This window comes from Pongo abelii, chromosome 17, assembly GCF_028885655.2.
Source record: "Pongo abelii isolate AG06213 chromosome 17, NHGRI_mPonAbe1-v2.0_pri, whole genome shotgun sequence".
Lineage (NCBI taxonomy): Eukaryota > Metazoa > Chordata > Mammalia > Primates > Hominidae > Pongo > Pongo abelii.
Genome location: NC_072002.2, coordinates 15,416,433 through 15,488,521, shown reverse-complemented (window position 1 = coordinate 15,488,521; position 72,089 = coordinate 15,416,433).

The following is a 72,089-nucleotide window of genomic DNA, read 5'->3' as shown; positions in this document are numbered from 1 at the left end:
TTCTGAGAATGCTTCTGTCTAGTCCTTATGTGAAGATATTTCCTTTTCCAGCATAGACCTGAGAGCGCTCCAAATATCCACTTGCAGATTCTACAAAAAGAGTGTTTCAAAACTGCTCTTTCAAGAGGAACGTTCAAGTCTGTGAGTGGAACTCACTCCTCAGAAAGAGGTTTCTGAGAATGGTTCTATCTAGTTTTCATCTGCATGTATTTCTTTTTCCACTAGACGCCGTAGTCGCTCCAACTATCCTCTTGCAGAAATTATAAAAAGTGTGTTTCCAAATTACAGTGTCAAAAGTCAGTTTCAACTCTGTGAGTTGAATGCACGCATCGCAAAGAAGTTTCTGAGAATGCTTCTGTCTAGCTTTTAGATGAAGATATTACATTTCCCAGCATAGGCTTCAAGGCGCTCCAAATATCCACTTGCAGATTCCACAAAAAGAGTGTTTCAAAACTGCTCTTTCAAAAGAAAGGTTCGAGTCTGGAAGTTGAATGCCCTCATCACACAGAAGTGTCTGAGAATGCTTCTGACTAGTTTTTATGTAAAGATATTTCCTTTCCCAGAATTGGCCTCAAAAAGCTCCAAATATACACTTGAAGATTCTACAAAAAGAAAGTTTCAAAACTTTTATATAGAAAAGAAGGTTCAACTCTGTGGTTAGAATGCAGTCTTCACAAACAAGATTCTGGGAATTATTCTGTCTAGTTTTTATGTGAAGGTATTTCCTTTTCCAGCATAGGCCTCAAAGCGCTCCAAATAAACACTTGCAGATTCTACAAAAGGTGTGTTTCCAAACTGTTCTATGAAAAGGAATGCTCAAGTCTGTGAGTTGAATGCACTCATCACACAGAAGTTTCTGAGAATGCTTCTGTCTAGTTTTTAGGTGAAGATATTCCTTTTCCCAGCATAGGCCTCAAAGCCCTCCAAATATCCACTTGCAGATTCTACAAAAAGAGTGTTTCAAAACTACTCTTTCAAATGGAACGCTCAAGTCTGTGAGTTGAACGCACTCATCACACAGAAGTTTCTGAGAATACTTCTGTCTAGTTTTTAGGTGAAGATGTTTCATTTCCCAGCATAGGCCTCAGTGCGCTCCAAATATACACTAGCAGATTCCACAAAAAGAGAGTTTCAAAACTGCTCTTTCAAAAGAAGGGTTCAAGTCTGTGAGTTGAATGCACTTATCACAAAGAAGTTTCTGAGAATGCTTCTGTCTAGTTTTTATGTGAAGATATTTCCTTTTCCAGCATTGGCCTCAAACAGCTCCAAATATCCACTTGCAGATACTACAAAAAGAGAGTTTCAAAACTCTTCTATCAAAAAGAAGGTTCAACTCTATGAGTAGAAGGCAGTCATCACAAGCAAGATTCTGAGAATGCTTCAGTCTAGTTTTTATGTGAAGATATTTCCTTTTCCAGCATAGGCCTCAATGCGCTCCAAATAAACACTTGCAGATTCTACAAAAGGAGAGTTTCCAAACTGGTCTATGAAAAGAAACGCTCAAGTCTGTGAATTGAATGCACTCATCACACAGAAGTTTCTGAGAATGCTTCTGTCTAGTTTTTAGGTGAAGATATTCCTTTTCCCAGCATAGGCCTCAAAGCTCTCCAAATATCCACTTGCAGATCCTACAAAAAAAAGAGTGTTTCAAAACTGCTCTTTCCAAAGGAACGTTCAAGTCTGTGAGTTGAATGCACTCATCACACAGAAGTTTCTGAGAATGTTTGTGTCTAGTTGTTCTGTGAAGATATTTCCATTTCCAGCGTAGGCCTCAAAGCGCTCCAAGTAAACACTTCCAGATTCTACAAAAGGAGTGTTTCCAAACTGTTCGATGAAAAAGAACGCTCAAGTCCGTGAGTTGAATGCAGTCATCACACAGAAGTTTCTGAGAATGCTTCCGTCTTGTTTTTAGTTTAACATATTCCTTTTCCCAGCATAGGCCTCAAATCTCTCCAAATATCCACTTGCAGATTCTACAAAAAGAGTGTTTCAAAACTGCTCATTCAAAAGGAAAGTTCAAGTCTGTGAGTTGAATGCATTCAACACAAGGAATTTTCTGAGAATACTTCTGTCTAGTTGTTATGTGAAGATATTTCCTTTTCCATCATACGACTCAATGCGCTTGAAATCAACACTTGCAGATTCTACAAAGGAGTGTTTCAAAAATGTTCTATCAAAACAAACGTTCAAGTCTGTGAGTTGAATGCACTCATCACACAGTAGCTTCTGAGAATCCTTCTGTCTAGTTTTTAGGTGAAGATATTTCATTTCCCTGCATAGGCCTCAGTGCGCTCAAAGTATACACTGGGAGAACCTACAAAAAGAGTGTTTCAATTCTGCTCTTTCAAAACAAAGGTTCAAGTCTGTGAGTTGAATGCACTCATCACAAAGAAGTTTCTGAGAATGCTTCTGTCTAATTTTTATGTGAAGATATATCCTTTTCCAGCTTTGGCCTCAAACAGCTCCAAATATCCACTTGCAGATTCTACAAAAAGAGAGTTTCCAAACTCTTCTATCAAAAAGAATGTTCAACACCGTGAGTTGAATGCAGTCATCACAAACAAGCTTCTGAGAATGCTTCTGTCTAGTTTTTATGTGAAGATATTTCCTTTTCCAGCATTGGCCTCAAAGGCTCTAAATAAACACTTGCAGATTCTACAAAAAGACTGTTTCAAAACTGCTCTTTAAAAAGGAACGTTGAAGTCTGTGAGTTGAATGCACTCGTCACAAAGAAGTTTCAGAGAATGCTTCTGTCCAGTTGTTATGTGAAGATATTTCCTTTTCCAGCATAGGCCACAAAGCGCTAGAAATAAACACTTGCAGATTCTAGCAAAGGAGTGTGTCAAAACTGTTCTATCAAGAGTAACGTTCAAGTCTGTGAGTTGAATGCACTCATCACACAGTAATCTCTGAGAATCCTTCTGTCTAGTTTTTAGGTGAAGTTATTTCATTTCCCAGCATAGGCCTCAGTGCGCTTCAAATATACACTAGGAGAATCTACAAAAAGTGTGTTTCCAAACTGCTCTTTGAAAAGAAAGGTTCAAGTCTGTGAGTTGAATGCACTCATCGCAAAGAAGTTTCTGAGACTGCTTCTGTCTAGTTGTTATGTGAAGATATTTCCTTTTCCAGCATATGCCTCAAAGCGCTCCGAATAAACAGTTGCAGATTCTATAAAAGGAGTGTTTTCAAACTGTTGTATCAAAAGGAACGTTCAAGTCCGTTAGTTGAAAGTTCTCATCATGCAGAAGTTTCTGAGAAAGCTTCTGTCTAGTTCTTATGTGAAGATATTTCCTTTTCCAGCATAGGCCTCAAAGCACTCCAAATAAATACTTGCAAATATTACAAAAGGAGTGTTACAAAACTGTTATATCAAAAGGAACTTTCGTGTCTCTGAGTTGAATTCACTAATCACACAGAAGTTTCTCAGAATGCTTCTGTCTAGTCCTTATGTGAAGATATTTCCTTTTCCAGCATAGACCTGAGAGCGCTCCAAATATCCACTTGCAGATTCTGCAAAAAGAGTGTTTCAAAACTGCTCTTTCAAGAGGAACGTTCAAGTCTGTGAGTGGAACTCTCTCCTCAGAAAGAGGTTTCTGAGAATGGTTCTATCTAGTTTTCATCTGCATGTATTTCTTTTTCCACTAGATGCCGTAGTCGCTCCAAATATCCTCTTGCAGAAATTATAAAAAGTGTGTTTCCAAATTACAGTATCGAAAGTCAGTTTCACCTCTGTGAGTTGAATGCACGCATCGCAAAGAAGTTTCTGAGAATGCTTCTGTCTAGCTTTTAGATAAAGATATTACATTTCCCAGCCTAGGCTTCAAGGCGCTCCAAATATCCACTTGCAGATTCCACAAAAAGAGTGTTTCAAAACTGCTCTTGCAAAAGAAAGGTTCAAGTCTGTGAGTTGAATGCCCTCATCACACAGAAGTTTCTGAGAATGCTTCTGACTAGTTTTTATGTAAAGATATTTCCTTTCCCAGAATTGGCCTCAAACAGCTCCAAATATACACTTGCAGATTCTACAAAAAGAAAGTTTCAAAACTCTTATATAGAAAAGAAGGTTCAACTCTGTGATTAGAATGCAGTCTTCACAAACAAGATTCTGGGAATTATTCCGTCTAGTTTTTATGTGAAGGTATTTCCTTTTCCAGCATAGGCCTCAAAGCGCTCCAAATAAACACTTGCAGATTCTACAAAAGGTGTGTTTCCAAACTGTTCTATGAAAAGGAATGCTCAAGTCTGTGAGTTGAATGCACTCATCACACAGAAGTTTCTGAGAATGCTTCTGTCTAGTTTTTAGGTGAAGATATTCCTTTTCCCAGCATAGGCCTCAAAGCGCTCCAAATATCCACTTGCAGATTCTACAAAAAGAGTGTTTCAAAACTACTCTTTCAAATGGAACGCTCAAGTCTGTGAGTTGAATGCACTCATCACACAGAAGTTTCTGAGAATACTTCTGTCTAGTTTTTAGGTGAAGATATTTCATTTCCCAGCATAGGCCTCAGTGCGCTCCAAATATACACTAGCAGATTCCACAAAAAGAGAGTTTCAAAACTGCTCTTTCAAAAGAAGGGTTCAAGTCTGTGAGTTGAATGCACTTATCACAAAGAAGTTTCTGAGAATGCTTCTGTCTGGTTTTTATGTGAAGATATTCCCTTTTCCAGCATTGGCCACAAACAGCTCCAAATATCCACTTGCAGATACTACAAAAAGAGAGTTTCAAAACTCTTCTATCAAAAAGAAGGTTCAACTCTATGAGTAGAATGCAGTCATCACAAGCAAGATTCTGAGAATGCTTCAGTCTAGTTTTTATGTGAAGATATTTCCTTTTCCATCATAGGCCTCAATGCGCTCCAAATAAACACTTGCAGATTCTACAAAAGGAGAGTTTCCAAACTGGTCTATGAAAAGAAACGCTCACGTCTGTGAGTTGAATGCACTCATCACACAGAAGTTTCTGAGAATGCTTCTGTCTAGTTTTTATGTGAAGATATATCCTTTTCCAGCTTTGGCCTCAAACAGCTCCAAATATCCACTTGCAGATTCTACAAAAAGAGAGTTTCCAAACTCTTCTATGAAAAAGAAGGTTCAACACCGTGAGTTGAATGCAGTCATCACAAACAAGCTTCTGAGAATGCTTCTGTCTAGTTTTTATGTGAAGATATTTCCTTTTCCAGCATAGGCCTCAAAGGCTCTAAATAAACACTTGCAGATTCTACAAAAAGACTGTTTCAAAACTGCTCTTTAAAAAGAAACGTCGAAGTCTGTGAGTTGAATGCACTCGTCACAAAGAAGTTTCAGAGAATGCTTCTGTCCAGTTGTTATGTGAAGATATTACCTTTTCCAGCATAGGCCACAAAGCGCTAGAAATAAACACTTGCAGATTCTAGCAAAGGAGTGTTTCAAAACTGTTCTATCAAGAGTAACGTTCAAGTCTGTGAGTTGAATACACTCATCACACAGTAGTCTCTGAGAATCCTTCTGTCCAGTTTTTAGGTGAAGTTATTTCATTTCCCAGCATAGGCCTCAGTGAGCTTCAAATATACACTAGGAGAATCTACAAAAAGTGTGTTTCCAAACTGCTCTTTGAAAAGAAAGGTTCAAGTCTGTGAGTTGAATGCACTCATCGCAAAGAAGTTTCTGAGACTGCTTCTGTCTAGTTGTTATGTGAAGATATTTCCTTTTCCAGCATATGCCTCATAGCGCTCCGAATAAACAGTTGCAGATTCTATAAAAGGAGTGTTTTCAAACTGTTGTATCAAAAGGAACGTTCAAGTCCGTTAGTTGAAAGTTCTCATCATGCAGAAGTTTCTGAGAAAGCTTCTGTCTAGTTCTTATGTGAAGATATTTCCTTTTCCAGCATAGGCCTCAAAGCACTCCAAATAAACACTTGCACATATTACAAAAGGAGTGTTACAAAACTGTTATATCAAAAGGAACTTTCGTGTCTCTGAGTTGAATGCACTAATCACACAGACGTTTCTGAGAATGCTTCTGTCTAGTCCTTATGTGAAGATATTTCCTTTTCCAGCATAGACCTGAGAGCGCTCCAAATATCCACATGCAGATTCTACAAAAAGAGTGTTTCAAAACTGTTCTTTCAAGAGGAACGTTCAAGTCTGTGAGTGGAACTCTCTCCTCAGAAAGAGGTTTCTGAGAATGGTTCTATCTAGTTTTCATCTGCATGTATTTCTTTTTCCACTAGATGCCGTAGTCGCTCCAAATATCCTCTTGCAGAAATTATAAAAAGTGTGTTTCCAAATTACAGTATCGAAAGTCAGTTTCAACTCTGTGAGTTGAATGCACGCATCGCAAAGAAGTTTCTGAGAATGCTTCTGTCTAGCTTTTAGATAAAGATATTACATTTCCCAGCCTAGGCTTCAAGGCGCTCCAAATATCCACTTGCAGATTCCACAAAAAGAGTGTTTCAAAACTGCTCTTGCAAAAGAAAGGTTCAAGTCTGTGAGTTGAATGCCCTCATCACACAGAAGTTTCTGAGAATGCTTCTGACTAGTTTTTATGTAAAGATATTTCCTTTCCCAGAATTGGCCTCAAACAGCTCCAAATATACACTTGCAGATTCTACAAAAAGAAAGTTTCAAAACTCTTATATAGAAAAGAAGGTTAAACTCTGTGATTAGAATGCAGTCTTCACAAACAAGATTCTGGGAATTATTCCGTCTAGTTTTTATGTGAAGGTATTTCCTTTTCCAGCATAGGCCTCAAAGCGCTCCAAATAAACACTTGCAGATTCTACAAAAGGTGTGTTTCCAAACTGTTCTATGAAAAGGAATGCTCAAGTCTGTGAGTTGAATGCACTCATCACACAGAAGTTTCTGAGAATGCTTCTGTCTAGTTTTTAGGTGAAGATATTCCTTTTCCCAGCATAGGCCTCAAAGCGCTCCAAATATCCACTTGCAGATTCTACAAAAAGAGTGTTTCAAAACTACTCTTTCAAATGGAACGCTCAAGTCTGTGAGTTGAATGCACTCATCACACAGAAGTTTCTGAGAATACTTCTGTCTAGTTTTTAGGTGAAGATATTTCATTTCCCAGCATAGGCCTCAGTGCGCTCCAAATATACATTAGCAGATTCCACAAAAAGAGAGTTTCAAAACTGCTCTTTCAAAAGAAGGGTTCAAGTCTGTGAGTTGAATGCACTTATCACAAAGAAGTTTCTGAGAATGCTTCTGTCTGGTTTTTATGTGAAGATATTCCCTTTTCCAGCATTGTCCTCAAACAGCTCCAAATATCCACTTGCAGATACTACAAAAAGAGAGTTTCAAAACTCTTCTATCAAAAAGAAGGTTCAACTCTATGAGTAGAATGCAGTCATCACAAGCAACATTCTGAGAATGCTTCAGTCTAGTTTTTATGTGAAGATATTTCCTTTTCCAGCATAGGCCTCAATGCGCTCCAAATAAACACTTGCAGATTCTACAAAAGGAGAGTTTCCAAACTGGTCTATGAAAAGAAACGCTCCCGTCTGTGAGTTGAATGCACTCATCACACAGAAGTTTCTGAGAATGCTTCTGTCTAGTTTTTAGGGGAAGATATTCCTTTTCCCAGCATAGGCCTCAAAGCTCTCCAAATATCCACTTGCAGATCCTACAAAAAAAAGAGTGTTTCAAAACTGCTCTTTCCAAAGGAACGTTCAAGTCTGTGAGTTGAATGTACTCATCACACAGAAGTTTCTGAGAATGTTTGTGTCTAGTTGTTCTGTGAAGATATTTCCATTTCCAGCATAGGCCTCAAAGCGCTCCAAGTAAACACTTCCAGATTCTACAAAAGGAGTGTTTCCAAACTGTTCGATGAAAAAGAGCGCTCAAGTCCGTGAGTTGAATGCACTCATCACACAGAAGTTTCTGAGAATGCTTCCGTCTTGTTTTTAGTTTAACATATTCCTTTTCCCAGCATAGGCCTCAAATCTCTCCAAATATCCACTTGCAGATTCTACAAAAAGAGTGTTTCAAAACTGCTCATTCAAAAGGAAAGTTCAAGTCTGTGAGTTGAATGCATTCAACACAAGGAAGTTTCTGAGAATACTTCTGTCTAGTTGTTATGTGAAGATATTTCCTTTTCCATCATACGACTCAATGCGCTTGAAATCAACACTTGCAGATTCTACAAAGGAGTGTTTCAAAAATGTTCTATCAAAACAAACGTTCAAGTCTGTGAGTTGAATGCACTCATCACACCGTAGCTTCTGAGAATCCTTCTGTCTAGTTTTTAGGTGAAGATATTTCATTTCCCTGCATAGGCCTGAGTGCGCTCAAAATATAGACTGGGAGAACCTACAAAAAGAGTGTTTCAATTCTGCTCTTTCAAAACAAAGGTTCAAGTCTGTGAGTTGAATGCACTCATCACAAAGAAGTTTCTGAGAATGCTTCTGTCTAATTTTTATGTGAAGATATATCCTTTTCCAGCTTTGGCCTCAAACAGCTCCAAATATCCACTTGCAGATTCTACAAAAAGAGAGTTTCCAAACTCTTCTATCAAAAAGAAGGTTCAACACCGTGAGTTGAATGCAGTCATCACAAACAAGCTTCTGAGAATGCTTCTGTCTAGTTTTTATGTGAAGATATTTCCTTTTCCAGCATAGGCCTCAAAGGCTCTAAATAAACACTTGCAGATTCTACAAAAAGACTGTTTCAAAACTGCTCTTTAAAAAGGAACGTTGAAGTCTGTGAGTTGAATGCACTCGTCACAAAGAAGTTTCAGAGAATGCTTCTGTCCAGTTGTTATGTGAAGATATTACCTTTTCTAGCATAGGCCACAAAGCGCTAGAAATAAACACTTGCAGATTCTAGCAAAGGAGTGTTTCAAAACTGTTCTATCAAGAGTAACGTTCAAGTCTGTGAGTTGAATGCACTCATCACACAGTAGTCTCTGAGAATCCTTCTGTCTAGTTTTTAGGTGAAGTTATTTCATTTCCCAGCATAGGCCTCAGTGCGCTTCAAATATACACTAGGAGAATCTACAAAAAGTGTGTTTCCAAACTGCTCTTTGAAAAGAAAGGTTCAAGTCTGTGAGTTGAATGCACTCATCGCAAAGAAGTTTCTGAGACTGCTTCTGTCTAGTTGTTATGTGAAGATATTTCCTTTTCCAGCATATGCCTCAAAGCGCTCCGAATAAACAGTTGCAGATTCTATAAAAGGAGTGTTTTCAAACTGTTGTATCAAAAGGAACGTTCAAGTCCGTTAGTTGAAAGTTCTCATCATGCAGAAGTTTCTGAGAAAGCTTCTGTCTAGTTCTTATGTGAAGATATTTCCTTTTCCAGCATAGGCCTCAAAGCCCTCCAAATAAACACTTGCACATTTTACAAAAGGAGTATTACAAAACTGTTATATCAAAAGGAACTTTCGTGTCTCTGAGTTGAATGCACTAATCACACAGAAGTTTCTGAGAATGCTTCTGTCTAGTCCTTATGTGAAGATATTTCCTTTTCCAGCATAGACCTGAGAGCGCTCCAAATATCCACTTGCAGATTCTACAAAAAGAGTGTTTCAAAACTGCTCTTTCAAGAGGAACGTTCAAGTCTGTGAGTGGAACTCACTCCTCAGAAAGAGGTTTCTGAGAATGGTTCTATCTAGTTTTCATCTGCATGTATTTCTTTTTCCACTAGACGCCGTAGTCGCTCCAACTATCCTCTTGCAGAAATTATAAAAAGTGTGTTTCCAAATTACAGTGTCAAAAGTCAGTTTCAACTCTGTGAGTTGAATGCACGCATCGCAAAGAAGTTTCTGAGAATGCTTCTGTCTAGCTTTTAGATGAAGATATTACATTTCCCAGCATAGGCTTCAAGGCGCTCCAAATATCCACTTGCAGATTCCACAAAAAGAGTGTTTCAAAACTGCTCTTTCAAAAGAAAGGTTCGAGTCTGGAAGTTGAATGCCCTCATCACACAGAAGTGTCTGAGAATGCTTCTGACTAGTTTTTATGTAAAGATATTTCCTTTCCCAGAATTGGCCTGAAACAGCTCCAAATATACACTTGAAGATTCTACAAAAAGAAAGTTTCAAAACTCTTATATAGAAAAGAAGGTTCAACTCTGTGGTTAGAATGCAGTCTTCACAAACAAGATTCTGGGAATTATTCTGTCTAGTTTTTATGTGAAGGTATTTCCTTTTCCAGCATAGGCCTCAAAGCGCTCCAAATAAACACTTGCAGATTCTACAAAAGGTGTGTTTCCAAACTGTTCTATGAAAAGGAATGCTCAAGTCTGTGAGTTGAATGCACTCATCACACAGAAGTTTCTGAGAATGCTTCTGTCTAGTTTTTAGGTGAAGATATTCCTTTTCCCAGCATAGGCCTCAAAGCCCTCCAAATATCCACTTGCAGATTCTACAAAAAGAGTGTTTCAAAACTACTCTTTCAAAGGGAACGCTCAAGTCTGTGAGTTGAATGCACTCATCACACAGAAGTTTCTGAGAATACTTCTGTCTAGTTTTTAGGTGAAGATGTTTCATTTCCCAGCATAGGCCTCAGTGCGCTCCAAATATACACTAGCAGATTCCACAAAAAGAGAGTTTCAAAACTGCTCTTTCAAAAGAAGGGTTCAAGTCTGTGAGTTGAATGCACTTATCACAAAGAAGTTTCTGAGAATGCTTCTGTCTAGTTTTTATGTGAAGATATTTCCTTTTCCAGCATTGGCCTCAAACAGCTCCAAATATCCACTTGCAGATACTACAAAAAGAGAGTTTCAAAACTCTTCTATCAAAAAGAAGGTTCAACTCTATGAGTAGAAGGCAGTCATCACAAGCAAGATTCTGAGAATGCTTCAGTCTAGTTTTTATGTGAAGATATTTCCTTTTCCAGCATAGGCCTCAATGCGCTCCAAATAAACACTTGCAGATTCTACAAAAGGAGAGTTTCCAAACTGGTCTATGAAAAGAAACGCTCACGTCTGTGAGTTGAATGCACTCATCACACAGAAGTTTCTGAGAATGCTTCTGTCTAGTTTTTAGGGGAAGATATTCCTTTTCCCAGCATAGGCCTCAAAGCTCTCCAAATATCCACTTGCAGATCCTACAAAAAAAAGAGTGTTTCAAAACTGCTCTTTCCAAAGGAACGTTCAAGTCTGTGAGTTGAATGCACTCATCACACAGAAGTTTCTGAGAATGTTTGTATCTAGTTGTTCTGTGAAGATATTTCCATTTCCAGCATAGGCCTCAAAGCGCTCCAAGTAAACACTTCCAGATTCTACAAAAGGAGTGTTTCCAAACTGTTCGATGAAAAAGAACGCTCAAGTCCGTGAGTTGAATGCACTCATCACACAGAAGTTTCTGAGAATGCTTCCGTCTTGTTTTTAGTTTAACATATTCCTTTTCCCAGCATAGGCCTCAAATCTCTCCAAATATCCACTTGCAGATTCTACAAAAAGAGTGTTTCAAAACTGCTCATTCAAAAGAAAAGTTCAAGTCTGTGAGTTGAATTCATTCAACACAAGGAAGTTACTGAGAATACTTCTGTCTAGTTGTTATGTGAAGATATTTCCTTTTCCATCATACGACTCAATGCGCTTGAAATCAACACTTGCAGATTCTACAAAGGAGTGTTTCAAAAATGTTCTATCAAAACAAACGTTCAAGTCTGTGAGTTGAATGCACTCATCACACAGTAGCTTCTGAGAATCCTTCTGTCTAGTTTTTAGGTGAAGATATTTCATTTCCCTGCATAGGCCTCAGTGCGCTCAAAATATACACTGGGAGAACCTACAAAAAGAGTGTTTCAATTCTGCTCTTTCAAAACAAAGGTTCAAGTCTGTGAGTTGAATGCACTCATCACAAAGAAGTTTCTGAGAATGCTTCTGTCTAATTTTTATGTGAAGATATATCCTTTTCCAGCTTTGGCCTCAAACAGCTCCAAATATCCACTTGCAGATTCTACAAAAAGAGAGTTTCCAAACTCTTCTATCAAAAAGAATGTTCAACACCGTGAGTTGAATGCAGTCATCACAAACAAGCTTCTGAGAATGCTTCTGTCTAGTTTTTATGTGAAGATATTTCCTTTTCCAGCATTGGCCTCGAAGGCTCTAAATAAACACTTGAAGATTCTACAAAAAGACTGTTTCAAAACTGCTCTTTAAAAAGGAACGTTGAAGTCTGTGAGTTGAATGCACTCGTCACAAAGAAGTTTCAGAGAATGCTTCTGTCCAGTTGTTATGTGAAGATATTTCCTTTTCCAGCATAGGCCACAAAGCGCTAGAAATAAACACTTGCAGATTCTAGCAAAGGAGTGTGTCAAAACTGTTCTATCAAGAGTAACGTTCAAGTCTGTGAGTTGAATGCACTCATCACACAGTAATCTCTGAGAATCCTTCTGTCTAGTTTTTAGGTGAAGTTATTTCATTTCCCAGCATAGGCCTCAGTGCGCTTCAAATATACACTAGGAGAATCTACAAAAAGTGTGTTTCCAAACTGCTCTTTGAAAAGAAAGGTTCAAGTCTGTGAGTTGAATGCACTCATCGCAAAGAAGTTTCTGAGACTGCTTCTGTCTAGCTGTTATGTGAAGATATTTCCTTTTCCAGCATATGCCTCAAAGCACTCCGAATAAACAGTTGCAGATTCTATAAAAGGAGTGTTTTCAAACTGTTGTATCAAAAGGAACGTTCAAGTCCGTTAGTTGAAAGTTCTCATCATGCAGAAGTTTCTGAGAAAGCTTCTGTCTAGTTCTTATGTGAAGATATTTCCTTTTCCAGCATAGGCCTCAAAGCACTCCAAATAAACACTTGCAAATATTACAAAAGGAGTGTTACAAAACTGTTATATCAAAAGGAACTTTCGTGTCTCTGAGTTGAATTCACTAATCACACAGAAGTTTCTCAGAATGCTTCTGTCTAGTCCTTATGTGAAGATATTTCCTTTTCCAGCATAGACCTGAGAGCGCTCCAAATATCCACTTGCAGATTCTGCAAAAAGAGTGTTTCAAAACTGCTCTTTCAAGAGGAACGTTCAAGTCTGTGAGTGGAACTCTCTCCTCAGAAAGAGGTTTCTGAGAATGGTTCTATCTAGTTTTCATCTGCATGTATTTCTTTTTCCACTAGATGCCGTAGTCGCTCCAAATATCCTCTTGCAGAAATTATAAAAAGTGTGTTTCCAAATTACAGTATCGAAAGTCAGTTTCACCTCTGTGAGTTGAATGCACGCATCGCAAAGAAGTTTCTGAGAATGCTTCTGTCTAGCTTTTAGATAAAGATATTACATTTCCCAGCCTAGGCTTCAAGGCGCTCCAAATATCCACTTGCAGATTCCACAAAAAGAGTGTTTCAAAACTGCTCTTGCAAAAGAAAGGTTCAAGTCTGTGAGTTGAATGCCCTCATCACACAGAAGTTTCTGAGAATGCTTCTGACTAGTTTTTATGTAAAGATATTTCCTTTCCCAGAATTGGCCTCAAACAGCTCCAAATATACACTTGCAGATTCTACAAAAAGAAAGTTTCAAAACTCTTATATAGAAAAGAAGGTTCAACTCTGTGATTAGAATGCAGTCTTCACAAACAAGATTCTGGGAATTATTCCGTCTAGTTTTTATGTGAAGGTATTTCCTTTTCCAGCACAGGCCTCAAAGCGCTCCAAATAAACACTTGCAGATTCTACAAAAGGTGTGTTTCCAAACTGTTCTATGAAAAGGAATGCTCAAGTCTGTGAGTTGAATGCACTCATCACACAGAAGTTTCTGAGAATGCTTCTGTCTAGTTTTTAGGTGAAGATATTCCTTTTCCCAGCATAGGCCTCAAAGCGCTCCAAATATCCACTTGCAGATTCTACAAAAAGAGTGTTTCAAAACTACTCTTTCAAATGGAACGCTCAAGTCTGTGAGTTGAATGCACTCATCACACAGAAGTTTCTGAGAATACTTCTGTCTAGTTTTTAGGTGAAGATATTTCATTTCCCAGCATAGGCCTCAGTGCGCTCCAAATATACACTAGCAGATTCCACAAAAAGAGAGTTTCAAAACTGCTCTTTCAAAAGAAGGGTTCAAGTCTGTGAGTTGAATGCACTTATCACAAAGAAGTTTCTGAGAATGCTTCTGTCTGGTTTTTATGTGAAGATATTCCCTTTTCCAGCATTGGCCACAAACAGCTCCAAATATCCACTTGCAGATACTACAAAAAGAGAGTTTCAAAACTCTTCTATCAAAAAGAAGGTTCAACTCTATGAGTAGAAGGCAGTCATCACAAGCAAGATTCTGAGAATGCTTCAGTCTAGTTTTTATGTGAAGATATTTCCTTTTCCAGCATAGGCCTCAATGCGCTCCAAATAAACACTTGCAGATTCTACAAAAGGAGAGTTTCCAAACTGGTCTATGAAAATAAACGCTCACGTCTGTGAGTTGAATGCACTCATCACACAGAAGTTTCTGAGAATGCTTCTGTCTAGTTTTTAGGGGAAGATATTCCTTTTCCCAGCATAGGCCTCAAAGCTCTCCAAATATCCACTTGCAGATCCTACAAAAAAAAGAGTGTTTCAAAACTGCTCTTTCCAAAGGAACGTTCAAGTCTGTGAGTTGAATGTACTCATCACACAGAAGTTTCTGAGAATGTTTGTGTCTAGTTGTTCTGTGAAGATATTTCCATTTCCAGCATAGGCCTCAAAGCGCTCCAAGTAAACACTTCCAGATTCTACAAAAGGAGTGTTTCCAAACTGTTCGATGAAAAAGAGCGCTCAAGTCCGTGAGTTGAATGCACTCATCACACAGAAGTTTCTGAGAATGCTTCCGTCTTGTTTTTAGTTTAACATATTCCTTTTCCCAGCATAGGCCTCAAATCTCTCCAAATATCCACTTGCAGATTCTACAAAAAGAGTGTTTCAAAACTGCTCATTCAAAAGGAAAGTTCAAGTCTGTGAGTTGAATGCATTCAACACAAGGAAGTTTCTGAGAATACTTCTGTCTAGTTGTTATGTGAAGATATTTTCTTTTCCATCATACGACTCAATGCGCTTGAAATCAACACTTGCAGATTCTACAAAGGAGTGTTTCAAAAATGTTCTATCAAAACAAACGTTCAAGTCTGTGAGTTGAATGCACTCATCACACCGTAGCTTCTGAGAATCCTTCTGTCTAGTTTTTAGGTGAAGATATTTCATTTCCCTGCATAGGCCTGAGTGCGCTCAAAATATAGACTGGGAGAACCTACAAAAAGAGTGTTTCAATTCTGCTCTTTCAAAACAAAGGTTCAAGTCTGTGAGTTGAATGCACTCATCACAAAGAAGTTTCTGAGAATGCTTCTGTCTAATTTTTATGTGAAGATATATCCTTTTCCAGCTTTGGCCTCAAACAGCTCCAAATATCCACTTGCAGATTCTACAAAAAGAGAGTTTCCAAACTCTTCTATCAAAAAGAAGGTTCAACACCGTGAGTTGAATGCAGTCATCACAAACAAGCTTCTGAGAATGCTTCTGTCTAGTTTTTATGTGAAGATATTTCCTTTTCCAGCATAGGCCTCAAAGGCTCTAAATAAACACTTGCAGATTCTACAAAAAGACTGTTTCAAAACTGCTCTTTAAAAAGGAACGTTGAAGTCTGTGAGTTGAATGCACTCGTCACAAAGAAGTTTCAGAGAATGCTTCTGTCCAGTTGTTATGTGAAGATATTACCTTTTCTAGCATAGGCCACAAAGCGCTAGAAATAAACACTTGCAGATTCTAGCAAAGGAGTGTTTCAAAACTGTTCTATCAAGAGTAACGTTCAAGTCTGTGAGTTGAATGCACTCATCACACAGTAGTCTCTGAGAATCCTTCTGTCTAGTTTTTAGGTGAAGTTATTTCATTTCCCAGCATAGGCCTCAGTGCGCTTCAAATATACACTAGGAGAATCTACAAAAAGTGTGTTTCCAAACTGCTCTTTGAAAAGAAAGGTTCAAGTCTGTGAGTTGAATGCACTCATCGCAAAGAAGTTTCTGAGACTGCTTCTGTCTAGTTGTTATGTGAAGATATTTCCTTTTCCAGCATATGCCTCAAAGCGCTCCGAATAAACAGTTGCAGATTCTATAAAAGGAGTGTTTTCAAACTGTTGTATCAAAAGGAACGTTCAAGTCCGTTAGTTGAAAGTTCTCATCATGCAGAAGTTTCTGAGAAAGCTTCTGTCTAGTTCTTATGTGAAGATATTTCCTTTTCCAGCATAGGCCTCAAAGCCCTCCAAATAAACACTTGCACATTTTACAAAAGGAGTGTTACAAAACTGTTATATCAAAAGGAACTTTCCTGTCTCTGAGATGAATGCACTAATCACACAGAAGTTTCTGAGAATGCTTCTGTCTAGTCCTTATGTGAAGATATTTCCTTTTCCAGCATAGACCTGAGAGCGCTCCAAATATCCACTTGCAGATTCTACAAAAAGAGTGTTTCAAAACTGCTCTTTCAAGAGGAACGTTCAAGTCTGTGAGTGGAACTCACTCCTCAGAAAGAGGTTTCTGAGAATGGTTCTATCTAGTTTTCATCTGCATGTATTTCTTTTTCCACTAGACGCCGTAGTCGCTCCAACTATCCTCTTGCCGAAATTATAAAAAGTGTGTTTCCAAATTACAGTGTCAAAAGTCAGTTTCAACTCTGTGAGTTGAATGCACGCATCGCAAAGAAGTTTCTGAGAATGCTTCTGTCTAGCTTTTAGATGAAGATATTACATTTCCCAGCATAGGCTTCAAGGCGCTCCAAATATCCACTTGCAGATTCCACAAAAAGAGTGTTTCAAAACTGCTCTTTCAAAAGAAAGGTTCGAGTCTGGAAGTTGAATGCCCTCATCACACAGAAGTGTCTGAGAATGCTTCTGACTAGTTTTTATGTAAAGATATTTCCTTTCCCAGAATTGGCCTCAAACAGCTCCAAATATACACTTGAAGATTCTACAAAAAGAAAGTTTCAAAACTCTTATATAGAAAAGAAGGTTCAACTCTGTGGTTAGAATGCAGTCTTCACAAACAAGATTCTGGGAATTATTCTGTCTAGTTTTTATGTGAAGGTATTTCCTTTTCCAGCATAGGCCTCAAAGCGCTCCAAATAAACACTTGCAGATTCTACAAAAGGTGTGTTTCCAAACTGTTCTATGAAAAGGAATGCTCAAGTCTGTGAGTTGAATGCACTCATCACACAGAAGTTTCTGAGAATGCTTCTGTCTAGTTTTTAGGTGAAGATATTCCTTTTCCCAGCATAGGCCTCAAAGCGCTCCAAATATCCACTTGCAGATTCTACAAAAAGAGTGTTTCAAAACTACTCTTTCAAATGGAACGCTCAAGTCTGTGAGTTGAATGCACTCATCACACAGAAGTTTCTGAGAATACTTCTGTCTAGTTTTTAGGTGAAGATGTTTCATTTCCCAGCATAGACCTCAGAGCGCTCCAAATATACACTAGCAGATTCCACAAAAAGAGAGTTTCAAAACTGCTCTTTCAAAAGAAGGGTTCAAGTCTGTGAGTTGAATGCACTTATCACAAAGAAGTTTCTGAGAATGCTTCTGTCTAGTTTTTATGTGAAGATATTTCCTTTTCCAGCATTGGCCTCAAACAGCTCCAAATATCCACTTGCAGATACTACAAAAAGAGAGTTTCAAAACTCTTCTATCAAAAAGAAGGTTCAACTCTATGAGTAGAAGGCAGTCATCACAAGCAAGATTCTGAGAATGCTTCAGTCTAGTTTTTATGTGAAGATATTTCCTTTTCCAGCATAGGCCTCAATGCGCTCCAAATAAACACTTGCAGATTCTACAAAAGGAGAGTTTCCAAACTGGTCTATGAAAAGAAACGCTCACGTCTGTGAGTTGAATGCACTCATCACACAGAAGTTTCTGAGAATGCTTCTGTCTAGTTTTTAGGGGAAGATATTCCTTTTCCCAGCATAGGCCTCAAAGCTCTCCAAATATCCACTTGCAGATCCTACAAAAAAAAGAGTGTTTCAAAACTGCTCTTTCCAAAGGAACGTTCAAGTCTGTGAGTTGAATGCACTCATCACACAGAAGTTTCTGAGAATGTTTGTGTCTAGTTGTTCTGTGAAGATATTTCCATTTCCAGCATAGGCCTCAAAGCGCTCCAAATACACACTTCCAGATTCTACAAAAGGAGTGTTTCCAAACTGTTCGATGAAAAAGAACACTCAAGTTCGTGAGTTGAATGCACTCATCACACAGAAGTTTCTGAGAATGCTTCCGTCTTGTTTTTAGTTTAACATATTCCTTTTCCCAGCATAGGCCTCAAATCTCTCCAAATATCCACTTGCAGATTCTACAAAAAGAGTGTTTCAAAACTGCTCATTCAAAAGGAAAGTTCAAGTCTGTGAGTTGAATGCATTCAACACAAGTAATTTTCTGGGAATTCTTCTGTCTAGTTGTTATGTGAAGATATTTCCTTTTCCATCATACGACTAAATGCGCTTGAAATCAACACTTGCAGATTCTACAAAGGAGTGTTTCAAAAATGTTCTATCAAAACAAACGTTCAAGTCTGTGAGTTGAATGCACTCATCACACCGTAGCTTCTGAGAATCCTTCTGTCTAGTTTTTAGGTGAAGATATTTCATTTCCCTGCATAGGCCTCAGTGCGCTCAAAATATAGACTGGGAGAACCTACAAAAAGAGTGTTTCAATTCTGCTCTTTCAAAACAAAGGTTCAAGTCTGTGAGTTGAATGCACTCATCACAAAGAAGTTTCTGAGAATGCTTCTGTCTAATTTTTATGTGAAGATATATCCTCTTCCAGGTTTGGCCTCAAAGAGCTCCAAATATCCACTTGCAGATTCTACAAAAAGATTCTACTTGCAGATTCTACAAAAAGAGATTTCCAAACTCTTCTATCAAAAAGAAGGTTCAACACCGTGAGTTGAATGCAGTCATCACAAACAAGCTTCTGAGAATGCTTCTGTCTAGTTTTTATGTGAAGATATTTCCTTTTCCAGCATAGGCCTCAAAGGCTCTAAATAAACACTTGCAGATTCTACAAAAAGACTGTTTCAAAACTGCTCTTTAAAAAGGAACGTTGAAGTCTGTGAGTTGAATGCACTCGTCACAAAGAAGTTTCAGAGAATGCTTCTGTCCAGTTGTTATGTGAAGATATTACCTTTTCTAGCATAGGCCACAAAGCGCTAGAAATAAACACTTGCAGATTCTAGCAAAGGAGTGTTTCAAAACTGTTCTATCAAGAGTAACGTTCAAGTCTGTGAGTTGAATGCACTCATCACACAGTAGTCTCTGAGAATCCTTCTGTCTAGTTTTTAGGTGAAGTTATTTCATTTCCCAGCATAGGCCTCAGTGCGCTTCAAATATACACTAGGAGAATCTACAAAAAGTGTGTTTCCAAACTGCTCTTTGAAAAGAAAGGTTCAAGTCTGTGAGTTGAATGCACTCATCGCAAAGAAGTTTCTGAGACTGCTTCTGTCTAGTTGTTATGTGAAGATATTTCCTTTTCCAGCATATGCCTCAAAGCGCTCCGAATAAACAGTTGCAGATTCTATAAAAGGAGTGTTTTCAAACTGTTGTATCAAAAGGAACGTTCAAGTCCGTTAGTTGAAAGTTCTCATCATGCAGAAGTTTCTGAGAAAGCTTCTGTCTAGTTCTTATGTGAAGATATTTCCTTTTAAAGCATAGGCCTCAAAGCCCTCCAAATAAACACTTGCACATATTACAAAAGGAGTGTTACAAAACTGTTATATCAAAAGGAACTTTCGTGTCTCTGAGTTGAATGCACTAATCACACAGAAGTTTCTGAGAATGCTTCTGTCTAGTCCTTATGTGAAGATATTTCCTTTTCCAGCATAGACCTGAGAGCGCTCCAAATATCCACTTGCAGATTCTACAAAAAGAGTGTTTCAAAACTGCTCTTTCAAGAGGAACGTTCAAGTCTGTGAGTGGAACTCACTCCTCAGAAAGAGGTTTCTGAGAATGGTTCTATCTAGTTTTCATCTGCATGTATTTCTTTTTCCACTAGACGCCGTAGTCGCTCCAACTATCCTCTTGCAGAAATTATAAAAAGTGTGTTTCCAAATTACAGTGTCAAAAGTCAGTTTCAACTCTGTGAGTTGAATGCACGCATCGCAAAGAAGTTTCTGAGAATGCTTCTGTCTAGCTTTTAGATGAAGATATTACATTTCCCAGCATAGGCTTCAAGGCGCTCCAAATATCCACTTGCAGATTCCACAAAAAGAGTGTTTCAAAACTGCTCTTTCAAAAGAAAGGTTCGAGTCTGGAAGTTGAATGCCCTCATCACACAGAAGTGTCTGAGAATGCTTCTGACTAGTTTTTATGTAAAGATATTTCCTTTCCCAGAATTGGCCTGAAACAGCTCCAAATATACACTTGAAGATTCTACAAAAAGAAAGTTTCAAAACTCTTATATAGAAAAGAAGGTTCAACTCTGTGGTTAGAATGCAGTCTTCACAAACAAGATTCTGGGAATTATTCTGTCTAGTTTTTATGTGAAGGTATTTCCTTTTCCAGCATAGGCCTCAAAGCGCTCCAAATAAACACTTGCAGATTCTACAAAAGGTGTGTTTCCAAACTGTTCTATGAAAAGGAATGCTCAAGTCTGTGAGTTGAATGCACTCATCACACAGAAGTTTCTGAGAATGCTTCTGTCTAGTTTTTAGGTGAAGATATTCCTTTTCCCAGCATAGGCCTCAAAGCGCTCCAAATATCCACTTGCAGATTCTACAAAAAGAGTGTTTCAAAACTACTCTTTCAAATGGAACGCTCAAGTCTGTGAGTTGAATGCACTCATCACACAGAAGTCTCTGAGAATACTTCTGTCTAGTTTTTAGGTGAAGATGTTTCATTTCCCAGCATAGACCTCAGTGCGCTCCAAATATACACTAGCAGATTCCACAAAAAGAGAGTTTCAAAACTGCTCTTTCAAAAGAAGGGTTCAAGTCTGTGAGTTGAATGCACTTATCACAAAGAAGTTTCTGAGAATGCTTCTGTCTAGTTTTTATGTGAAGATATTTCCTTTTCCAGCATTGGCCTCAAACAGCTCCAAATATCCACTTGCAGATACTACAAAAAGAGAGTTTCAAAACTCTTCTATCAAAAAGAAGGTTCAACTCTATGAGTAGAAGGCAGTCATCACAAGCAAGATTCTGAGAATGCTTCAGTCTAGTTTTTATGTGAAGATATTTCCTTTTCCAGCATAGGCCTCAATGCGCTCCAAATAAACACTTGCAGATTCTACAAAAGGAGAGTTTCCAAACTGGTCTATGAAAAGAAACGCTCACGTCTGTGAGTTGAATGCACTCATCACACAGAAGTTTCTGAGAATGCTTCTGTCTAGTTTTTAGGGGAAGATATTCCTTTTCCCAGCATAGGCCTCAAAGCTCTCCAAATATCCACTTGCAGATCCTACAAAAAAAAGAGTGTTTCAAAACTGCTCTTTCCAAAGGAACGTTCAAGTCTGTGAGTTGAATGCACTCATCACACAGAAGTTTCTGAGAATGTTTGTGTCTAGTTGTTCTGTGAAGATATTTCCATTTCCAGCATAGGCCTCAAAGCGCTCCAAATACACACTTCCAGATTCTACAAAAGGAGTGTTTCCAAACTGTTCGATGAAAAAGAACACTCAAGTTCGTGAGTTGAATGCACTCATCACACAGAAGTTTCTGAGAATGCTTCCGTCTTGTTTTTAGTTTAACATATTCCTTTTCCCAGCATAGGCCTCAAATCTCTCCAAATATCCACTTGCAGATTCTACAAAAAGAGTGTTTCAAAACTGCTCATTCAAAAGGAAAGTTCAAGTCTGTGAGTTGAATGCATTCAACACAAGGAATTTTCTGGGAATTCTTCTGTCTAGTTGTTATGTGAAGATATTTCCTTTTCCATCATACGACTCAATGCGCTTGAAATCAACACTTGCAGATTCTACAAAGGAGTGTTTCAAAAATGTTCTATCAAAACAAACGTTCAAGTCTGTGAGTTGAATGCACTCATCACACCGTAGCTTCTGAGAATCCTTCTGTCTAGTTTTTAGGTGAAGATATTTCATTTCCCTGCATAGGCCTGAGTGCGCTCAAAATATAGACTGGGAGAACCTACAAAAAGAGTGTTTCAATTCTGCTCTTTCAAAACAAAGGTTCAAGTCTGTGAGTTGAATGCACTCATCACAAAGAAGTTTCTGAGAATGCTTCTGTCTAATTTTTATGTGAAGATATATCCTTTTCCAGGTTTGGCCTCAAAGAGCTCCAAATATCCACTTGCAGATTCTACAAAAAGATTCTACTTGCAGATTCTACAAAAAGAGATTTCCAAACTCTTCTATCAAAAAGAAGGTTCAACACCGTGAGTTGAATGCAGTCATCACAAACAAGCTTCTGAGAATGCTTCTGTCTAGTTTTTATGTGAAGATATTTCCTTTTCCAGCATAGGCCTCAAAGGCTCTAAATAAACACTTGCAGATTCTACAAAAAGACTGTTTCAAAACTGCTCTTTAAAAAGGAACGTTGAAGTCTGTGAGTTGAATGCACTCGTCACAAAGAAGTTTCAGAGAATGCTTCTGTCCAGTTGTTATGTGAAGATATTACCTTTTCTAGCATAGGCCACAAAGCGCTAGAAATAAACACTTGCAGATTCTAGCAAAGGAGTGTTTCAAAACTGTTCTATCAAGAGTAACGTTCAAGTCTGTGAGTTGAATGCACTCATCACACAGTAGTCTCTGAGAATCCTTCTGTCTAGTTTTTAGGTGAAGTTATTTCATTTCCCAGCATAGGCCTCAGTGCGCTTCAAATATACACTAGGAGAATCTACAAAAAGTGTGTTTCCAAACTGCTCTTTGAAAAGAAAGGTTCAAGTCTGTGAGTTGAATGCACTCATCGCAAAGAAGTTTCTGAGACTGCTTCTGTCTAGTTGTTATGTGAAGATATTTCCTTTTCCAGCATATGCCTCAAAGCGCTCCGAATAAACAGTTGCAGATTCTATAAAAGGAGTGTTTTCAAACTGTTGTATCAAAAGGAACGTTCAAGTCCGTTAGTTGAAAGTTCTCATCATGCAGAAGTTTCTGAGAAAGCTTCTGTCTAGTTCTTATGTGAAGATATTTCCTTTTAAAGCATAGGCCTCAAAGCCCTCCAAATAAACACTTGCACATATTACAAAAGGAGTGTTACAAAACTGTTATATCAAAAGGAACTTTCGTGTCTCTGAGTTGAATGCACTAATCACACAGAAGTTTCTGAGAATGCTTCTGTCTAGTCCTTATGTGAAGATATTTCCTTTTCCAGCATAGACCTGAGAGCGCTCCAAATATCCACTTGCAGATTCTACAAAAAGAGTGTTTCAAAACTGCTCTTTCAAGAGGAACGTTCAAGTCTGTGAGTGGAACTCACTCCTCAGAAAGAGGTTTCTGAGAATGGTTCTATCTAGTTTTCATCTGCATGTATTTCTTTTTCCACTAGACGCCGTAGTCGCTCCAACTATCCTCTTGCAGAAATTATAAAAAGTGTGTTTCCAAATTACAGTGTCAAAAGTCAGTTTCAACTCTGTGAGTTGAATGCACGCATCACAAAGAAGTTTCTGAGAATGCTTCTGTCTAGCTTTTAGATGAAGATATTACATTTCCCAGCATAGGCTTCAAGGCGCTCCAAATATCCACTTGCAGATTCCACAAAAAGAGTGTTTCAAAACTGCTCTTTCAAAAGAAAGGTTCGAGTCTGGAAGTTGAATGCCCTCATCACACAGAAGTGTCTGAGAATGCTTCTGACTAGTTTTTATGTAAAGATATTTCCTTTCCCAGAATTGGCCTGAAACAGCTCCAAATATACACTTGAAGATTCTACAAAAAGAAAGTTTCAAAACTCTTATATAGAAAAGAAGGTTCAACTCTGTGGTTAGAATGCAGTCTTCACAAACAAGATTCTGGGAATTATTCTGTCTAGTTTTTATGTGAAGGTATTTCCTTTTCCAGCATAGGCCTCAAAGCGCTCCAAATAAACACTTGCAGATTCTACAAAAGGTGTGTTTCCAAACTGTTCTATGAAAAGGAATGCTCAAGTCTGTGAGTTGAATGCACTCATCACACAGAAGTTTCTGAGAATGCTTCTGTCTAGTTTTTAGGTGAAGATATTCCTTTTCCCAGCATAGGCCTCAAAGCGCTCCAAATATCCACTTGCAGATTCTACAAAAAGAGTGTTTCAAAACTACTCTTTCAAATGGAACGCTCAAGTCTGTGAGTTGAATGCACTCATCACACAGAAGTTTCTGAGAATACTTCTGTCTAGTTTTTAGGTGAAGATGTTTCATTTCCCAGCATAGGCCTCAGTGCGCTCCAAATATACACTAGCAGATTCCACAAAAATAGAGTTTCAAAACTGCTCTTTCAAAAGAAGGGTTCAAGTCTGTGAGTTGAATGCACTTATCACAAAGAAGTTTCTGAGAATGCTTCTGTCTGGTTTTTATGTGAAGATATTTCCTTTTCAAGCATTGGCCTCAAAGTGCTCCAAATATCCACTTGCAGATACTACAAAAAGAGAGTTTCAAAACTCTTCTATCAAAAAGAAGGTTCAACTCTATGAGTAGAAGGCAGTCATCACAAGCAAGATTCTGAGAATGCTTCAGTCTAGTTTTTATGTGAAGATATTTCCTTTTCCAGCATAGGCCTCAATGCGCTCCAAATAAACACTTGCAGATTCTACAAAAGGAGAGTTTCCAAACTGGTCTATGAAAAGAAACGCTCACGTCTGTGAGTTGAATGCACTCATCACACAGAAGTTTCTGAGAATGCTTCTGTCTAGTTTTTAGGGGAAGATATTCCTTTTCCCAGCATAGGCCTCAAAGCTCTCCAAATATACACTTGCAGATCCTACAAAAAAAAGAGTGTTTCAAAACTGCTCTTTCCAAAGGAACGTTCAAGTCTGTGAGTTGAATGCACTCATCACACAGAAGTTTCTGAGAATGTTTGTGTCTAGTTGTTCTGTGAAGATATTTCCATTTCCAGCATAGGCCTCAAAGCGCTCCAAGTAAACACTTCCAGATTCTACAAAAGGAGTGTTTCCAAACTGTTCGATGAAAAAGAACGCTCAAGTCCGTGAGTTGAATGCACTCATCACACAGAAGTTTCTGAGAATGCTTCCGTCTTGTTTTTAGTTTAACATATTCCTTTTCCCAGCATAGGCCTCAAATCTCTCCAAATATCCACTTGCAGATTCTACAAAAAGAGTGTTTCAAAACTGCTCATTCAAAAGAAAAGTTCAAGTCTGTGAGTTGAATTCATTCAACACAAGGAAGTTACTGAGAATACTTCTGTCTAGTTGTTATGTGAAGATATTTCCTTTTCCATCATACGACTCAATGCGCTTGAAATCAACACTTGCAGATTCTACAAAGGAGTGTTTCAAAAATGTTCTATCAAAACAAACGTTCAAGTCTGTGAGTTGAATGCACTCATCACACAGTAGCTTCTGAGAATCCTTCTGTCTAGTTTTTAGGTGAAGATATTTCATTTCCCTGCATAGGCCTCAGTGCGCTCAAAATATACACTGGGAGAACCTACAAAAAGAGTGTTTCAATTCTGCTCTTTCAAAACAAAGGTTCAAGTCTGTGAGTTGAATGCACTCATCACAAAGAAGTTTCTGAGAATGCTTCTGTCTAATTTTTATGTGAAGATATATCCTTTTCCAGCTTTGGCCTCAAACAGCTCCAAATATCCACTTGCAGATTCTACAAAAAGAGAGTTTCCAAACTCTTCTATCAAAAAGAAGGTTCAACACCGTGAGTTGAATGCAGTCATCACAAACAAGCTTCTGAGAATGCTTCTGTCTAGTTTTTATGTGAAGATATTTCCTTTTCCAGCATTGGCCTTAAAGGCTCTAAATAAACACTTGCAGATTCTACAAAAAGACTGTTTCAAAACTGCTCTTTAAAAAGGAACGTTGAAGTCTGTGAGTTGAATGCACTCGTCACAAAGAAGTTTCAGAGAATGCTTCTGTCCAGTTGTTATGTGAAGATATTACCTTTTCCAGCATAGGCCACAAAGCGCTAGAAATAAACACTTGCAGATTCTAGCAAAGGAGTGTTTCAAAACTGTTCTATCAAGAGTAACGTTCAAGTCTGTGAGTTGAATGCACTCATCACACAGTAGTCTCTGAGAATCCTTCTGTCCAGTTTTTAGGTGAAGTTATTTCATTTCCCAGCATAGGCCTCAGTGAGCTTCAAATATACACTAGGAGAATCTACAAAAAGTGTGTTTCCAAACTGCTCTTTGAAAAGAAAGGTTCAAGTCTGTGAGTTGAATGCACTCATCGCAAAGAAGTTTCTGAGACTGCTTCTGTCTAGTTGTTATGTGAAGATATTTCCTTTTCCAGCATATGCCTCATAGCGCTCCGAATAAACAGTTGCAGATTCTATAAAAGGAGTGTTTTCAAACTGTTGTATCAAAAGGAACGTTCAAGTCCGTTAGTTGAAAGTTCTCATCATGCAGAAGTTTCTGAGAAAGCTTCTGTCTAGTTCTTATGTGAAGATATTTCCTTTTCCAGCATAGGCCTCAAAGCACTCCAAATAAACACTTGCACATATTACAAAAGGAGTGTTACAAAACTGTTATATCAAAAGGAACTTTCGTGTCTCTGAGTTGAATGCACTAATCACACAGACGTTTCTGAGAATGCTTCTGTCTAGTCCTTATGTGAAGATATTTCCTTTTCCAGCATAGACCTGAGAGCGCTCCAAATATCCACTTGCAGATTCTACAAAAAGAGTGTTTCAAAACTGCTCTTTCAAGAGGAACGTTCAAGTCTGTGAGTGGAACTCTCTCCTCAGAAAGAGGTTTCTGAGAATGGTTCTATCTAGTTTTCATCTGCATGTATTTCTTTTTCCACTAGATGCCGTAGTCGCTCCAACTATCCTCTTGCAGAAATTATAAAAAGTGTGTTTCCAAATTACAGTATCGAAAGTCAGTTTCAACTCTGTGAGTTGAATGCACGCATCGCAAAGAAGTTTCTGAGAATGCTTCTGTCTAGCTTTTAGATAAAGATATTACATTTCCCAGCCTAGGCTTCAAGGCGCTCCAAATATCCACTTGCAGATTCCACAAAAAGAGTGTTTCAAAACTGCTCTTGCAAAAGAAAGGTTCAAGTCTGTGAGTTGAATGCCCTCATCACACAGAAGTTTCTGAGAATGCTTCTGACTAGTTTTTATGTAAAGATATTTCCTTTCCCAGAATTGGCCTCAAACAGCTCCAAATATACACTTGCAGATTCTACAAAAAGAAAGTTTCAAAACTCTTATATAGAAAAGAAGGTTAAACTCTGTGATTAGAATGCAGTCTTCACAAACAAGATTCTGGGAATTATTCCGTCTAGTTTTTATGTGAAGGTATTTCCTTTTCCAGCATAGGCCTCAAAGCGCTCCAAATAAACACTTGCAGATTCTACAAAAGGTGTGTTTCCAAACTGTTCTATGAAAAGGAATGCTCAAGTCTGTGAGTTGAATGCACTCATCACACAGAAGTTTCTGAGAATGCTTCTGTCTAGTTTATAGGTGAAGATATTCCTTTTCCCAGCATAGGCCTCAAAGCGCTCCAAATATCCACTTGAAGATTCTACAAAAAGAGTGTTTCAAAACTACTCTTTCAAATGGAACGCTCAAGTCTGTGAGTTGAATGCACTCATCACACAGAAGTTTCTGAGAATACTTCTGTCTAGTTTTTAGGTGAAGATATTTCATTTCCCAGCATAGGCCTCAGTGCGCTCCAAATATACACTAGCAGATTCCACAAAAAGAGAGTTTCAAAACTGCTCTTTCAAAAGAAGGGTTCAAGTCTGTGAGTTGAATGCACTTATCACAAAGAAGTTTCTGAGAATGCTTCTGTCTGGTTTTTATGTGAAGATATTCCCTTTTCCAGCATTGGCCACAAACAGCTCCAAATATCCACTTGCAGATACTACAAAAAGAGAGTTTCAAAACTCTTCTATCAAAAAGAAGGTTCAACTCTATGAGTAGAATGCAGTCATCACAAGCAAGATTCTGAGAATGCTTCAGTCTAGTTTTTATGTGAAGATATTTCCTTTTCCAGCATAGGCCTCAATGCGCTCCAAATAAACACTTGCAGATTCTACAAAAGGAGAGTTTCCAAACTGGTCTATGAAAAGAAACGCTCCCGTCTGTGAGTTGAATGCACTCATCACACAGAAGTTTCTGAGAATGCTTCTGTCTAGTTTTTAGGGGAAGATATTCCTTTTCCCAGCATAGGCCTCAAAGCTCTCCAAATATCCACTTGCAGATCCTACAAAAAAAAGAGTGTTTCAAAACTGCTCTTTCCAAAGGAACGTTCAAGTCTGTGAGTTGAATGTACTCATCACACAGAAGTTTCTGAGAATGTTTGTGTCTAGTTGTTTTGTGAGGATATTTCCATTTCCAGCATAGGCCTCAAAGCGCTCCAAGTAAACACTTCCAGATTCTACAAAAGGAGTGTTTCCAAACTGTTCGATGAAAAAGAGCGCTCAAGTCCGTGAGTTGAATGCACTCATCACACAGAAGTTTCTGAGAATGCTTCCGTCTTGTTTTTAGTTTAACATATTCCTTTTCCCAGCATAGGCCTCAAATCTCTCCAAATATCCACTTGCAGATTCTACAAAAAGAGTGTTTCAAAACTGCTCATTCAAAAGGAAAGTTCAAGTCTGTGAGTTGAATGCATTCAACACAAGGAAGTTTCTGAGAATACTTCTGTCTAGTTGTTATGTGAAGATATTTCCTTTTCCATCATACGACTCAATGCGCTTGAAATCAACACTTGCAGATTCTACAAAGGAGTGTTTCAAAAATGTTCTATCAAAACAAACGTTCAAGTCTGTGAGTTGAATGCACTCATCACACCGTAGCTTCTGAGAATCCTTCTGTCTAGTTTTTAGGTGAAGATATTTCATTTCCCTGCATAGGCCTGAGTGCGCTCAAAATATAGACTGGGAGAACCTACAAAAAGAGTGTTTCAATTCTGCTCTTTCAAAACAAAGGTTCAAGTCTGTGAGTTGAATGCACTCATCACAAAGAAGTTTCTGAGAATGCTTCTGTCTAATTTTTATGTGAAGATATATCCTTTTCCAGCTTTGGCCTCAAACAGCTCCAAATATCCACTTGCAGATTCTACAAAAAGAGAGTTTCCAAACTCTTCTATCAAAAAGAAGGTTCAACACCGTGAGTTGAATGCAGTCATCACAAACAAGCTTCTGAGAATGCTTCTGTCTAGTTTTTATGTGAAGATATTTCCTTTTCCAGCATAGGCCTCAAAGGCTCTAAATAAACACTTGCAGATTCTACAAAAAGACTCTTTCAAAACTGCTCTTTAAAAAGGAACGTTGAAGTCTGTGAGTTGAATGCACTCGTCACAAAGAAGTTTCAGAGAATGCTTCTGTCCAGTTGTTATGTGAAGATATTACCTTTTCTAGCATAGGCCACAAAGCGCTAGAAATAAACACTTGCAGATTCTAGCAAAGGAGTGTTTCAAAACTGTTCTATCAAGAGTAACGTTCAAGTCTGTGAGTTGAATGCACTCATCACACAGTAGTCTCTGAGAATCCTTCTGTCTAGTTTTTAGGTGAAGTTATTTCATTTCCCAGCATAGGCCTCAGTGCGCTTCAAATATACACTAGGAGAATCTACAAAAAGTGTGTTTCCAAACTGCTCTTTGAAAAGAAAGGTTCAAGTCTGTGAGTTGAATGCACTCATCGCAAAGAAGTTTCTGAGACTGCTTCTGTCTAGTTGTTATGTGAAGATATTTCCTTTTCCAGCATATGCCTCAAAGCGCTCCGAATAAACAGTTGCAGATTCTATAAAAGGAGTGTTTTCAAACTGTTGTATCAAAAGGAACGTTCAAGTCCGTTAGTTGAAAGTTCTCATCATGCAGAAGTTTCTGAGAAAGCTTCTGTCTAGTTCTTATGTGAAGATATTTCCTTTTCCAGCATAGGCCTCAAAGCCCTCCAAATAAACACTTGCACATTTTACAAAAGGAGTGTTACAAAACTGTTATATCAAAAGGAACTTTCGTGTCTCTGAGTTGAATGCACTAATCACACAGAAGTTTCTGAGAATGCTTCTGTCTAGTCCTTATGTGAAGATATTTCCTTTTCCAGCATAGACCTGAGAGCGCTCCAAATATCCACTTGCAGATTCTACAAAAAGAGTGTTTCAAAACTGCTCTTTCAAGAGGAACGTTCAAGTCTGTGAGTGGAACTCACTCCTCAGAAAGAGGTTTCTGAGAATGGTTCTATCTAGTTTTCATCTGCATGTATTTCTTTTTCCACTAGACGCCGTAGTCGCTCCAACTATCCTCTTGCAGAAATTATAAAAAGTGTGTTTCCAAATTACAGTGTCAAAAGTCAGTTTCAACTCTGTGAGTTGAATGCACGCATCGCAAAGAAGTTTCTGAGAATGCTTCTGTCTAGCTTTTAGATGAAGATATTACATTTCCCAGCATAGGCTTCAAGGCGCTCCAAATATCCACTTGCAGATTCCACAAAAAGAGTGTTTCAAAACTGCTCTTTCAAAAGAAAGGTTCGAGTCTGGAAGTTGAATGCCCTCATCACACAGAAGTGTCTGAGAATGCTTCTGACTAGTTTTTATGTAAAGATATTTCCTTTCCCAGAATTGGCCTCAAACAGCTCCAAATATACACTTGAAGATTCTACAAAAAGAAAGTTTCAAAACTCTTATATAGAAAAGAAGGTTCAACTCTGTGGTTAGAATGCAGTCTTCACAAACAAGATTCTGGGAATTATTCTGTCTAGTTTTTATGTGAAGGTATTTCCTTTTCCAGCATAGGCCTCAAAGCGCTCCAAATAAACACTTGCAGATTCTACAAAAGGTGTGTTTCCAAACTGTTCTATGAAAAGGAATGCTCAAGTCTGTGAGTTGAATGCCCTCATCACACAGAAGTTTCTGAGAATGCTTCTGTCTAGTTTTTAGGTGAAGATATTCCTTTTCCCAGGATAGGCCTCAAAGCGCTCCAAATATCCACTTGCAGATTCTACAAAAAGAGTGTTTCAAAACTACTCTTTCAAATGGAACGCTCAAGTCTGTGAGTTGAATGCACTCATCACACAGAAGTTTCTGAGAATACTTCTGTCTAGTTTTTAGGTGAAGATGTTTCATTTCCCAGCATAGGCCTCAGTGCGCTCCAAATATACACTAGCAGATTCCACAAAAAGAGAGTTTCAAAACTGCTCTTTCAAAAGAAGGGTTCAAGTCTGTGAGTTGAATGCACTTATCACAAAGAAGTTTCTGAGAATGCTTCTGTCTAGTTTTTATGTGAAGATATTTCCTTTTCCAGCATTGGCCTCAAACAGCTCCAAATATCCACTTGCAGATACTACAAAAAGAGAGTTTCAAAACTCTTCTATCAAAAAGAAGGTTCAACTCTATGAGTAGAAGGCAGTCATCACAAGCAAGATTCTGAGAATGCTTCAGTCTAGTTTTTATGTGAAGATATTTCCTTTTCCAGCATAGGCCTCAATGCGCTCCAAATAAACACTTGCAGATTCTACAAAAGGAGAGTTTCCAAACTGGTCTATGAAAAGAAACGCTCACGTCTGTGAGTTGAATGCACTCATCACACAGAAGTTTCTGAGAATGCTTCTGTCTAGTTTTTAGGGGAAGATATTCCTTTTCCCAGCATAGGCCTCAAAGCTCTCCAAATATCCACTTGCAGATCCTACAAAAAAAAGAGTGTTTCAAAACTGCTCTTTCCAAAGGAACGTTCAAGTCTGTGAGTTGAATGCACTCATCACACAGAAGTTTCTGAGAATGTTTGTGTCTAGTTGTTCTGTGAAGATATTTCCATTTCCAGCATAGGCCTCAAAGCGCTCCAAGTAAACACTTCCAGATTCTACAAAAGGAGTGTTTCCAAACTGTTCGATGAAAAAGAACGCTCAAGTCCGTGAGTTGAATGCACTCATCACACAGAAGTTTCTGAGAATGCTTCCGTCTTGTTTTTAGTTTAACATATTACTTTTCCCAGCATAGGCCTCAAATCTCTCCAAATATCCACTTGCAGATTCTACAAAAAGAGTGTTTCAAAACTGCTCATTCAAAAGGAAAGTTCAAGTCTGTGAGTTGAATGCATTCAACACAAGGAATTTTCTGGGAATTCTTCTGTCTAGTTGTTATGTGAAGATATTTCCTTTTCCATCATACAACTCAATGCGCTTGAAATCAACACTTGCAGATTCTACAAAGGAGTGTTTCAAAAATGTTCTATCAAAACAAACGTTCAAGTCTGTGAGTTGAATGCACTCATCACACCGTAGCTTCTGAGAATCCTTCTGTCTAGTTTTTAGGTGAAGATATTTCATTTCCCTGCATAGGCCTGAGTGCGCTCAAAATATAGACTGGGAGAACCTACAAAAAGAGTCTTTCAATTCTGCTCTTTCAAAACAAAGGTTCAAGTCTGTGAGTTGAATGCACTCATCACAAAGAAGTTTCTGAGAATGCTTCTGTCTAATTTTTATGTGAAGATATATCCTTTTCCAGCTTTGGCCTCAAACAGCTCCAAATATCCACTTGCAGATTCTACAAAAAGAGAGTTTCCAAACTCTTCTATCAAAAAGAAGGTTCAACACCGTGAGTTGAATGCAGTCATCACAAACAAGCTTCTGAGAATGCTTCTGTCTAGTTTTTATGTGAAGATATTTCCTTTTCCAGCATAGGCCTCAAAGGCTCTAAATAAACACTTGCAGATTCTACAAAAAGACTCTTTCAAAACTGCTCTTTAAAAAGGAACGTTGAAGTCTGTGAGTTGAATGCACTCGTCACAAAGAAGTTTCAGAGAATGCTTCTGTCCAGTTGTTATGTGAAGATATTACCTTTTCTAGCATAGGCCACAAAGCGCTAGAAATAAACACTTGCAGATTCTAGCAAAGGAGTGTTTCAAAACTGTTCTATCAAGAGTAACGTTCAAGTCTGTGAGTTGAATGCACTCATCACACAGTAGTCTCTGAGAATCCTTCTGTCTAGTTTTTAGGTGAAGTTATTTCATTTCCCAGCATAGGCCTCAGTGCGCTTCAAATATACACTAGGAGAATCTACAAAAAGTGTGTTTCCAAACTGCTCTTTGAAAAGAAAGGTTCAAGTCTGTGAGTTGAATGCACTCATCGCAAAGAAGTTTCTGAGACTGCTTCTGTCTAGTTGTTATGTGAAGATATTTCCTTTTCCAGCATATGCCTCAAAGCGCTCCGAATAAACAGTTGCAGATTCTATAAAAGGAGTGTTTTCAAACTGTTGTATCAAAAGGAACGTTCAAGTCCGTTAGTTGAAAGTTCTCATCATGCAGAAGTTTCTGAGAAAGCTTCTGTCTAGTTCTTATGTGAAGATATTTCCTTTTCCAGCATAGGCCTCAAAGCCCTCCAAATAAACACTTGCACATTTTACAAAAGGAGTGTTACAAAACTGTTATATCAAAAGGAACTTTCGTGTCTCTGAGTTGAATGCACTAATCACACAGAAGTTTCTGAGAATGCTTCTGTCTAGTCCTTATGTGAAGATATTTCCTTTTCCAGCATAGACCTGAGAGCGCTCCAAATATCCACTTGCAGATTCTACAAAAAGAGTGTTTCAAAACTGCTCTTTCAAGAGGAACGTTCAAGTCTGTGAGTGGAACTCACTCCTCAGAAAGAGGTTTCTGAGAATGGTTCTATCTAGTTTTCATCTGCATGTATTTCTTTTTCCACTAGACGCCGTAGTCGCTCCAACTATCCTCTTGCAGAAATTATAAAAAGTGTGTTTCCAAATTACAGTGTCAAAAGTCAGTTTCAACTCTGTGAGTTGAATGCACGCATCGCAAAGAAGTTTCTGAGAATGCTTCTGTCTAGCTTTTAGATGAAGATATTACATTTCCCAGCATAGGCTTCAAGGCGCTCCAAATATCCACTTGCAGATTCCACAAAAAGAGTGTTTCAAAACTGCTCTTTCAAAAGAAAGGTTCGAGTCTGGAAGTTGAATGCCCTCATCACACAGAAGTGTCTGAGAATGCTTCTGACTAGTTTTTATGTAAAGATATTTCCTTTCCCAGAATTGGCCTCAAACAGCTCCAAATATACACTTGAAGATTCTACAAAAAGAAAGTTTCAAAACTCTTATATAGAAAAGAAGGTTCAACTCTGTGGTTAGAATGCAGTCTTCACAAACAAGATTCTGGGAATTATTCTGTCTAGTTTTTATGTGAAGGTATTTCCTTTTCCAGCATAGGCCTCAAAGCGCTCCAAATAAACACTTGCAGATTCTACAAAAGGTGTGTTTCCAAACTGTTCTATGAAAAGGAATGCTCAAGTCTGTGAGTTGAATGCCCTCATCACACAGAAGTTTCTGAGAATGCTTCTGTCTAGTTTTTAGGTGAAGATATTCCTTTTCCCAGGATAGGCCTCAAAGCGCTCCAAATATCCACTTGCAGATTCTACAAAAAGAGTGTTTCAAAACTACTCTTTCAAATGGAACGCTCAAGTCTGTGAGTTGAATGCACTCATCACACAGAAGTTTCTGAGAATACTTCTGTCTAGTTTTTAGGTGAAGATGTTTCATTTCCCAGCATAGGCCTCAGTGCGCTCCAAATATACACTAGCAGATTCCACAAAAAGAGAGTTTCAAAACTGCTCTTTCAAAAGAAGGGTTCAAGTCTGTGAGTTGAATGCACTTATCACAAAGAAGTTTCTGAGAATGCTTCTGTCTAGTTTTTATGTGAAGATATTTCCTTTTCCAGCATTGGCCTCAAACAGCTCCAAATATCCACTTGCAGATACTACAAAAAGAGAGTTTCAAAACTCTTCTATCAAAAAGAAGGTTCAACTCTATGAGTAGAAGGCAGTCATCACAAGCAAGATTCTGAGAATGCTTCAGTCTAGTTTTTATGTGAAGATATTTCCTTTTCCAGCATAGGCCTCAATGCGCTCCAAATAAACACTTGCAGATTCTACAAAAGGAGAGTTTCCAAACTGGTCTATGAAAAGAAACGCTCACGTCTGTGAGTTGAATGCACTCATCACACAGAAGTTTCTGAGAATGCTTCTGTCTAGTTTTTAGGGGAAGATATTCCTTTTCCCAGCATAGGCCTCAAAGCTCTCCAAATATCCACTTGCAGATCCTACAAAAAAAAGAGTGTTTCAAAACTGCTCTTTCCAAAGGAACGTTCAAGTCTGTGAGTTGAATGCACTCATCACACAGAAGTTTCTGAGAATGTTTGTGTCTAGTTGTTCTGTGAAGATATTTCCATTTCCAGCATAGGCCTCAAAGCGCTCCAAGTAAACACTTCCAGATTCTACAAAAGGAGTGTTTCCAAACTGTTCGATGAAAAAGAACGCTCAAGTCCGTGAGTTGAATGCACTCATCACACAGAAGTTTCTGAGAATGCTTCCGTCTTGTTTTTAGTTTAACATATTACTTTTCCCAGCATAGGCCTCAAATCTCTCCAAATATCCACTTGCAGATTCTACAAAAAGAGTGTTTCAAAACTGCTCATTCAAAAGGAAAGTTCAAGTCTGTGAGTTGAATGCATTCAACACAAGGAATTTTCTGGGAATTCTTCTGTCTAGTTGTTATGTGAAGATATTTCCTTTTCCATCATACGACTCAATGCGCTTGAAATCAACACTTGCAGATTCTACAAAGGAGTGTTTCAAAAATGTTCTATCAAAACAAACGTTCAAGTCTGTGAGTTGAATGCACTCATCACACCGTAGCTTCTGAGAATCCTTCTGTCTAGTTTTTAGGTGAAGATATTTCATTTCCCTGCATAGGCCTGAGTGCGCTCAAAATATAGACTGGGAGAACCTACAAAAAGAGTCTTTCAATTCTGCTCTTTCAAAACAAAGGTTCAAGTCTGTGAGTTGAATGCACTCATCACAAAGAAGTTTCTGAGAATGCTTCTGTCTAATTTTTATGTGAAGATATATCCTTTTCCAGGTTTGGCCTCAAAGAGCTCCAAATATCCACTTGCAGATTCTACAAAAAGAGAGTTTCCAAACTCTTCTATCAAAAAGAAGGTTCAACACCGTGAGTTGAATGCAGTCATCACAAACAAGCTTCTGAGAATGCTTCTGTCTAGTTTTTATGTGAAGATATTTCCTTTTCCAGCATAGGCCTCAAAGGCTCTAAATAAACACTTGCAGATTCTACAAAAAGACTCTTTCAAAACTGCTCTTTAAAAAGGAACGTTGAAGTCTGTGAGTTGAATGCACTCGTCACAAAGAAGTTTCAGAGAATGCTTCTGTCCAGTTGTTATGTGAAGATATTACCTTTTCTAGCATAGGCCACAAAGCGCTAGAAATAAACACTTGCAGATTCTAGCAAAGGAGTGTTTCAAAACTGTTCTATCAAGAGTAACGTTCAAGTCTGTGAGTTGAATGCACTCATCACACAGTAGTCTCTGAGAATCCTTCTGTCCAGTTTTTAGGTGAAGTTATTTCATTTCCCAGCATAGGCCTCAGTGCGCTTCAAATATACACTAGGAGAATCTACAAAAAGTGTGTTTCCAAACTGCTCTTTGAAAAGAAAGGTTCAAGTCTGTGAGTTGAATGCACTCATCGCAAAGAAGTTTCTGAGACTGCTTCTGTCTAGTTGTTATGTGAAGATATTTCCTTTTCCAGCATATGCCTCAAAGCGCTCCGAATAAACAGTTGCAGATTCTATAAAAGGAGTGTTTTCAAACTGTTGTATCAAAAGGAACGTTCAAGTCCGTTAGTTGAAAGTTCTCATCATGCAGAAGTTTCTGAGAAAGCTTCTGTCTAGTTCTTATGTGAAGATATTTCCTTTTCCAGCATAGGCCTCAAAGCCCTCCAAATAAACACTTGCACATATTACAAAAGGAGTGTTACAAAACTGTTATATCAAAAGGAACTTTCGTGTCTCTGAGTTGAATGCACTAATCACACAGAAGTTTCTGAGAATGCTTCTGTCTAGTCCTTATGTGAAGATATTTCCTTTTCCAGCATAGACCTGAGAGCGCTCCAAATATCCACTTGCAGATTCTACAAAAAGAGTGTTTCAAAACTGCTCTTTCAAGAGGAACGTTCAAGTCTGTGAGTGGAACTCACTCCTCAGAAAGAGGTTTCTGAGAATGGTTCTATCTAGTTTTCATCTGCATGTATTTCTTTTTCCACTAGACGCCGTAGTCGCTCCAACTATCCTCTTGCAGAAATTATAAAAAGTGTGTTTCCAAATTACAGTGTCAAAAGTCAGTTTCAACTCTGTGAGTTGAATGCACGCATCGCAAAGAAGTTTCTGAGAATGCTTCTGTCTAGCTTTTAGATGAAGATATTACATTTCCCAGCATAGGCTTCAAGGCGCTCCAAATATCCACTTGCAGATTCCACAAAAAGAGTGTTTCAAAACTGCTCTTTCAAAAGAAAGGTTCGAGTCTGGAAGTTGAATGCCCTCATCACACAGAAGTTTCTGAGAATGCTTCTGACTAGTTTTTATGTAAAGATATTTCCTTTCCCAGAATTGGCCTCAAACAGCTCCAAATATACACTTGCAGATTCTACAAAAAGAAAGTTTCAAAACTCTTATATAGAAAAGAAGGTTAAACTCTGTGGTTAGAATGCAGTCTTCACAAACAAGATTCTGGGAATTATTCCGTCTAGTTTTTATGTGAAGGTATTTCCTTTTCCAGCATAGGCCTCAAAGCGCTCCAAATAAACACTTGCAGATTCTACAAAAGGTGTGTTTCCAAACTGTTCTATGAAAAGGAATGCTCAAGTCTGTGAGTTGAATGCACTCATCACACAGAAGTTTCTGAGAATGCTTCTGTCTAGTTTTTAGGTGAAGATATTCCTTTTCCCAGCATAGGCCTCAAAGCGCTCCAAATATCCACTTGCAGATTCTACAAAAAGAGTGTTTCAAAACTACTCTTTCAAATGGAACGCTCAAGTCTGTGAGTTGAATGCACTCATCCCACAGAAGTTTCTGAGAATACTTCTGTCTAGTTTTTAGGTGAAGATATTTCATTTCCCAGCATAGGCCTCAGTGCGCTCCAAATATACACTAGCAGATTCCACAAAAAGAGAGTTTCAAAACTGCTCTTTCAAAAGAAGGGTTCAAGTCTGTGAGTTGAATGCACTTATCACAAAGAAGTTTCTGAGAATGCTTCTGTCTAGTTTTTATGTGAAGATATTTCCTTTTCCAGCATTGGCCTCAAACAGCTCCAAATATCCACTTGCAGATACTACAAAAAGAGAGTTTCAAAACTCTTCTATCAAAAAGAAGGTTCAACTCTATGAGTAGAAGGCAGTCATCACAAGCAAGATTCTGAGAATGCTTCAGTCTAGTTTTTATGTGAAGATATTTCCTTTTCCAGCATAGGCCTCAATGCGCTCCAAATAAACACTTGCAGATTCTACAAAAGGAGAGTTTCCAAACTGGTCTATGAAAAGAAACGCTCACGTCTGTGAGTTGAATGCACTCATCACACAGAAGTTTCTGAGAATGCTTCTGTCTAGTTTTTAGGGGAAGATATTCCTTTTCCCAGCATAGGCCTCAAAGCTCTCCAAATATCCACTTGCAGATCCTACAAAAAAAAGAGTGTTTCAAAACTGCTCTTTCCAAAGGAACGTTCAAGTCTGTGAGTTGAATGCACTCATCACACAGAAGTTTCTGAGAATGTTTGTGTCTAGTTGTTCTGTGAAGATATTTCCATTTCCAGCATAGGCCTCAAAGCGCTCCAAGTAAACACTTCCAGATTCTACAAAAGGAGTGTTTCCAAACTGTTCGATGAAAAAGAGCACTCAAGTCCGTGAGTTGAATGCACTCATCACACAGAAGTTTCTGAGAATGCTTCCGTCTTGTTTTTAGTTTAACATATTCCTTTTCCCAGCATAGGCCTCAAATCTCTCCAAATATCCACTTGCAGATTCTACAAAAAGAGTGTTTCAAAACTGCTCATTCAAAAGGAAAGTTCAAGTCTGTGAGTTGAATGCATTCAACACAAGGAATTTTCTGGGAATACTTCTGTCTAGTTGTTATGTGAAGATATTTCCTTTTCCATCATACGACTCAATGCGCTTGAAATCAACACTTGCAGATTCTACAAAGGAGTGTTTCAAAAATGTTCTATCAAAACAAACGTTCAAGTCTGTGAGTTGAATGCACTCATCACACCGTAGCTTCTGAGAATCCTTCTGTCTAGTTTTTAGGTGAAGATATTTCATTTCCCTGCATAGGCCTGAGTGCGCTCAAAATATAGACTGGGAGAACCTACAAAAGGAGTCTTTCAATTCTGCTCTTTCAAAACAAAGGTTCAAGTCTGTGAGTTGAATGCACTCATCACAAAGAAGTTTCTGAGAATGCTTCTGTCTAATTTTTATGTGAAGATATATCCTTTTCCAGGTTTGGCCTCAAAGAGCTCCAAATATCCACTTGCAGATTCTACAAAAAGAGAGTTTCCAAACTCTTCTATGAAAAAGAAGGTTCAACACCGTGAGTTGAATGCAGTCATCACAAACAAGCTTCTGAGAATGCTTCTGTCTAGTTTTTATGTGAAGATATTTCCTTTTCCAGCATAGGCCTCAAAGGCTCTAAATAAACACTTGCAGATTCTACAAAAAGACTGTTTCAAAACTGCTCTTTAAAAAGGAACGTTGAAGTCTGTGAGTTGAATGCACTCGTCACAAAGAAGTTTCAGAGAATGCTTCTGTCCAGTTGTTATGTGAAGATATTACCTTTTCTAGCATAGGCCACAAAGCGCTAGAAATAAACACTTGCAGATTCTAGCAAAGGAGTGTTTCAAAACTGTTCTATCAAGAGTAACGTTCAAGTCTGTGAGTTGAATGCACTCATCACACAGTAGTCTCTGAGAATCCTTCTGTCCAGTTTTTAGGTGAAGTTATTTCATTTCCCAGCATAGGCCTCAGTGCGCTTCAAATATACACTAGGAGAATCTACAAAAAGTGTGTTTCCAAACTGCTCTTTGAAAAGAAAGGTTCAAGTCTGTGAGTTGAATGCACTCATCGCAAAGAAGTTTCTGAGACTGCTTCTGTCTAGTTGTTATGTGAAGATATTTCCTTTTCCAGCATATGCCTCAAAGCGCTCCGAATAAACAGTTGCAGATTCTATAAAAGGAGTGTTTTCAAACTGTTGTATCAAAAGGAACGTTCAAGTCCGTTAGTTGAAAGTTCTCATCATGCAGAAGTTTCTGAGAAAGCTTCTGTCTAGTTCTTATGTGAAGATATTTCCTTTTCCAGCATAGGCCTCAAAGCCCTCCAAATAAACACTTGCACATATTACAAAAGGAGTGTTACAAAACTGTTATATCAAAAGGAACTTTCGTGTCTCTGAGTTGAATGCACTAATCACACAGAAGTTTCTGAGAATGCTTCTGTCTAGTCCTTATGTGAAGATATTTCCTTTTCCAGCATAGACCTGAGAGCGCTCCAAATATCCACTTGCAGATTCTACAAAAAGAGTGTTTCAAAACTGCTCTTTCAAGAGGAACGTTCAAGTCTGTGAGTGGAACTCACTCCTCAGAAAGAGGTTTCTGAGAATGGTTCTATCTAGTTTTCATCTGCATGTATTTCTTTTTCCACTAGACGCCGTAGTCGCTCCAACTATCCTCTTGCAGAAATTATAAAAAGTGTGTTTCCAAATTACAGTGTCAAAAGTCAGTTTCAACTCTGTGAGTTGAATGCACGCATCGCAAAGAAGTTTCTGAGAATGCTTCTGTCTAGCTTTTAGATGAAGATATTACATTTCCCAGCATAGGCTTCAAGGCGCTCCAAATATCCACTTGCAGATTCCACAAAAAGAGTGTTTCAAAACTGCTCTTTCAAAAGAAAGGTTCGAGTCTGGAAGTTGAATGCCCTCATCACACAGAAGTTTCTGAGAATGCTTCTGACTAGTTTTTATGTAAAGATATTTCCTTTCCCAGAATTGGCCTCAAACAGCTCCAAATATACACTTGCAGATTCTACAAAAAGAAAGTTTCAAAACTCTTATATAGAAAAGAAGGTTAAACTCTGTGGTTAGAATGCAGTCTTCACAAACAAGATTCTGGGAATTATTCCGTCTAGTTTTTATGTGAAGGTATTTCCTTTTCCAGCATAGGCCTCAAAGCGCTCCAAATAAACACTTGCAGATTCTACAAAAGGTGTGTTTCCAAACTGTTCTATGAAAAGGAATGCTCAAGTCTGTGAGTTGAATGCACTCATCACACAGAAGTTTCTGAGAATGCTTCTGTCTAGTTTTTAGGTGAAGATATTCCTTTTCCCAGCATAGGCCTCAAAGCGCTCCAAATATCCACTTGCAGATTCTACAAAAAGAGTGTTTCAAAACTACTCTTTCAAATGGAACGCTCAAGTCTGTGAGTTGAATGCACTCATCCCACAGAAGTTTCTGAGAATACTTCTGTCTAGTTTTTAGGTGAAGATATTTCATTTCCCAGCATAGGCCTCAGTGCGCTCCAAATATACACTAGCAGATTCCACAAAAAGAGAGTTTCAAAACTGCTCTTTCAAAAGAAGGGTTCAAGTCTGTGAGTTGAATGCACTTATCACAAAGAAGTTTCTGAGAATGCTTCTGTCTAGTTTTTATGTGAAGATATTTCCTTTTCCAGCATTGGCCTCAAACAGCTCCAAATATCCACTTGCAGATACTACAAAAAGAGAGTTTCAAAACTCTTCTATCAAAAAGAAGGTTCAACTCTATGAGTAGAAGGCAGTCATCACAAGCAAGATTCTGAGAATGCTTCAGTCTAGTTTTTATGTGAAGATATTTCCTTTTCCAGCATAGGCCTCAATGCGCTCCAAATAAACACTTGCAGATTCTACAAAAGGAGAGTTTCCAAACTGGTCTATGAAAAGAAACGCTCACGTCTGTGAGTTGAATGCACTCATCACACAGAAGTTTCTGAGAATGCTTCTGTCTAGTTTTTAGGGGAAGATATTCCTTTTCCCAGCATAGGCCTCAAAGCTCTCCAAATATCCACTTGCAGATCCTACAAAAAAAAGAGTGTTTCAAAACTGCTCTTTCCAAAGGAACGTTCAAGTCTGTGAGTTGAATGCACTCATCACACAGAAGTTTCTGAGAATGTTTGTGTCTAGTTGTTCTGTGAAGATATTTCCATTTCCAGCATAGGCCTCAAAGCGCTCCAAGTAAACACTTCCAGATTCTACAAAAGGAGTGTTTCCAAACTGTTCGATGAAAAAGAGCACTCAAGTCCGTGAGTTGAATGCACTCATCACACAGAAGTTTCTGAGAATGCTTCCGTCTTGTTTTTAGTTTAACATATTCCTTTTCCCAGCATAGGCCTCAAATCTCTCCAAATATCCACTTGCAGATTCTACAAAAAGAGTGTTTCAAAACTGCTCATTCAAAAGGAAAGTTCAAGTCTGTGAGTTGAATGCATTCAACACAAGGAATTTTCTGGGAATACTTCTGTCTAGTTGTTATGTGAAGATATTTCCTTTTCCATCATACGACTCAATGCGCTTGAAATCAACACTTGCAGATTCTACAAAGGAGTGTTTCAAAAATGTTCTATCAAAACAAACGTTCAAGTCTGTGAGTTGAATGCACTCATCACACCGTAGCTTCTGAGAATCCTTCTGTCTAGTTTTTAGGTGAAGATATTTCATTTCCCTGCATAGGCCTGAGTGCGCTCAAAATATAGACTGGGAGAACCTACAAAAGGAGTCTTTCAATTCTGCTCTTTCAAAACAAAGGTTCAAGTCTGTGAGTTGAATGCACTCATCACAAAGAAGTTTCTGAGAATGCTTCTGTCTAATTTTTATGTGAAGATATATCCTTTTCCAGGTTTGGCCTCAAAGAGCTCCAAATATCCACTTGCAGATTCTACAAAAAGAGAGTTTCCAAACTCTTCTATGAAAAAGAAGGTTCAACACCGTGAGTTGAATGCAGTCATCACAAACAAGCTTCTGAGAATGCTTCTGTCTAGTTTTTATGTGAAGATATTTCCTTTTCCAGCATAGGCCTCAAAGGCTCTAAATAAACACTTGCAGATTCTACAAAAAGACTGTTTCAAAACTGCTCTTTAAAAAGGAACGTTGAAGTCTGTGAGTTGAATGCACTCGTCACAAAGAAGTTTCAGAGAATGCTTCTGTCCAGTTGTTATGTGAAGATATTACCTTTTCTAGCATAGGCCACAAAGCGCTAGAAATAAACACTTGCAGATTCTAGCAAAGGAGTGTTTCAAAACTGTTCTATCAAGAGTAACGTTCAAGTCTGTGAGTTGAATGCACTCATCACACAGTAGTCTCTGAGAATCCTTCTGTCCAGTTTTTAGGTGAAGTTATTTCATTTCCCAGCATAGGCCTCAGTGCGCTTCAAATATACACTAGGAGAATCTACAAAAAGTGTGTTTCCAAACTGCTCTTTGAAAAGAAAGGTTCAAGTCTGTGAGTTGAATGCACTCATCGCAAAGAAGTTTCTGAGACTGCTTCTGTCTAGTTGTTATGTGAAGATATTTCCTTTTCCAGCATATGCCTCAAAGCGCTCCGAATAAACAGTTGCAGATTCTATAAAAGGAGTGTTTTCAAACTGTTGTATCAAAAGGAACGTTCAAGTCCGTTAGTTGAAAGTTCTCATCATGCAGAAGTTTCTGAGAAAGCTTCTGTCTAGTTCTTATGTGAAGATATTTCCTTTTCCAGCATAGGCCTCAAAGCCCTCCAAATAAACACTTGCACATTTTACAAAAGGAGTGTTACAAAACTGTTATATCAAAAGGAACTTTCGTGTCTCTGAGTTGAATGCACTAATCACACAGAAGTTTCTGAGAATGCTTCTGTCTAGTCCTTATGTGAAGATATTTCCTTTTCCAGCATAGACCTGAGAGCGCTCCAAATATCCACTTGCAGATTCTACAAAAAGAGTGTTTCAAAACTGCTCTTTCAAGAGGAACGTTCAAGTCTGTGAGTGGAACTCACTCCTCAGAAAGAGGTTTCTGAGAATGGTTCTATCTAGTTTTCATCTGCATGTATTTCTTTTTCCACTAGACGCCGTAGTCGCTCCAACTATCCTCTTGCAGAAATTATAAAAAGTGTGTTTCCAAATTACAGTGTCAAAAGTCAGTTTCAACTCTGTGAGTTGAATGCACGCATCGCAAAGAAGTTTCTGAGAATGCTTCTGTCTAGCTTTTAGATGAAGATATTACATTTCCCAGCATAGGCTTCAAGGCGCTCCAAATATCCACTTGCAGATTCCACAAAAAGAGTGTTTCAAAACTGCTCTTTCAAAAGAAAGGTTCGAGTCTGGAAGTTGAATGCCCTCATCACACAGAAGTGTCTGAGAATGCTTCTGACTAGTTTTTATGTAAAGATATTTCCTTTCCCAGAATTGGCCTCAAAAAGCTCCAAATATACACTTGAAGATTCTACAAAAAGAAAGTTTCAAAACTCTTATATAGAAAAGAAGGTTCAACTCTGTGGTTAGAATGCAGTCTTCACAAACAAGATTCTGGGAATTATTCTGTCTAGTTTTTATGTGAAGGTATTTCCTTTTCCAGCATAGGCCTCAAAGCGCTCCAAATAAACACTTGCAGATTCTACAAAAGGTGTGTTTCCAAACTGTTCTATGAAAAGGAATGCTCAAGTCTGTGAGTTGAATGCACTCATCACACAGAAGTTTCTGAGAATGCTTCTGTCTAGTTTTTAGGTGAAGATATTCCTTTTCCCAGCATAGGCCTCAAAGCCCTCCAAATATCCACTTGCAGATTCTACAAAAAGAGTGTTTCAAAACTACTCTTTCAAATGGAACGCTCAAGTCTGTGAGTTGAATGCACTCATCACACAGAAGTTTCTGAGAATACTTCTGTCTAGTTTTTAGGTGAAGATGTTTCATTTCCCAGCATAGGCCTCAGTGCGCTCCAAATATACACTAGCAGATTCCACAAAAAGAGAGTTTCAAAACTGCTCTTTCAAAAGAAGGGTTCAAGTCTGTGAGTTGAATGCACTTATCACAAAGAAGTTTCTGAGAATGCTTCTGTCTAGTTTTTATGTGAAGATATTTCCTTTTCCAGCATTGGCCTCAAACAGCTCCAAATATCCACTTGCAGATACTACAAAAAGAGAGTTTCAAAACTCTTCTATCAAAAAGAAGGTTCAACTCTATGAGTAGAAGGCAGTCATCACAAGCAAGATTCTGAGAATGCTTCAGTCTAGTTTTTATGTGAAGATATTTCCTTTTCCAGCATAGGCCTCAATGCGCTCCAAATAAACACTTGCAGATTCTACAAAAGGAGAGTTTCCAAACTGGTCTATGAAAAGAAACGCTCACGTCTGTGAGTTGAATGCACTCATCACACAGAAGTTTCTGAGAATGCTTCTGTCTAGTTTTTAGGGGAAGATATTCCTTTTCCCAGCATAGGCCTCAAAGCTCTCCAAATATACACTTGCAGATCCTACAAAAAAAAGAGTGTTTCAAAACTGCTCTTTCCAAAGGAACGTTCAAGTCTGTGAGTTGAATGCACTCATCACACAGAAGTTTCTGAGAATGTTTGTGTCTAGTTGTTCTGTGAAGATATTTCCATTTCCAGCATAGGCCTCAAAGCGCTCCAAGTAAACACTTCCAGATTCTACAAAAGGAGTGTTTCCAAACTGTTCGATGAAAAAGAACGCTCAAGTCCGTGAGTTGAATGCACTCATCACACAGAAGTTTCTGAGAATGCTTCCGTCTTGTTTTTAGTTTAACATATTCCTTTTCCCAGCATAGGCCTCAAATCTCTCCAAATATCCACTTGCAGATTCTACAAAAAGAGTGTTTCAAAACTGCTCATTCAAAAGAAAAGTTCAAGTCTGTGAGTTGAATTCATTCAACACAAGGAAGTTACTGAGAATACTTCTGTCTAGTTGTTATGTGAAGATATTTCCTTTTCCATCATACGACTCAATGCGCTTGAAATCAACACTTGCAGATTCTACAAAGGAGTGTTTCAAAAATGTTCTATCAAAACAAACGTTCAAGTCTGTGAGTTGAATGCACTCATCACACAGAAGCTTCTGAGAATCCTTCTGTCTAGTTTTTAGGTGAAGATATTTCATTTCCCTGCATAGGCCTCAGTGCGCTCAAAATATACACTGGGAGAACCTACAAAAAGAGTGTTTCAATTCTGCTCTTTCAAAACAAAGGTTCAAGTCTGTGAGTTGAATGCACTCATCACAAAGAAGTTTCTGAGAATGCTTCTGTCTAATTTTTATGTGAAGATATATCCTTTTCCAGCTTTGGCCTCAAACAGCTCCAAATATCCACTTGCAGATTCTACAAAAAGAGAGTTTCCAAACTCTTCTATCAAAAAGAAGGTTCAACACCGTGAGTTGAATGCAGTCATCACAAACAAGCTTCTGAGAATGCTTCTGTCTAGTTTTTATGTGAAGATATTTCCTTTTCCAGCATTGGCCTCAAAGGCTCTAAATAAACACTTGCAGATTCTACAAAAAGACTGTTTCAAAACTGCTCTTTAAAAAGGAACGTTGAAGTCTGTGAGTTGAATGCACTCGTCACAAAGAAGTTTCAGAGAATGCTTCTGTCCAGTTGTTATGTGAAGATATTACCTTTTCCAGCATAGGCCACAAAGCGCTAGAAATAAACACTTGCAGATTCTAGCAAAGGAGTGTTTCAAAACTGTTCTATCAAGAGTAACGTTCAAGTCTGTGAGTTGAATGCACTCATCACACAGTAGTCTCTGAGAATCCTTCTGTCCAGTTTTTAGGTGAAGTTATTTCATTTCCCAGCATAGGCCTCAGTGAGCTTCAAATATACACTAGGAGAATCTACAAAAAGTGTGTTTCCAAACTGCTCTTTGAAAAGAAAGGTTCAAGTCTGTGAGTTGAATGCACTCATCGCAAAGAAGTTTCTGAGACTGCTTCTGTCTAGTTGTTATGTGAAGATATTTCCTTTTCCAGCATATGCCTCATAGCGCTCCGAATAAACAGTTGCAGATTCTATAAAAGGAGTGTTTTCAAACTGTTGTATCAAAAGGAACGTTCAAGTCCGTTAGTTGAAAGTTCTCATCATGCAGAAGTTTCTGAGAAAGCTTCTGTCTAGTTCTTATGTGAAGATATTTCCTTTTCCAGCATAGGCCTCAAAGCACTCCAAATAAACACTTGCACATATTACAAAAGGAGTGTTACAAAACTGTTATATCAAAAGGAACTTTCGTGTCTCTGAGTTGAATGCACTAATCACACAGACGTTTCTGAGAATGCTTCTGTCTAGTCCTTATGTGAAGATATTTCCTTTTCCAGCATAGACCTGAGAGCGCTCCAAATATCCACTTGCAGATTCTACAAAAAGAGTGTTTCAAAACTGCTCTTTCAAGAGGAACGTTCAAGTCTGTGAGTGGAACTCTCTCCTCAGAAAGAGGTTTCTGAGAATGGTTCTATCTAGTTTTCATCTGCATGTATTTCTTTTTCCACTAGATGCCGTAGTCGCTCCAACTATCCTCTTGCAGAAATTATAAAAAGTGTGTTTCCAAATTACAGTATCGAAAGTCAGTTTCAACTCTGTGAGTTGAATGCACGCATCGCAAAGAAGTTTCTGAGAATGCTTCTGTCTAGCTTTTAGATAAAGATATTACATTTCCCAGCCTAGGCTTCAAGGCGCTCCAAATATCCACTTGCAGATTCCACAAAAAGAGTGTTTCAAAACTGCTCTTGCAAAAGAAAGGTTCAAGTCTGTGAGTTGAATGCCCTCATCACACAGAAGTTTCTGAGAATGCTTCTGACTAGTTTTTATGTAAAGATATTTCCTTTCCCAGAATTGGCCTCAAACAGCTCCAAATATACACTTGCAGATTCTACAAAAAGAAAGTTTCAAAACTCTTATATAGAAAAGAAGGTTAAACTCTGTGATTAGAATGCAGTCTTCACAAACAAGATTCTGGGAATTATTCCGTCTAGTTTTTATGTGAAGGTATTTCCTTTTCCAGCATAGGCCTCAAAGCGCTCCAAATAAACACTTGCAGATTCTACAAAAGGTGTGTTTCCAAACTGTTCTATGAAAAGGAATGCTCAAGTCTGTGAGTTGAATGCACTCATCACACAGAAGTTTCTGAGAATGCTTCTGTCTAGTTTATAGGTGAAGATATTCCTTTTCCCAGCATAGGCCTCAAAGCGCTCCAAATATCCACTTGCAGATTCTACAAAAAGAGTGTTTCAAAACTACTCTTTCAAATGGAACGCTCAAGTCTGTGAGTTGAATGCACTCATCACACAGAAGTTTCTGAGAATACTTCTGTCTAGTTTTTAGGTGAAGATATTTCATTTCCCAGCATAGGCCTCAGTGCGCTCCAAATATACACTAGCAGATTCCACAAAAAGAGAGTTTCAAAACTGCTCTTTCAAAAGAAGGGTTCAAGTCTGTGAGTTGAATGCACTTATCACAAAGAAATTTCTGAGAATGCTTCTGTCTGGTTTTTATGTGAAGATATTCCCTTTTCCAGCATTGGCCACAAACAGCTCCAAATATCCACTTGCAGATACTACAAAAAGAGAGTTTCAAAACTCTTCTATCAAAAAGAAGGTTCAACTATATGAGTAGAATGCAGTCATCACAAGCAAGATTCTGAGAATGCTTCAGTCTAGTTTTTATGTGAAGATATTTCCTTTTCCAGCATAGGCCTCAATGCGCTCCAAATAAACACTTGCAGATTCTACAAAAGGAGAGTTTCCAAACTGGTCTATGAAAAGAAACGCTCCCGTCTGTGAGTTGAATGCACTCATCACACAGAAGTTTCTGAGAATGCTTCTGTCTAGTTTTTAGGGGAAGATATTCCTTTTCCCAGCATAGGCCTCAAAGCTCTCCAAATATCCACTTGCAGATCCTACAAAAAAAAGAGTGTTTCAAAACTGCTCTTTCCAAAGGAACGTTCAAGTCTGTGAGTTGAATGCACTCATCACACAGAAGTTTCTGAGAATGTTTGTGTCTAGTTGTTCTGTGAAGATATTTCCATTTCCAGCATAGGCCTCAAAGCGCTCCAAGTAAACACTTCCAGATTCTACAAAAGGAGTGTTTCCAAACTGTTCGATGAAAAAGAGCGCTCAAGTCCGTGAGTTGAATGCACTCATCACACAGAAGTTTCTGAGAATGCTTCCGTCTTGTTTTTAGTTTAACATATTCCTTTTCCCAGCATAGGCCTCAAATCTCTCCAAATATCCACTTGCAGATTCTACAAAAAGAGTGTTTCAAAACTGCTCATTCAAAAGGAAAGTTCAAGTCTGTGAGTTGAATGCATTCAACACAAGGAATTTTCTGGGAATACTTCTGTCTAGTTGTTATGTGAAGATATTTCCTTTTCCATCATACGACTCAATGCGCTTGAAATCAACACTTGCAGATTCTACAAAGGAGTGTTTCAAAAATGTTCTATCAAAACAAACGTTCAAGTCTGTGAGTTGAATGCACTCATCACACCGTAGCTTCTGAGAATCCTTCTGTCTAGTTTTTAGGTGAAGATATTTCATTTCCCTGCATAGGCCTGAGTGCGCTCAAAATATAGACTGGGAGAACCTACAAAAGGAGTCTTTCAATTCTGCTCTTTCAAAACAAAGGTTCAAGTCTGTGAGTTGAATGCACTCATCACAAAGAAGTTTCTGAGAATGCTTCTGTCTAATTTTTATGTGAAGATATATCCTTTTCCAGGTTTGGCCTCAAAGAGCTCCAAATATCCACTTGCAGATTCTACAAAAAGAGAGTTTCCAAACTCTTCTATGAAAAAGAAGGTTCAACACCGTGAGTTGAATGCAGTCATCACAAACAAGCTTCTGAGAATGCTTCTGTCTAGTTTTTATGTGAAGATATTTCCTTTTCCAGCATAGGCCTCAAAGGCTCTAAATAAACACTTGCAGATTCTACAAAAAGACTGTTTCAAAACTGCTCTTTAAAAAGGAACGTTGAAGTCTGTGAGTTGAATGCACTCGTCACAAAGAAGTTTCAGAGAATGCTTCTGTCCAGTTGTTATGTGAAGATATTACCTTTTCTAGCATAGGCCACAAAGCGCTAGAAATAAACACTTGCAGATTCTAGCAAAGGAGTGTTTCAAAACTGTTCTATCAAGAGTAACGTTCAAGTCTGTGAGTTGAATGCACTCATCACACAGTAGTCTCTGAGAATCCTTCTGTCCAGTTTTTAGGTGAAGTTATTTCATTTCCCAGCATAGGCCTCAGTGCGCTTCAAATATACACTAGGAGAATCTACAAAAAGTGTGTTTCCAAACTGCTCTTTGAAAAGAAAGGTTCAAGTCTGTGAGTTGAATGCACTCATCGCAAAGAAGTTTCTGAGACTGCTTCTGTCTAGTTGTTATGTGAAGATATTTCCTTTTCCAGCATATGCCTCAAAGCGCTCCGAATAAACAGTTGCAGATTCTATAAAAGGAGTGTTTTCAAACTGTTGTATCAAAAGGAACGTTCAAGTCCGTTAGTTGAAAGTTCTCATCATGCAGAAGTTTCTGAGAAAGCTTCTGTCTAGTTCTTATGTGAAGATATTTCCTTTTCCAGCATAGGCCTCAAAGCCCTCCAAATAAACACTTGCACATTTTACAAAAGGAGTGTTACAAAACTGTTATATCAAAAGGAACTTTCGTGTCTCTGAGTTGAATGCACTAATCACACAGAAGTTTCTGAGAATGCTTCTGTCTAGTCCTTATGTGAAGATATTTCCTTTTCCAGCATAGACCTGAGAGCGCTCCAAATATCCACTTGCAGATTCTACAAAAAGAGTGTTTCAAAACTGCTCTTTCAAGAGGAACGTTCAAGTCTGTGAGTGGAACTCACTCCTCAGAAAGAGGTTTCTGAGAATGGTTCTATCTAGTTTTCATCTGCATGTATTTCTTTTTCCACTAGACGCCGTAGTCGCTCCAACTATCCTCTTGCAGAAATTATAAAAAGTGTGTTTCCAAATTACAGTGTCAAAAGTCAGTTTCAACTCTGTGAGTTGAATGCACGCATCGCAAAGAAGTTTCTGAGAATGCTTCTGTCTAGCTTTTAGATGAAGATATTACATTTCCCAGCATAGGCTTCAAGGCGCTCCAAATATCCACTTGCAGATTCCACAAAAAGAGTGTTTCAAAACTGCTCTTTCAAAAGAAAGGTTCGAGTCTGGAAGTTGAATGCCCTCATCACACAGAAGTGTCTGAGAATGCTTCTGACTAGTTTTTATGTAAAGATATTTCCTTTCCCAGAATTGGCCTCAAAAAGCTCCAAATATACACTTGAAGATTCTACAAAAAGAAAGTTTCAAAACTCTTATATAGAAAAGAAGGTTCAACTCTGTGGTTAGAATGCAGTCTTCACAAACAAGATTCTGGGAATTATTCTGTCTAGTTTTTATGTGAAGGTATTTCCTTTTCCAGCATAGGCCTCAAAGCGCTCCAAATAAACACTTGCAGATTCTACAAAAGGTGTGTTTCCAAACTGTTCTATGAAAAGGAATGCTCAAGTCTGTGAGTTGAATGCACTCATCACACAGAAGTTTCTGAGAATGCTTCTGTCTAGTTTTTAGGTGAAGATATTCCTTTTCCCAGCATAGGCCTCAAAGCCCTCCAAATATCCACTTGCAGATTCTACAAAAAGAGTGTTTCAAAACTACTCTTTCAAATGGAACGCTCAAGTCTGTGAGTTGAATGCACTCATCACACAGAAGTTTCTGAGAATACTTCTGTCTAGTTTTTAGGTGAAGATGTTTCATTTCCCAGCATAGGCCTCAGTGCGCTCCAAATATACACTAGCAGATTCCACAAAAAGAGAGTTTCAAAACTGCTCTTTCAAAAGAAGGGTTCAAGTCTGTGAGTTGAATGCACTTATCACAAAGAAGTTTCTGAGAATGCTTCTGTCTAGTTTTTATGTGAAGATATTTCCTTTTCCAGCATTGGCCTCAAACAGCTCCAAATATCCACTTGCAGATACTACAAAAAGAGAGTTTCAAAACTCTTCTATCAAAAAGAAGGTTCAACTCTATGAGTAGAAGGCAGTCATCACAAGCAAGATTCTGAGAATGCTTCAGTCTAGTTTTTATGTGAAGATATTTCCTTTTCCAGCATAGGCCTCAATGCGCTCCAAATAAACACTTGCAGATTCTACAAAAGGAGAGTTTCCAAACTGGTCTATGAAAAGAAACGCTCACGTCTGTGAGTTGAATGCACTCATCACACAGAAGTTTCTGAGAATGCTTCTGTCTAGTTTTTAGGGGAAGATATTCCTTTTCCCAGCATAGGCCTCAAAGCTCTCCAAATATACACTTGCAGATCCTACAAAAAAAAGAGTGTTTCAAAACTGCTCTTTCCAAAGGAACGTTCAAGTCTGTGAGTTGAATGCACTCATCACACAGAAGTTTCTGAGAATGTTTGTGTCTAGTTGTTCTGTGAAGATATTTCCATTTCCAGCATAGGCCTCAAAGCGCTCCAAGTAAACACTTCCAGATTCTACAAAAGGAGTGTTTCCAAACTGTTCGATGAAAAAGAACGCTCAAGTCCGTGAGTTGAATGCACTCATCACACAGAAGTTTCTGAGAATGCTTCCGTCTTGTTTTTAGTTTAACATATTCCTTTTCCCAGCATAGGCCTCAAATCTCTCCAAATATCCACTTGCAGATTCTACAAAAAGAGTGTTTCAAAACTGCTCATTCAAAAGAAAAGTTCAAGTCTGTGAGTTGAATTCATTCAACACAAGGAAGTTACTGAGAATACTTCTGTCTAGTTGTTATGTGAAGATATTTCCTTTTCCATCATACGACTCAATGCGCTTGAAATCAACACTTGCAGATTCTACAAAGGAGTGTTTCAAAAATGTTCTATCAAAACAAACGTTCAAGTCTGTGAGTTGAATGCACTCATCACACAGAAGCTTCTGAGAATCCTTCTGTCTAGTTTTTAGGTGAAGATATTTCATTTCCCTGCATAGGCCTCAGTGCGCTCAAAATATACACTGGGAGAACCTACAAAAAGAGTGTTTCAATTCTGCTCTTTCAAAACAAAGGTTCAAGTCTGTGAGTTGAATGCACTCATCACAAAGAAGTTTCTGAGAATGCTTCTGTCTAATTTTTATGTGAAGATATATCCTTTTCCAGCTTTGGCCTCAAACAGCTCCAAATATCCACTTGCAGATTCTACAAAAAGAGAGTTTCCAAACTCTTCTATCAAAAAGAAGGTTCAACACCGTGAGTTGAATGCAGTCATCACAAACAAGCTTCTGAGAATGCTTCTGTCTAGTTTTTATGTGAAGATATTTCCTTTTCCAGCATTGGCCTCAAAGGCTCTAAATAAACACTTGCAGATTCTACAAAAAGACTGTTTCAAAACTGCTCTTTAAAAAGGAACGTTGAAGTCTGTGAGTTGAATGCACTCGTCACAAAGAAGTTTCAGAGAATGCTTCTGTCCAGTTGTTATGTGAAGATATTACCTTTTCCAGCATAGGCCACAAAGCGCTAGAAATAAACACTTGCAGATTCTAGCAAAGGAGTGTTTCAAAACTGTTCTATCAAGAGTAACGTTCAAGTCTGTGAGTTGAATGCACTCATCACACAGTAGTCTCTGAGAATCCTTCTGTCCAGTTTTTAGGTGAAGTTATTTCATTTCCCAGCATAGGCCTCAGTGAGCTTCAAATATACACTAGGAGAATCTACAAAAAGTGTGTTTCCAAACTGCTCTTTGAAAAGAAAGGTTCAAGTCTGTGAGTTGAATGCACTCATCGCAAAGAAGTTTCTGAGACTGCTTCTGTCTAGTTGTTATGTGAAGATATTTCCTTTTCCAGCATATGCCTCATAGCGCTCCGAATAAACAGTTGCAGATTCTATAAAAGGAGTGTTTTCAAACTGTTGTATCAAAAGGAACGTTCAAGTCCGTTAGTTGAAAGTTCTCATCATGCAGAAGTTTCTGAGAAAGCTTCTGTCTAGTTCTTATGTGAAGATATTTCCTTTTCCAGCATAGGCCTCAAAGCACTCCAAATAAACACTTGCACATATTACAAAAGGAGTGTTACAAAACTGTTATATCAAAAGGAACTTTCGTGTCTCTGAGTTGAATGCACTAATCACACAGACGTTTCTGAGAATGCTTCTGTCTAGTCCTTATGTGAAGATATTTCCTTTTCCAGCATAGACCTGAGAGCGCTCCAAATATCCACTTGCAGATTCTACAAAAAGAGTGTTTCAAAACTGCTCTTTCAAGAGGAACGTTCAAGTCTGTGAGTGGAACTCTCTCCTCAGAAAGAGGTTTCTGAGAATGGTTCTATCTAGTTTTCATCTGCATGTATTTCTTTTTCCACTAGATGCCGTAGTCGCTCCAACTATCCTCTTGCAGAAATTATAAAAAGTGTGTTTCCAAATTACAGTATCGAAAGTCAGTTTCAACTCTGTGAGTTGAATGCACGCATCGCAAAGAAGTTTCTGAGAATGCTTCTGTCTAGCTTTTAGATAAAGATATTACATTTCCCAGCCTAGGCTTCAAGGCGCTCCAAATATCCACTTGCAGATTCCACAAAAAGAGTGTTTCAAAACTGCTCTTGCAAAAGAAAGGTTCAAGTCTGTGAGTTGAATGCCCTCATCACACAGAAGTTTCTGAGAATGCTTCTGACTAGTTTTTATGTAAAGATATTTCCTTTCCCAGAATTGGCCTCAAACAGCTCCAAATATACACTTGCAGATTCTACAAAAAGAAAGTTTCAAAACTCTTATATAGAAAAGAAGGTTAAACTCTGTGATTAGAATGCAGTCTTCACAAACAAGATTCTGGGAATTATTCCGTCTAGTTTTTATGTGAAGGTATTTCCTTTTCCAGCATAGGCCTCAAAGCGCTCCAAATAAACACTTGCAGATTCTACAAAAGGTGTGTTTCCAAACTGTTCTATGAAAAGGAATGCTCAAGTCTGTGAGTTGAATGCACTCATCACACAGAAGTTTCTGAGAATGCTTCTGTCTAGTTTATAGGTGAAGATATTCCTTTTCCCAGCATAGGCCTCAAAGCGCTCCAAATATCCACTTGCAGATTCTACAAAAAGAGTGTTTCAAAACTACTCTTTCAAATGGAACGCTCAAGTCTGTGAGTTGAATGCACTCATCACACAGAAGTTTCTGAGAATACTTCTGTCTAGTTTTTAGGTGAAGATATTTCATTTCCCAGCATAGGCCTCAGTGCGCTCCAAATATACACTAGCAGATTCCACAAAAAGAGAGTTTCAAAACTGCTCTTTCAAAAGAAGGGTTCAAGTCTGTGAGTTGAATGCACTTATCACAAAGAAATTTCTGAGAATGCTTCTGTCTGGTTTTTATGTGAAGATATTCCCTTTTCCAGCATTGGCCACAAACAGCTCCAAATATCCACTTGCAGATACTACAAAAAGAGAGTTTCAAAACTCTTCTATCAAAAAGAAGGTTCAACTATATGAGTAGAATGCAGTCATCACAAGCAAGATTCTGAGAATGCTTCAGTCTAGTTTTTATGTGAAGATATTTCCTTTTCCAGCATAGGCCTCAATGCGCTCCAAATAAACACTTGCAGATTCTACAAAAGGAGAGTTTCCAAACTGGTCTATGAAAAGAAACGCTCCCGTCTGTGAGTTGAATGCACTCATCACACAGAAGTTTCTGAGAATGCTTCTGTCTAGTTTTTAGGGGAAGATATTCCTTTTCCCAGCATAGGCCTCAAAGCTCTCCAAATATCCACTTGCAGATCCTACAAAAAAAAGAGTGTTTCAAAACTGCTCTTTCCAAAGGAACGTTCAAGTCTGTGAGTTGAATGCACTCATCACACAGAAGTTTCTGAGAATGTTTGTGTCTAGTTGTTCTGTGAAGATATTTCCATTTCCAGCATAGGCCTCAAAGCGCTCCAAGTAAACACTTCCAGATTCTACAAAAGGAGTGTTTCCAAACTGTTCGATGAAAAAGAGCGCTCAAGTCCGTGAGTTGAATGCACTCATCACACAGAAGTTTCTGAGAATGCTTCCGTCTTGTTTTTAGTTTAACATATTCCTTTTCCCAGCATAGGCCTCAAATCTCTCCAAATATCCACTTGCAGATTCTACAAAAAGAGTGTTTCAAAACTGCTCATTCAAAAGGAAAGTTCAAGTCTGTGAGTTGAATGCATTCAACACAAGGAATTTTCTGGGAATACTTCTGTCTAGTTGTTATGTGAAGATATTTCCTTTTCCATCATACGACTCAATGCGCTTGAAATCAACACTTGCAGATTCTACAAAGGAGTGTTTCAAAAATGTTCTATCAAAACAAACGTTCAAGTCTGTGAGTTGAATGCACTCATCACACCGTAGCTTCTGAGAATCCTTCTGTCTAGTTTTTAGGTGAAGATATTTCATTTCCCTGCATAGGCCTGAGTGCGCTCAAAATATAGACTGGGAGAACCTACAAAAGGAGTCTTTCAATTCTGCTCTTTCAAAACAAAGGTTCAAGTCTGTGAGTTGAATGCACTCATCACAAAGAAGTTTCTGAGAATGCTTCTGTCTAATTTTTATGTGAAGATATATCCTTTTCCAGGTTTGGCCTCAAAGAGCTCCAAATATCCACTTGCAGATTCTACAAAAAGAGAGTTTCCAAACTCTTCTATGAAAAAGAAGGTTCAACACCGTGAGTTGAATGCAGTCATCACAAACAAGCTTCTGAGAATGCTTCTGTCTAGTTTTTATGTGAAGATATTTCCTTTTCCAGCATAGGCCTCAAAGGCTCTAAATAAACACTTGCAGATTCTACAAAAAGACTGTTTCAAAACTGCTCTTTAAAAAGGAACGTTGAAGTCTGTGAGTTGAATGCACTCGTCACAAAGAAGTTTCAGAGAATGCTTCTGTCCAGTTGTTATGTGAAGATATTACCTTTTCTAGCATAGGCCACAAAGCGCTAGAAATAAACACTTGCAGATTCTAGCAAAGGAGTGTTTCAAAACTGTTCTATCAAGAGTAACGTTCAAGTCTGTGAGTTGAATGCACTCATCACACAGTAGTCTCTGAGAATCCTTCTGTCTAGTTTTTAGGTGAAGTTATTTCATTTCCCAGCATAGGCCTCAGTGCGCTTCAAATATACACTAGGAGAATCTACAAAAAGTGTGTTTCCAAACTGCTCTTTGAAAAGAAAGGTTCAAGTCTGTGAGTTGAATGCACTGATCGCAAAGAAGTTTCTGAGACTGCTTCTGTCTAGTTGTTATGTGAAGATATTTCCTTTTCCAGCATATGCCTCAAAGCGCTCCGAATAAACAGTTGCAGATTCTATAAAAGGAGTGTTTTCAAACTGTTGTATCAAAAGGAACGTTCAAGTCCGTTAGTTGAAAGTTCTCATCATGCAGAAGTTTCTGAGAAAGCTTCTGTCTAGTTCTTATGTGAAGATATTTCCTTTTCCAGCATAGGCCTCAAAGCCCTCCAAATAAACACTTGCACATTTTACAAAAGGAGTGTTACAAAACTGTTATATCAAAAGGAACTTTCGTGTCTCTGAGTTGAATGCACTAATCACACAGAAGTTTCTGAGAATGCTTCTGTCTAGTCCTTATGTGAAGATATTTCCTTTTCCAGCATAGACCTGAGAGCGCTCCAAATATCCACTTGCAGATTCTACAAAAAGAGTGTTTCAAAACTGCTCTTTCAAGAGGAACGTTCAAGTCTGTGAGTGGAACTCACTCCTCAGAAAGAGGTTTCTGAGAATGGTTCTATCTAGTTTTCATCTGCATGTATTTCTTTTTCCACTAGACGCCGTAGTCGCTCCAACTATCCTCTTGCAGAAATTATAAAAAGTGTGTTTCCAAATTACAGTGTCAAAAGTCAGTTTCAACTCTGTGAGTTGAATGCACGCATCGCAAAGAAGTTTCTGAGAATGCTTCTGTCTAGCTTTTAGATGAAGATATTACATTTCCCAGCATAGGCTTCAAGGCGCTCCAAATATCCACTTGCAGATTCCACAAAAAGAGTGTTTCAAAACTGCTCTTTCAAAAGAAAGGTTCGAGTCTGGAAGTTGAATGCCCTCATAACACAGAAGTGTCTGAGAATGCTTCTGACTAGTTTTTATGTAAAGATATTTCCTTTCCCAGAATTGGCCTCAAAAAGCTCCAAATATACACTTGAAGATTCTACAAAAAGAAAGTTTCAAAACTCTTATATAGAAAAGAAGGTTCAACTCTGTGGTTAGAATGCAGTCTTCACAAACAAGATTCTGGGAATTATTCTGTCTAGTTTTTATGTGAAGGTATTTCCTTTTCCAGCATAGGCCTCAAAGCGCTCCAAATAAACACTTGCAGATTCTACAAAAGGTGTGTTTCCAAACTGTTCTATGAAAAGGAATGCTCAAGTCTGTGAGTTGAATGCACTCATCACACAGAAGTTTCTGAGAATGCTTCTGTCTAGTTTTTAGGTGAAGATATTCCTTTTCCCAGCATAGGCCTCAAAGCCCTCCAAATATCCACTTGCAGATTCTACAAAAAGAGTGTTTCAAAACTACTCTTTCAAATGGAACGCTCAAGTCTGTGAGTTGAATGCACTCATCACACAGAAGTTTCTGAGAATACTTCTGTCTAGTTTTTAGGTGAAGATGTTTCATTTCCCAGCATAGGCCTCAGTGCGCTCCAAATATACACTAGCAGATTCCACAAAAAGAGAGTTTCAAAACTGCTCTTTCAAAAGAAGGGTTCAAGTCTGTGAGTTGAATGCACTTATCACAAAGAAGTTTCTGAGAATGCTTCTGTCTAGTTTTTATGTGAAGATATTTCCTTTTCCAGCATTGGCCTCAAACAGCTCCAAATATCCACTTGCAGATACTACAAAAAGAGAGTTTCAAAACTCTTCTATCAAAAAGAAGGTTCAACTCTATGAGTAGAAGGCAGTCATCACAAGCAAGATTCTGAGAATGCTTCAGTCTAGTTTTTATGTGAAGATATTTCCTTTTCCAGCATAGGCCTCAATGCGCTCCAAATAAACACTTGCAGATTCTACAAAAGGAGAGTTTCCAAACTGGTCTATGAAAAGAAACGCTCACGTCTGTGAGTTGAATGCACTCATCACACAGAAGTTTCTGAGAATGCTTCTGTCTAGTTTTTAGGGGAAGATATTCCTTTTCCCAGCATAGGCCTCAAAGCTCTCCAAATATACACTTGCAGATCCTACAAAAAAAAGAGTGTTTCAAAACTGCTCTTTCCAAAGGAACGTTCAAGTCTGTGAGTTGAATGCACTCATCACACAGAAGTTTCTGAGAATGTTTGTGTCTAGTTGTTCTGTGAAGATATTTCCATTTCCAGCATAGGCCTCAAAGCGCTCCAAGTAAACACTTCCAGATTCTACAAAAGGAGTGTTTCCAAACTGTTCGATGAAAAAGAACGCTCAAGTCCGTGAGTTGAATGCACTCATCACACAGAAGTTTCTGAGAATGCTTCCGTCTTGTTTTTAGTTTAACATATTCCTTTTCCCAGCATAGGCCTCAAATCTCTCCAAATATCCACTTGCAGATTCTACAAAAAGAGTGTTTCAAAACTGCTCATTCAAAAGAAAAGTTCAAGTCTGTGAGTTGAATTCATTCAACACAAGGAAGTTACTGAGAATACTTCTGTCTAGTTGTTATGTGAAGATATTTCCTTTTCCATCATACGACTCAATGCGCTTGAAATCAACACTTGCAGATTCTACAAAGGAGTGTTTCAAAAATGTTCTATCAAAACAAACGTTCAAGTCTGTGAGTTGAATGCACTCATCACACAGAAGCTTCTGAGAATCCTTCTGTCTAGTTTTTAGGTGAAGATATTTCATTTCCCTGCATAGGCCTCAGTGCGCTCAAAATATACACTGGGAGAACCTACAAAAAGAGTGTTTCAATTCTGCTCTTTCAAAACAAAGGTTCAAGTCTGTGAGTTGAATGCACTCATCACAAAGAAGTTTCTGAGAATGCTTCTGTCTAATTTTTATGTGAAGATATATCCTTTTCCAGCTTTGGCCTCAAACAGCTCCAAATATCCACTTGCAGATTCTACAAAAAGAGAGTTTCCAAACTCTTCTATCAAAAAGAAGGTTCAACACCGTGAGTTGAATGCAGTCATCACAAACAAGCTTCTGAGAATGCTTCTGTCTAGTTTTTATGTGAAGATATTTCCTTTTCCAGCATTGGCCTCAAAGGCTCTAAATAAACACTTGCAGATTCTACAAAAAGACTGTTTCAAAACTGCTCTTTAAAAAGGAACGTTGAAGTCTGTGAGTTGAATGCACTCGTCACAAAGAAGTTTCAGAGAATGCTTCTGTCCAGTTGTTATGTGAAGATATTACCTTTTCTAGCATAGGCCACAAAGCGCTAGAAATAAACACTTGCAGATTCTAGCAAAGGAGTGTTTCAAAACTGTTCTATCAAGAGTAACGTTCAAGTCTGTGAGTTGAATGCACTCATCACACAGTAGTCTCTGAGAATCCTTCTGTCCAGTTTTTAGGTGAAGTTATTTCATTTCCCAGCATAGGCCTCAGTGCGCTTCAAATATACACTAGGAGAATCTACAAAAAGTGTGTTTCCAAACTGCTCTTTGAAAAGAAAGGTTCAAGTCTGTGAGTTGAATGCACTCATCGCAAAGAAGTTTCTGAGACTGCTTCTGTCTAGTTGTTATGTGAAGATATTTCCTTTTCCAGCATATGCCTCAAAGCGCTCCGAATAAACAGTTGCAGATTCTATAAAAGGAGTGTTTTCAAACTGTTGTATCAAAAGGAACGTTCAAGTCCGTTAGTTGAAAGTTCTCATCATGCAGAAGTTTCTGAGAAAGCTTCTGTCTAGTTCTTATGTGAAGATATTTCCTTTTCCAGCATAGGCCTCAAAGCCCTCCAAATAAACACTTGCACATTTTACAAAAGGAGTGTTACAAAACTGTTATATCAAAAGGAACTTTCGTGTCTCTGAGTTGAATGCACTAATCAGACAGAAGTTTCTGAGAATGCTTCTGTCTAGTCCTTATGTGAAGATATTTCCTTTTCCAGCATAGACCTGAGAGCGCTCCAAATATCCACTTGCAGATTCTACAAAAAGAGTGTTTCAAAACTGCTCTTTCAAGAGGAACGTTCAAGTCTGTGAGTGGAACTCACTCCTCAGAAAGAGGTTTCTGAGAATGGTTCTATCTAGTTTTCATCTGCATGTATTTCTTTTTCCACTAGACGCCGTAGTCGCTCCAACTATCCTCTTGCAGAAATTATAAAAAGTGTGTTTCCAAATTACAGTGTCAAAAGTCAGTTTCAACTCTGTGAGTTGAATGCACGCATCGCAAAGAAGTTTCTGAGAATGCTTCTGTCTAGCTTTTAGATGAAGATATTACATTTCCCAGCATAGGCTTCAAGGCGCTCCAAATATCCACTTGCAGATTCCACAAAAAGAGTGTTTCAAAACTGCTCTTTCAAAAGAAAGGTTCGAGTCTGGAAGTTGAATGCCCTCATCACACAGAAGTGTCTGAGAATGCTTCTGACTAGTTTTTATGTAAAGATATTTCCTTTCCCAGAATTGGCCTCAAAAAGCTCCAAATATACACTTGAAGATTCTACAAAAAGAAAGTTTCAAAACTCTTATATAGAAAAGAAGGTTCAACTCTGTGGTTAGAATGCAGTCTTCACAAACAAGATTCTGGGAATTATTCTGTCTAGTTTTTATGTGAAGGTATTTCCTTTTCCAGCATAGGCCTCAAAGCGCTCCAAATAAACACTTGCAGATTCTACAAAAGGTGTGTTTCCAAACTGTTCTATGAAAAGGAATGCTCAAGTCTGTGAGTTGAATGCACTCATCACACAGAAGTTTCTGAGAATGCTTCTGTCTAGTTTTTAGGTGAAGATATTCCTTTTCCCAGCATAGGCCTCAAAGCCCTCCAAATATCCACTTGCAGATTCTACAAAAAGAGTGTTTCAAAACTACTCTTTCAAATGGAACGCTCAAGTCTGTGAGTTGAATGCACTCATCACACAGAAGTTTCTGAGAATACTTCTGTCTAGTTTTTAGGTGAAGATGTTTCATTTCCCAGCATAGGCCTCAGTGCGCTCCAAATATACACTAGCAGATTCCACAAAAAGAGAGTTTCAAAACTGCTCTTTCAAAAGAAGGGTTCAAGTCTGTGAGTTGAATGCACTTATCACAAAGAAGTTTCTGAGAATGCTTCTGTCTAGTTTTTATGTGAAGATATTTCCTTTTCCAGCATTGGCCTCAAACAGCTCCAAATATCCACTTGCAGATACTACAAAAAGAGAGTTTCAAAACTCTTCTATCAAAAAGAAGGTTCAACTCTATGAGTAGAAGGCAGTCATCACAAGCAAGATTCTGAGAATGCTTCAGTCTAGTTTTTATGTGAAGATATTTCCTTTTCCAGCATAGGCCTCAATGCGCTCCAAATAAACACTTGCAGATTCTACAAAAGGAGAGTTTCCAAACTGGTCTATGAAAAGAAACGCTCACGTCTGTGAGTTGAATGCACTCATCACACAGAAGTTTCTGAGAATGCTTCTGTCTAGTTTTTAGGGGAAGATATTCCTTTTCCCAGCATAGGCCTCAAAGCTCTCCAAATATACACTTGCAGATCCTACAAAAAAAAGAGTGTTTCAAAACTGCTCTTTCCAAAGGAACGTTCAAGTCTGTGAGTTGAATGCACTCATCACACAGAAGTTTCTGAGAATGTTTGTGTCTAGTTGTTCTGTGAAGATATTTCCATTTCCAGCATAGGCCTCAAAGCGCTCCAAGTAAACACTTCCAGATTCTACAAAAGGAGTGTTTCCAAACTGTTCGATGAAAAAGAACGCTCAAGTCCGTGAGTTGAATGCACTCATCACACAGAAGTTTCTGAGAATGCTTCCGTCTTGTTTTTAGTTTAACATATTCCTTTTCCCAGCATAGGCCTCAAATCTCTCCAAATATCCACTTGCAGATTCTACAAAAAGAGTGTTTCAAAACTGCTCATTCAAAAGAAAAGTTCAAGTCTGTGAGTTGAATTCATTCAACACAAGGAAGTTACTGAGAATACTTCTGTCTAGTTGTTATGTGAAGATATTTCCTTTTCCATCATACGACTCAATGCGCTTGAAATCAACACTTGCAGATTCTACAAAGGAGTGTTTCAAAAATGTTCTATCAAAACAAACGTTCAAGTCTGTGAGTTGAATGCACTCATCACACAGAAGCTTCTGAGAATCCTTCTGTCTAGTTTTTAGGTGAAGATATTTCATTTCCCTGCATAGGCCTCAGTGCGCTCAAAATATACACTGGGAGAACCTACAAAAAGAGTGTTTCAATTCTGCTCTTTCAAAACAAAGGTTCAAGTCTGTGAGTTGAATGCACTCATCACAAAGAAGTTTCTGAGAATGCTTCTGTCTAATTTTTATGTGAAGATATATCCTTTTCCAGCTTTGGCCTCAAACAGCTCCAAATATCCACTTGCAGATTCTACAAAAAGAGAGTTTCCAAACTCTTCTATCAAAAAGAAGGTTCAACACCGTGAGTTGAATGCAGTCATCACAAACAAGCTTCTGAGAATGCTTCTGTCTAGTTTTTATGTGAAGATATTTCCTTTTCCAGCATTGGCCTCAAAGGCTCTAAATAAACACTTGCAGATTCTACAAAAAGACTGTTTCAAAACTGCTCTTTAAAAAGGAACGTTGAAGTCTGTGAGTTGAATGCACTCGTCACAAAGAAGTTTCAGAGAATGCTTCTGTCCAGTTGTTATGTGAAGATATTACCTTTTCCAGCATAGGCCACAAAGCGCTAGAAATAAACACTTGCAGATTCTAGCAAAGGAGTGTTTCAAAACTGTTCTATCAAGAGTAACGTTCAAGTCTGTGAGTTGAATGCACTCATCACACAGTAGTCTCTGAGAATCCTTCTGTCCAGTTTTTAGGTGAAGTTATTTCATTTCCCAGCATAGGCCTCAGTGAGCTTCAAATATACACTAGGAGAATCTACAAAAAGTGTGTTTCCAAACTGCTCTTTGAAAAGAAAGGTTCAAGTCTGTGAGTTGAATGCACTCATCGCAAAGAAGTTTCTGAGACTGCTTCTGTCTAGTTGTTATGTGAAGATATTTCCTTTTCCAGCATATGCCTCATAGCGCTCCGAATAAACAGTTGCAGATTCTATAAAAGGAGTGTTTTCAAACTGTTGTATCAAAAGGAACGTTCAAGTCCGTTAGTTGAAAGTTCTCATCATGCAGAAGTTTCTGAGAAAGCTTCTGTCTAGTTCTTATGTGAAGATATTTCCTTTTCCAGCATAGGCCTCAAAGCACTCCAAATAAACACTTGCACATATTACAAAAGGAGTGTTACAAAACTGTTATATCAAAAGGAACTTTCGTGTCTCTGAGTTGAATGCACTAATCACACAGACGTTTCTGAGAATGCTTCTGTCTAGTCCTTATGTGAAGATATTTCCTTTTCCAGCATAGACCTGAGAGCGCTCCAAATATCCACTTGCAGATTCTACAAAAAGAGTGTTTCAAAACTGCTCTTTCAAGAGGAACGTTCAAGTCTGTGAGTGGAACTCTCTCCTCAGAAAGAGGTTTCTGAGAATGGTTCTATCTAGTTTTCATCTGCATGTATTTCTTTTTCCACTAGATGCCGTAGTCGCTCCAACTATCCTCTTGCAGAAATTATAAAAAGTGTGTTTCCAAATTACAGTATCGAAAGTCAGTTTCAACTCTGTGAGTTGAATGCACGCATCGCAAAGAAGTTTCTGAGAATGCTTCTGTCTAGCTTTTAGATAAAGATATTACATTTCCCAGCCTAGGCTTCAAGGCGCTCCAAATATCCACTTGCAGATTCCACAAAAAGAGTGTTTCAAAACTGCTCTTGCAAAAGAAAGGTTCAAGTCTGTGAGTTGAATGCCCTCATCACACAGAAGTTTCTGAGAATGCTTCTGACTAGTTTTTATGTAAAGATATTTCCTTTCCCAGAATTGGCCTCAAACAGCTCCAAATATACACTTGCAGATTCTACAAAAAGAAAGTTTCAAAACTCTTATATAGAAAAGAAGGTTAAACTCTGTGATTAGAATGCAGTCTTCACAAACAAGATTCTGGGAATTATTCCGTCTAGTTTTTATGTGAAGGTATTTCCTTTTCCAGCATAGGCCTCAAAGCGCTCCAAATAAACACTTGCAGATTCTACAAAAGGTGTGTTTCCAAACTGTTCTATGAAAAGGAATGCTCAAGTCTGTGAGTTGAATGCACTCATCACACAGAAGTTTCTGAGAATGCTTCTGTCTAGTTTATAGGTGATGATATTCCTTTTCCCAGCATAGGCCTCAAAGCGCTCCAAATATCCACTTGCAGATTCTACAAAAAGAGTGTTTCAAAACTACTCTTTCAAATGGAACGCTCAAGTCTGTGAGTTGAATGCACTCATCACACAGAAGTTTCTGAGAATACTTCTGTCTAGTTTTTAGGTGAAGATATTTCATTTCCCAGCATAGGCCTCAGTGCGCTCCAAATATACACTAGCAGATTCCACAAAAAGAGAGTTTCAAAACTGCTCTTTCAAAAGAAGGGTTCAAGTCTGTGAGTTGAATGCACTTATCACAAAGAAATTTCTGAGAATGCTTCTGTCTGGTTTTTATGTGAAGATATTCCCTTTTCCAGCATTGGCCACAAACAGCTCCAAATATCCACTTGCAGATACTACAAAAAGAGAGTTTCAAAACTCTTCTATCAAAAAGAAGGTTCAACTCTATGAGTAGAATGCAGTCATCACAAGCAAGATTCTGAGAATGCTTCAGTCTAGTTTTTATGTGAAGATATTTCCTTTTCCAGCATAGGCCTCAATGCGCTCCAAATAAACACTTGCAGATTCTACAAAAGGAGAGTTTCCAAACTGGTCTATGAAAAGAAACGCTCCCGTCTGTGAGTTGAATGCACTCATCACACAGAAGTTTCTGAGAATGCTTCTGTCTAGTTTTTAGGGGAAGATATTCCTTTTCCCAGCATAGGCCTCAAAGCTCTCCAAATATCCACTTGCAGATCCTACAAAAAAAAGAGTGTTTCAAAACTGCTCTTTCCAAAGGAACGTTCAAGTCTGTGAGTTGAATGCACTCATCACACAGAAGTTTCTGAGAATGTTTGTGTCTAGTTGTTCTGTGAAGATATTTCCATTTCCAGCATAGGCCTCAAAGCGCTCCAAGTAAACACTTCCAGATTCTACAAAAGGAGTGTTTCCAAACTGTTCGATGAAAAAGAGCGCTCAAGTCCGTGAGTTGAATGCACTCATCACACAGAAGTTTCTGAGAATGCTTCCGTCTTGTTTTTAGTTTAACATATTCCTTTTCCCAGCATAGGCCTCAAATCTCTCCGAATATCCACTTGCAGATTCTACAAAAAGAGTGTTTCAAAACTGCTCATTCAAAAGGAAAGTTCAAGTCTGTGAGTTGAATGCATTCAACACAAGGAATTTTCTGGGAATACTTCTGTCTAGTTGTTATGTGAAGATATTTCCTTTTCCATCATACGACTCAATGCGCTTGAAATCAACACTTGCAGATTCTACAAAGGAGTGTTTCAAAAATGTTCTATCAAAACAAACGTTCAAGTCTGTGAGTTGAATGCACTCATCACACAGAAGCTTCTGAGAATCCTTCTGTCTAGTTTTTAGGTGAAGATATTTCATTTCCCTGCATAGGCCTCAGTGCGCTCAAAATATACACTGGGAGAACCTACAAAAAGAGTGTTTCAATTCTGCTCTTTCAAAACAAAGGTTCAAGTCTGTGAGTTGAATGCACTCATCACAAAGAAGTTTCTGAGAATGCTTCTGTCTAATTTTTATGTGAAGATATATCCTTTTCCAGCTTTGGCCTCAAACAGCTCCAAATATCCACTTGCAGATTCTACAAAAAGAGAGTTTCCAAACTCTTCTATCAAAAAGAAGGTTCAACACCGTGAGTTGAATGCAGTCATCACAAACAAGCTTCTGAGAATGCTTCTGTCTAGTTTTTATGTGAAGATATTTCCTTTTCCAGCATTGGCCTCAAAGGCTCTAAATAAACACTTGCAGATTCTACAAAAAGACTGTTTCAAAACTGCTCTTTAAAAAGGAACGTTGAAGTCTGTGAGTTGAATGCACTCGTCACAAAGAAGTTTCAGAGAATGCTTCTGTCCAGTTGTTATGTGAAGATATTACCTTTTCTAGCATAGGCCACAAAGCGCTAGAAATAAACACTTGCAGATTCTAGCAAAGGAGTGTTTCAAAACTGTTCTATCAAGAGTAACGTTCAAGTCTGTGAGTTGAATGCACTCATCACACAGTAGTCTCTGAGAATCCTTCTGTCCAGTTTTTAGGTGAAGTTATTTCATTTCCCAGCATAGGCCTCAGTGCGCTTCAAATATACACTAGGAGAATCTACAAAAAGTGTGTTTCCAAACTGCTCTTTGAAAAGAAAGGTTCAAGTCTGTGAGTTGAATGCACTCATCGCAAAGAAGTTTCTGAGACTGCTTCTGTCTAGTTGTTATGTGAAGATATTTCCTTTTCCAGCATATGCCTCAAAGCGCTCCGAATAAACAGTTGCAGATTCTATAAAAGGAGTGTTTTCAAACTGTTGTATCAAAAGGAACGTTCAAGTCCGTTAGTTGAAAGTTCTCATCATGCAGAAGTTTCTGAGAAAGCTTCTGTCTAGTTCTTATGTGAAGATATTTCCTTTTCCAGCATAGGCCTCAAAGCCCTCCAAATAAACACTTGCACATTTTACAAAAGGAGTGTTACAAAACTGTTATATCAAAAGGAACTTTCGTGTCTCTGAGTTGAATGCACTAATCACACAGAAGTTTCTGAGAATGCTTCTGTCTAGTCCTTATGTGAAGATATTTCCTTTTCCAGCATAGACCTGAGAGCGCTCCAAATATCCACTTGCAGATTCTACAAAAAGAGTGTTTCAAAACTGCTCTTTCAAGAGGAACGTTCAAGTCTGTGAGTGGAACTCACTCCTCAGAAAGAGGTTTCTGAGAATGGTTCTATCTAGTTTTCATCTGCATGTATTTCTTTTTCCACTAGACGCCGTAGTCGCTCCAACTATCCTCTTGCAGAAATTATAAAAAGTGTGTTTCCAAATTACAGTGTCAAAAGTCAGTTTCAACTCTGTGAGTTGAATGCACGCATCGCAAAGAAGTTTCTGAGAATGCTTCTGTCTAGCTTTTAGATGAAGATATTACATTTCCCAGCATAGGCTTCAAGGCGCTCCAAATATCCACTTGCAGATTCCACAAAAAGAGTGTTTCAAAACTGCTCTTTCAAAAGAAAGGTTCGAGTCTGGAAGTTGAATGCCCTCATCACACAGAAGTGTCTGAGAATGCTTCTGACTAGTTTTTATGTAAAGATATTTCCTTTCCCAGAATTGGCCTCAAAAAGCTCCAAATATACACTTGAAGATTCTACAAAAAGAAAGTTTCAAAACTCTTATATAGAAAAGAAGGTTCAACTCTGTGGTTAGAATGCAGTCTTCACAAACAAGATTCTGGGAATTATTCTGTCTAGTTTTTATGTGAAGGTATTTCCTTTTCCAGCATAGGCCTCAAAGCGCTCCAAATAAACACTTGCAGATTCTACAAAAGGTGTGTTTCCAAACTGTTCTATGAAAAGGAATGCTCAAGTCTGTGAGTTGAATGCACTCATCACACAGAAGTTTCTGAGAATGCTTCTGTCTAGTTTTTAGGTGAAGATATTCCTTTTCCCAGCATAGGCCTCAAAGCCCTCCAAATATCCACTTGCAGATTCTACAAAAAGAGTGTTTCAAAACTACTCTTTCAAATGGAACGCTCAAGTCTGTGAGTTGAATGCACTCATCACACAGAAGTTTCTGAGAATACTTCTGTCTAGTTTTTAGGTGAAGATGTTTCATTTCCCAGCATAGGCCTCAGTGCGCTCCAAATATACACTAGCAGATTCCACAAAAAGAGAGTTTCAAAACTGCTCTTTCAAAAGAAGGGTTCAAGTCTGTGAGTTGAATGCACTTATCACAAAGAAGTTTCTGAGAATGCTTCTGTCTAGTTTTTATGTGAAGATATTTCCTTTTCCAGCATTGGCCTCAAACAGCTCCAAATATCCACTTGCAGATACTACAAAAAGAGAGTTTCAAAACTCTTCTATCAAAAAGAAGGTTCAACTCTATGAGTAGAAGGCAGTCATCACAAGCAAGATTCTGAGAATGCTTCAGTCTAGTTTTTATGTGAAGATATTTCCTTTTCCAGCATAGGCCTCAATGCGCTCCAAATAAACACTTGCAGATTCTACAAAAGGAGAGTTTCCAAACTGGTCTATGAAAAGAAACGCTCACGTCTGTGAGTTGAATGCACTCATCACACAGAAGTTTCTGAGAATGCTTCTGTCTAGTTTTTAGGGGAAGATATTCCTTTTCCCAGCATAGGCCTCAAAGCTCTCCAAATATACACTTGCAGATCCTACAAAAAAAAGAGTGTTTCAAAACTGCTCTTTCCAAAGGAACGTTCAAGTCTGTGAGTTGAATGCACTCATCACACAGAAGTTTCTGAGAATGTTTGTGTCTAGTTGTTCTGTGAAGATATTTCCATTTCCAGCATAGGCCTCAAAGCGCTCCAAGTAAACACTTCCAGATTCTACAAAAGGAGTGTTTCCAAACTGTTCGATGAAAAAGAACGCTCAAGTCCGTGAGTTGAATGCACTCATCACACAGAAGTTTCTGAGAATGCTTCCGTCTTGTTTTTAGTTTAACATATTCCTTTTCCCAGCATAGGCCTCAAATCTCTCCAAATATCCACTTGCAGATTCTACAAAAAGAGTGTTTCAAAACTGCTCATTCAAAAGAAAAGTTCAAGTCTGTGAGTTGAATTCATTCAACACAAGGAAGTTACTGAGAATACTTCTGTCTAGTTGTTATGTGAAGATATTTCCTTTTCCATCATACGACTCAATGCGCTTGAAATCAACACTTGCAGATTCTACAAAGGAGTGTTTCAAAAATGTTCTATCAAAACAAACGTTCAAGTCTGTGAGTTGAATGCACTCATCACACAGAAGCTTCTGAGAATCCTTCTGTCTAGTTTTTAGGTGAAGATATTTCATTTCCCTGCATAGGCCTCAGTGCGCTCAAAATATACACTGGGAGAACCTACAAAAAGAGTGTTTCAATTCTGCTCTTTCAAAACAAAGGTTCAAGTCTGTGAGTTGAATGCACTCATCACAAAGAAGTTTCTGAGAATGCTTCTGTCTAATTTTTATGTGAAGATATATCCTTTTCCAGCTTTGGCCTCAAACAGCTCCAAATATCCACTTGCAGATTCTACAAAAAGAGAGTTTCCAAACTCTTCTATCAAAAAGAAGGTTCAACACCGTGAGTTGAATGCAGTCATCACAAACAAGCTTCTGAGAATGCTTCTGTCTAGTTTTTATGTGAAGATATTTCCTTTTCCAGCATTGGCCTCAAAGGCTCTAAATAAACACTTGCAGATTCTACAAAAAGACTGTTTCAAAACTGCTCTTTAAAAAGGAACGTTGAAGTCTGTGAGTTGAATGCACTCGTCACAAAGAAGTTTCAGAGAATGCTTCTGTCCAGTTGTTATGTGAAGATATTACCTTTTCCAGCATAGGCCACAAAGCGCTAGAAATAAACACTTGCAGATTCTAGCAAAGGAGTGTTTCAAAACTGTTCTATCAAGAGTAACGTTCAAGTCTGTGAGTTGAATGCACTCATCACACAGTAGTCTCTGAGAATCCTTCTGTCCAGTTTTTAGGTGAAGTTATTTCATTTCCCAGCATAGGCCTCAGTGAGCTTCAAATATACACTAGGAGAATCTACAAAAAGTGTGTTTCCAAACTGCTCTTTGAAAAGAAAGGTTCAAGTCTGTGAGTTGAATGCACTCATCGCAAAGAAGTTTCTGAGACTGCTTCTGTCTAGTTGTTATGTGAAGATATTTCCTTTTCCAGCATATGCCTCATAGCGCTCCGAATAAACAGTTGCAGATTCTATAAAAGGAGTGTTTTCAAACTGTTGTATCAAAAGGAACGTTCAAGTCCGTTAGTTGAAAGTTCTCATCATGCAGAAGTTTCTGAGAAAGCTTCTGTCTAGTTCTTATGTGAAGATATTTCCTTTTCCAGCATAGGCCTCAAAGCACTCCAAATAAACACTTGCACATATTACAAAAGGAGTGTTACAAAACTGTTATATCAAAAGGAACTTTCGTGTCTCTGAGTTGAATGCACTAATCACACAGACGTTTCTGAGAATGCTTCTGTCTAGTCCTTATGTGAAGATATTTCCTTTTCCAGCATAGACCTGAGAGCGCTCCAAATATCCACTTGCAGATTCTACAAAAAGAGTGTTTCAAAACTGCTCTTTCAAGAGGAACGTTCAAGTCTGTGAGTGGAACTCTCTCCTCAGAAAGAGGTTTCTGAGAATGGTTCTATCTAGTTTTCATCTGCATGTATTTCTTTTTCCACTAGATGCCGTAGTCGCTCCAACTATCCTCTTGCAGAAATTATAAAAAGTGTGTTTCCAAATTACAGTATCGAAAGTCAGTTTCAACTCTGTGAGTTGAATGCACGCATCGCAAAGAAGTTTCTGAGAATGCTTCTGTCTAGCTTTTAGATAAAGATATTACATTTCCCAGCCTAGGCTTCAAGGCGCTCCAAATATCCACTTGCAGATTCCACAAAAAGAGTGTTTCAAAACTGCTCTTGCAAAAGAAAGGTTCAAGTCTGTGAGTTGAATGCCCTCATCACACAGAAGTTTCTGAGAATGCTTCTGACTAGTTTTTATGTAAAGATATTTCCTTTCCCAGAATTGGCCTCAAACAGCTCCAAATATACACTTGCAGATTCTACAAAAAGAAAGTTTCAAAACTCTTATATAGAAAAGAAGGTTAAACTCTGTGATTAGAATGCAGTCTTCACAAACAAGATTCTGGGAATTATTCCGTCTAGTTTTTATGTGAAGGTATTTCCTTTTCCAGCATAGGCCTCAAAGCGCTCCAAATAAACACTTGCAGATTCTACAAAAGGTGTGTTTCCAAACTGTTCTATGAAAAGGAATGCTCAAGTCTGTGAGTTGAATGCACTCATCACACAGAAGTTTCTGAGAATGCTTCTGTCTAGTTTATAGGTGAAGATATTCCTTTTCCCAGCATAGGCCTCAAAGCGCTCCAAATATCCACTTGCAGATTCTACAAAAAGAGTGTTTCAAAACTACTCTTTCAAATGGAACGCTCAAGTCTGTGAGTTGAATGCACTCATCACACAGAAGTTTCTGAGAATACTTCTGTCTAGTTTTTAGGTGAAGATATTTCATTTCCCAG